Source organism: Pinus tabuliformis, chromosome 5_2 (assembly GCF_031772625.1).
Source record: "Pinus tabuliformis cultivar Carrire ecotype Pingquan chromosome 5_2, CPIR1, whole genome shotgun sequence".
Taxonomy (NCBI): Eukaryota; Viridiplantae; Streptophyta; class Pinopsida; order Pinales; family Pinaceae; genus Pinus; species Pinus tabuliformis.
The window spans coordinates 118785014-118857102 of NC_142306.1; the positions used below are offsets into that span (position 1 = coordinate 118785014).

At 37.3% G+C, this 72089-nt stretch overlaps 1 pseudogene; it reads left to right on the plus strand.

Annotated features, from left to right (window-relative positions):
* Positions 1-37075: 37075 nt before the first annotated feature.
* On the plus strand, positions 37076-37820 carry LOC149157786 (soluble inorganic pyrophosphatase 6, chloroplastic pseudogene; annotated as a pseudogene).
* Positions 37821-72089: the final 34269 nt, after the last annotated feature.

Consider the following 72089-nt stretch of genomic DNA (forward strand, 5'->3'; position numbering starts at 1 on the left):
GTTCATGCACCTCTTTGTTTAATTTTATGTTTATGTATTCCATTATTTACAATGTTGTGTTTATTAAATTCTATCCACTAACAACAATTTTGATTGAGATCCTTTGCAGGTAACAATCCACTGCTAAGGGGGTGTTTTTTGGTACACTTGTGCTCCAAAAACACTACAATAGGAATGGCGACCATACTGATCTCTTTTCATTAATCTAGAGATTGTTTGCAGGACCTCCTCTCTGCACAAACATCCTTCAAGGTGCTCCTCACCTCCCTGGATTTTTTACAATCCCCCAAGATCTATTCGAATCCTGTGGAAGTGAATAATTTTCAAAATTTTCTCGCCCACACACTTTTTTCTTTGATAGACGTGAAGTGCGCATCTGTTTCTGCAAAAAACTTGAAGTGTGCCTCTGTTTCTACCAAACACGCGCGGCAGACAGAAAAACCACAAAAAGGGCTTGTATTTTTCAGTTTTCTCAAGTGATTGGCAACCTCTAGTGAATTGCCTTCACATCTGCATTTTTTGTTTTCTTTTTAGTACCACTGGTTGCTTGAATGAACCCTAATTCATCAAGAAATTAGATATTTTTTTTATTTTTTATTTTATTTGCAACAAATACCCACATAGCTTAATTAGGGAGGAAAGTAAGTGGCCATAATCCACACATGTTTTCAAACTATTTTGCTTAATTTTCTGCAAATAATATTAGCTTAATTAGTGAAGCAAGTAAGTGGCCCATTATCCACGAATCTTACTACTAACCAAAGTTTTTTTTTTGGGGGGACTAGGAGAAGATGTTAGTAGAGAAAGTGAGTAATCCTTGCTTCCCTTGCATCTCCTAGATGAACCTGGGATTGCATATGAAAAACTTTTCGAAAATATTTTAATTTCCATCTCCCTTATTAAAATCCACATAGTTTAATAGGAAAAAGTAAGTGGCCCATTGATCTGAAATGGGGCACTAAAGGCTTCTTGTTAGCTTACAAGAACCTCTCCCACTCCAAAGCTTATATATTTCCAAGACCTTATGATTAACCAAATGCGGAATTAAAAAGTGCTTGAAATAGGTGTATGCTTGTGTTTGTTTTTAGACTGTTCAAGTGCTTATGTTCATTTGCTTATGCTGATGTAAAACACACATAACAGTAAATAAAGCAGCAAATAAGAAAACACATGAGACAACAATATAATATGGAGTTCACCCAAACCTCTTGGGCTACGTCTCCTTGAGCTCTAATCAACTCAACTAGGCTCTTTGGGATTATGGCTTAAATTCTTTTACAAGCTCCACGCTCAACTCCATTGGTTTACAACTGAAATTATGGGTTAGAATGCCATCTTACCTCTGGTTGTCCTAACTCTGTAGATAGATCTAGGCTTCTCCGGACTTGACTCCTTCAATCAGTGCTCTGAGCTTCTTGAGCTTCTGGCTTCTCTGACTCTCTCAGAATCCTTTTAACTTTCTCTGGAACTCCTTCTTTTGTCTTCAGCACACTCTGGACACCAGCAACAGCTTGATCATTTGATTTCTTTGTTGTTCTGCAACTTCATTACAGCTCCATGGCTCTTAAAAGTCTGTTGTGAGCTCTTTGGCTCTGGCTCTTAGCTCTGGATGCTATCAACCCTCTGGTTATGCTCAGCTATCTTGAGCTCTGACTCTACGTAGCTGTGAGCTTCTCTCGGCCTCTGTGTGCCTTTCATGTTCGCTCGACCTCCAAGCGAATTCTCAGCAACCTTCCAGCGACCTCTTAAGCGACCTTTGGTCAATGGTTCTTTCTATGTATTTGTAACACATCGGTTGCAGTCCTCCATCATAGAAAAACCACACGTTTCCATAAAAGAATAAGTTTCCCATTGCAATGAATCGGCGGGCACAAGGAACCCAACTATTCTTCCTTCCTCCTGCATAAATAGACAAATAATGCAATACACAGGAAAACTATCGAAAACACATGATTGGAGCATTTAACCGAATCTCAAAATGCATTCAATCACATCGATATCCCTCTCAGGTCCGTCCTGTCATCAAAAATCATGATCGCACAGGCGGGAGGTCAAAAAACCCAAATACAAAGGAATACATAGAAAATTTGAAAACCCAGACTTCAAATATTATAAACTCACCCCTATAAACCTATCGGGTCCATCATCTTATCGCATTTGCAAGTCGCATGGAAAAATGGCCAAAAAACCCAATACTAGGATAATACACAGAAAATCCAAAAATCTAGATTTCAAAACTTACGAAATCACGCTTATAAACTCCATCGGGTCCGCCCCTTTATCGCTTATCACAATCGCGTGTAACGGCCCTTTGTATTGGGGATCCGCCGATCACCAGATCGCCAATCACCCAGATCAAATCCTGACCGTTGATCCTGCTCATCGATCCAACAGTTGGCGTGTGATCGCACATCGGCTTGTCACTTTATCGCATATCGCAATATCGTTGTCACAATGGCCCCGGGGGTCTTCCCTTTGGTCATGTCGATTGTCGATCTGTTGATCAGATCCTGACCGTTGATCTGCGACCTCTAATCCGATGGCTGAAAGTCCATTTCGGGCGCATAACTTACACAGGGACTAACTGCCCGAAAAAGCAGTTTCCTCTCTCCTCTTGCATGCTACGTGTCGACCAATGTATGGGATCGGGCAGAGCCCATCCAATACCACTTACTGCTTGAAGCCCACCCGAAATACCGCTTACTGCCCTTCTTCCAGAACTCAAAAGGTTTAGTGTATTTTCCATAAACGTTTCGGTTCCGTCTGGCCGCTACTGCCCACATGCTTTATCCGAATTTCAATGCGAAACAAGCTTTATAAAGGTTTAGCACTTAACAAGGGTTTTGAGCACATAAGGATAATATTAACCCTTTAGGCCACATTTAATAAGAAATGCCTCCTTTTCTAAGGACAATGGCAAACTTCTTTTTGCGATAACTTCTTCATCCGAAGTCCGTTTTGGTCCATTCAAATTGCATTGGATTTAGAATGAAACAATCTACGCAATAAGACTATTTCCAAGAGCATCCCTTGACTTTCATTTTCCTTTGTGAGGAACACTTTAAACTTAGGAGTCTATTCTAGATCTATTTTGGATCACACCTTCCCACTAAAAATAACTTTTGGTCTCCAAAAGACTGACATATTGATCTGAACAGTAAATGAGAGTAACAACACCCTCTTCTTTCAGCCTCCATACATTTGCCTTGCATAGTTCCTCTGAACCAAATCCTTTGACCACTTTCCTTCCTGGATGTGTTGACCCTCCTGAGAAAAATTGTTTTCCTCCTTGACTTCATGCAGAACTCCTGCTGAGAAGGTCACAGAAGGTAGTTTGAACTTATCTTCCTTGATCATTGATCCAAGGTGGCTCAAAAAAATGTGAAGTTACATCTGCTTCAAAAAAACTTACATTTGTACCTATTTGACATGCTGTCAACAACCACTATTAACAACAACAGAATTACAGATAACAATTGGATGGCCTAAACTCTTGCTTCAACAAAAGAAATAGATTTCACATCTTGTGAACACCTCCATGTCTTACATCTACATACAAATGATGGACTAGATAACAAGCCCACAAGACATGCCTTTAAAACAAATGACCCTTCAAGTCAAACATGTCTTTACATCTTTTCTACATGCTTTTCCAAATATGAAACACTTCATAATTATCTCCATCTTGGAGACCAAATCAAATTTTCTCAAGTCAATATTAACATTACATGCATGCCAAAACAATCAACCCTGCAAGTTAATTACACTTACATGTTCAAATACAAGGAAATCATCAACATCCCTGTGTTCATGCATATCATTCTTATGCATGCATTTCATCCTTCAAATTTCGCTTAAGCACACTGTACTTTCAAAGCTAAAATGAATATAATGTTGTAGCAACAAAGTGAGTCTCCTACTCAACTTTTCCATTCATCTTCTTGGTGAAATCCTTCAACTTGCATTCCATTAACAAAGAGAAATGCAAATAGATGCATCAAATCAAAAGGCATGCAATCTTTAATTGGATAAGAACTCTAACCATTTCTTACCAATCCATTTCAAAGGTGCTACCTTTGTCTGCACATCAGCATCAACACGTGAATCATCGTGAAACACATCATTCATGGACACTTCCTTTCCATTCCTGCCATTTTCTCCTTCCACCTTCTTCAAGTTTCATCGAAGCATTGTTGGATTCAGAGTCCAACACTTTTCAGCAATGTTTCCTTGCTTATGGCAGTAAGTGCAACACATGTGCATCCTCTTGACAGCATGATTTGCCTTGTCCAATGGACCTTTGGCTTCTTGCTTCCTTTCCTTCAAAAGTTTCTTGTATGTGGCCATTCTCTTCCAACATCTAGAAACATTATGGTTGTCCAAACCAAAAAAGGAACATGTAGTTTTTTTCCCATTCTTATATGGAAATTTATCATGTTGAACATAATCAAAAGGAATATGATAAGAACCAGATTTATACCATTCTCTTTCAGCTTTATTGCTTTCTTGAGGAGGTGCACTGAATGAAGAAGTGGCTCCCTTTGGAACACCATCAATCTCTTCCAATCTATCAGAGTTTCCACAACTCTCTAGTTCAAGTGCATGCTTATGAACAACTGCATCCTGAAAATTATGTTTCAAGCTATTGCATTCTCCCTGAATACAATCTTCACACTCTTGAGGTAGAAGACCTGCAATGAAACTCCTTCTTGGAACTGTTTCAATGGCCTTCATGGAAACTTTGGAACTTTCTCCATAAGACTGTCCACAGCCAAGACCCAAATACTTAGGCCTTTCCTCAACCATTATTGGCTCAATAGTACCCTGTGCATGTTTACCCAAGCCTTTTCCTTCATAGCCCATCTTGGACATTAACTTGGAACCTATGCCTCTGGTATGTTTTTCAAAAGAACCAATATAAGCATTCTTAGAATAATTTGAAGACAAATAGGAATTTCTTACATCTTCTTCAAGCTGATACTTGACTAAGGCTTCTTTGGCAACAAAGAGTTGTGTCTCAAACTCATGCATCCTTTTTAGGTTCATATTTCCAATATGAAGTTGCCTCTCCATTTCCTGCAATTTTTCAGAAAGCAACTACTTCTCTTCCTCCACGGAATTCAACTGCTCTCTAAGTATGCTACTCTTCCTTCCATCCTCATACATTTCTCTCACCTTGTCCATCATGATGAACAAGTCTTGCTTCATGTCTCCATCAAAGAATCTTGTGATGAAGGAGGAATTTGAGGACTCACTTGTAGAAGTTGTCATTATCAAAATGAACAAAAGAACTTCAAACAATATTAACAAAGAGCTTTATTCAAGAAACCTTTTGCAACAAACCTCTTGTGCTTCAAGGATTGCCTTGAGGTCCTTTGGGATAAGAAGAATTCCTTCAACCCTTCTTCCTTTTTGTCCTCTCCTGGACTGAGCTATCAATAGCTTTCCCTTCACCTCTGCAAAGTCAAACAATAGTCAGTCTGCAAACAAGCATACAATCAACCTCTGACTGTTTAAACACCTTTCAGACAAGCAAACTTGGCTCTGTCAATCAAGAATATTATCTGATACCACTTGCTCTAGTATATCCAGCTTTGATATCACCTTCTTTGAAGGTGGGTTTAATCAAACTTAAGCTTTGATACCACCTGATCTAAAACGGGGCACTAAAGGCTTCTTGTTAGCTTACAAGAACCTCTCCCACTCCAAATCTTATATATTTCCAAGACCTTATTATAACCAATTGTGGAATTAAAAAGTGCTTGAAATAGGTGTATGCTTGTGTTTGTTTTTAGACTGTTCAAGTGCTTATGTTCATTTTCTTATGCTGATGTAAAACACACATAACAGTAAATAAAGCAGTAAATAAGCAAACACATGAGACAACAATATAATATGAAGTTCGCCCAAAGCTCTTGGGCTACGTCTCCTTGAGCTCTAATCAACTCGACTAGGCTCTTTGGGATTATGGCTTAAATTATTTTACAAGCTCCACACTCAACTCCATTAGTTTACAACTAAACCTATGGGTTTAGAATGCCATCTTACCCCTAGCTGTCCTCACTCTGCAGACAGATCTAGGCTTCTCTAAACTTGACTCCTTCAATCAGTGCTCTGAGCTTCTTGAGCTTCTGGCTTCTCTGACTCCCTTAGAATCCTCTTAACTATCTCTGGAACTCCCTCTTCTGCCTTTAGCACACTTTGGACACCAAAAACAGCTTGATCATTTGATCTCTTTGCTGTTCTACAGCTTCATTACAGTTCCATGGCTGTTAGAAGTCTATTGTGAGCTCTCTGGCTCTGGCTTTTGGCTCTGGCTACTATCAACCCTCTGGTTTTGCGCAGCTATCTTGAGCTCTAACTCTACGTAGCTATGAGATTCTCTCGGCCTCTGCATGCCTTTCATGTTCGCTCGACCTCCAAGCAAATTCTCAACAACCTTCCAACGACCTCTTAAGCGACCTTTGGTTAATGGTGCTTTCTGTGTATTTGTAACACATCAGTTACAATCCTCCATCATGGAAAAACCACGTGTTTCCATAAAAGAATCAGTTTCCCATTGCAATGAATCGGCGGGCACAGGAAACCCAACTGTTCGGCCTTCCTCCTGCAGAAATAGCCAAATAATGCAATACATAGGAAAACTATCGAAAACACATGATTGGAGTGTTTAACCGGATCTCAAAATGCATTCAATCGCATCTATATCCCTCTCGGGTCCGTCCTGTCATTGCAAATCATGATCGCATAGGCGGGAGGTCAAAAAACCCAAATACAAAGGAATACATAGAAAATCTGAAAACTCAGACTTCAAATATTATAGAATCGCCCCTATAAACCTATCGGGTCCGTCATCTTATCGCATTTGCAAGTCACATGGAAAAATGGACAAAAATCCCAATACTCGGATAATACACAGAAAATCCGAAAATCTAGATTTCAAAACTTATGAAATCGCACTTATAAACTCCATCGAGTCTTCCCCTTTATCGCTTATCGCAATCGCAAGTGGCAATTGCATGTAACGACCCTTTGTATCGAGGATCCGTCGATCGCCCGATCGCCGATCACACCGATCAAATCCTCACTGTTGATCCTGCTCATCGATCCAACAGTTGGTGTGTGATTGCACATCTGCCCATCGCTTTATCGCATATCGCAATATCACTGTCGCAACGGCCCCGGGGGTCTTCCCTTTGGTCATGTCGATCACCAATTTGCCAATCAAATCCTGACCGTTGATCCACGACCTCTAATCCAACGGCTGGTAGTCCATTTCAGGTGCATAACTTACACGGGGATTAACAACCCGAAAAAGCGGTTTCCTCTCTCCTCCTATGTGCTACGTGTTGGCCAATGTATGGGATCAGGTGGAGCCTGTCCAATACGGCTTACTGCTTGAAGCCCGCCCGAAATACGCTTACTGCCCTTCTTCCGGAACTCAAAACGTTTAGTCTATTTTCCATAAATTTTTCAGGTCCATCTAGCTACTACTGCTCACATGCTTTATCCGAATTTCAATGCAAAATGTGCTTTATAAGGTTTAGCGCTTAACAAGGGTTTTTAGTGCATAAGGCTAATATTAACCCTTCAAGCCACATTTAATAAGAAATGCCTCCTTTTCTAAGGACAATGGCAAACTTCTTTTTGTGATAACTTCTTCATCCGAAATCCATTTTGGTCCATTCAAATTGCAGTAGATTCAGAATGAAACAATCTACGCAATAAGACTATTGTAGAAATTCCCACCTGTAGATCACTTGATAATGCAATATACTAAAGCAAAATACTTGATCTACTTCTACAAACAATTATGCGGAAGCTTAATCAAATTGAGCAACATCAATAAGAACACATATAACTGATAAGAAGAAATCAATCACACATAACACAGAAGATATAACCAGGGGAAATAACCAACCTAAAACCCCAACTCTGTATTATCATACAAGTGGAAATCTTTTCCAAGTTACAAAAAGAATAAGCTAAAAAGCTTTCCTGCTCTCTCTGTAATCAAAACAATGAAGCTCATAGACTGAATAGACAAGTATATGTCCTCATCAAGTCCTCCAAGCCCCTATTTCTTTGCGCAATTTTTCTTGGGGTCCAGTGAAGCCACATGTGTGAATCAGCCTCATCACACTCACTGTACAAGAATAAATAACAACACAATTCTCTTGGATAGAAATCCTTCTGCATGCAAGGAATATTCACCAAGGAATATCCTAGCAACTGATAGTACACTATCCCTCCATCTAATCTCAACTGGGTCTCTGTCTGAATTGACATGCATGAGTTATGTATGAGAGAATATTTAGTTAACTGAAGAGCAACAGTTATATACAAGCATGCATTAACTAAATGAACTTACTTAATTTAAACAAATTGTTTAAATCAATCTTACTGGACTTGACTCAGTTAACTGAGCCAACTAATTACTACTCAAATAGAACTCATCCTTATCTCTTTAAATGATGGATAAATTCCTCAATTAATACAGAAACTGTTGCATGTCCTCACATAGACTTCATATTTGATTTTTCACTACTAATTAACTCATGGTGAGTTAATTAATTTATTTTCAAACAGCTGTTAAGTTCAAATTCAAATTTTACTTCCTATTATAGTCTAGGGACTGACTAAAATAGGAAAGTATCCTGAAATGCTATTTATATAAAATCTATTTTTAGCACTTTCACTTTTCATCCATTGTAGCTAAGTTAAACACTGGATGAAACTGCTATTTATAGCAGTGCTATTTTTAGCATTTTCTATTTTTAGCATTTCTTGTTGCTATCTTCAACACTCCCTCTCAACAAGAAATGGATTATCAATAACCCCAATCCTGTCTCTGTGGAAATCGAACTTGCATTTTGACAATGCCTTTGTCAAAATATTTGCATCTTGTTCCTCGGTCAAAACATACAGCAACAACATGATCCTCTTGACCACACAGTCTCGAAGATGGTGATACTGGATATCTATGTGCTTGGACTTGTCATGAAAAATTGGATTCTCAGAGAGTTTGATGCAACTCTGATTATCACAGTAGATCACTGTAGGATCCATCCTCTGATCAAACAATCCCACTAGAATCTTCCGCATCCAAATGGCCTCACATGCAGCCTGACTAGCAGCCATGTATTTAGCCTCTGCTGAGCTAAGTGCAACTGATCTTTGTTTCCTGTTGTACAAGGAAACTGTAGCTGAACCAAGGTTGAAGATTCCTCCAGAATTACTCTTCTTATCTGATGGACTCCCTGCCCAATCTACATCTATGAAGCCCCGAAGCTTCACTCCCTCTGTCCGTCTATACCATAATCCAAATTGAGATGTGCCTCTAAGGTATCTCAGCACATGCTTCAGTGCCTTCCAAAATAGCTTGGTAGACTGAACCATAGCTTGACTCAGCTGGTTCACCGCAAAGCATAAGTCAGGTCATGTGTTCACTAGATACATAAGTGAACCCACCAGCTACTGATAAACAGTAGCAGCTACTACCTCACTTGAAGTAGCATACTCCTTCCTCCAGTTCCTGGCTAGAGGAGTCTGCATGGGTTTGTACTTTTCCATATGGAACCGCCTGAGGATCTCATTGGCATACTTGCCCTGAGATACAAAAACTTCTCCATCTCTCTACCACAACTCCATGCCTAGACATTAATGCATAAGACCCATGTCTTTCATCTCGAACTCTCTTGCAAGGTCCTCCTTGCAAGACTATATCAGCTGATCATCACCTGTTAAAATCATACCATCGACATAAAGTAAAATGATCAATGGCTTACCTTCTACCATGATGTGGTAAAGGTTCACATCTACTTCACACTTGGTGAAGCCCAACCCGGTGAAATAGTTGTCGATCCTGGTGTACCAAGCATGGGGCACTTGCTTCAGCCCATACAGAGCCCTCTTGAGTCTGCACACATGCGACTCACTGTCGAAGGTTTTGAAACCTTCTGGCTACTCAATGTACACCTCCTCCTCAATCGTCCCATTGAGGAATGTTGTCTTCACATCCATCTGGTGGACATTCCACCTCATTTGATCTGACAGTGCCAATATCGATCTAATCGATGAGTACCTTGCTACAAGAGCAAAAGTCTCATCGTATTCGATCCCCTTGACCTGTGAGAAACTTCGAGCAATAAACCTTGCCTTGTGTTTCTCAACACTGCCATTAGCTGCCTGTTTTACCTTGTAAAGCCATCTAGAGCTCACCACTGACTTATCTTGAGGCCTTGGGACAACATCCCAAACACAGTTCCATATGATGGAGTCATACTCCTCCACCATTGCATCAACCCACACTGGTTGTTGCACTGCCTCCTCGAATGAGGAAGGCTCGGAATCTACACACTCCCCAACAAGGGCCATGTAACAGTGTACCGCTCTAGCGACCTCCTCTGTCTGTGCCAAGAAGATGGTCATCCCACATTCTCCCGCACATCCAACATCAACCTGTCAGCTTCCCTTGATCATTTCTGCCCATCTCTGGAAGTATTAGCATGAGTGGATGTCTCCACTCCCGGATCCTCTGCATGCGGTTGCTCCGCATCAATCTAAGGGTCCTCATCCTTTGGAACTGAAATTTTCTCATCTACATGCAACTTGAGCTCCCTCTCAAGTGACACTTGCATGGATTTCTGCTCGCCAAACTTCAGATCCCTGTGTACCACAATCCTCTGAGTGGAAGGAAGGTACACCCAATAGTTGTGAGGTGTATCCATGTACCCCACAAGTATTCCCAACTCAGCTGTTGGGTCTAGCTTCTTCCTGGCATCTTTGGTCACATGACAGTAAACTGATGATCTAAAGATTTGGAAGTGACTTACATCAGGTCGCTTCCCAGAATAGGCCTCCATAGGTGTCTTCATCCCCAGTATACAGTGCACGCTTCTGTTCTGCAAGTATACTGCTATATTGCATGCCTCAACCCACAAGTGCAGTGGTAGGCTTTGGTCATGCAACATCACTCGAGCTGCTCCCACAATCGATTTGTTCTTCCTTTTGGCCACTCCATTCTGCTGTGGGTTATGGGGTGCCGTCAATTCCCGTTTAATTCCTTCTGAAGCACAGAAGTCCTTAAACTACTGAGAGACATACTCTCCACCATTGTCGCTACGCAAGGCTTTTATTTTCTTTCCTGATTCTTTCTCTGCCAAGGCTTTAAACTCACAAAACCTCAAGAAGGTCTGATCCTTCTTTTGCATAAAGTAGATCCAGCATCTACGAGAAAAATCATCAATAAAAATAACATAGTACCTTTGTTTAGCGGTGGAGGCTATAGAGAAAGGTCCACAAAAATCTGAGTGAACTCGCTCCAGGATTGTTCTAGCTCTACTGTCTCGATCAGGAAAGGAAGATTTCACATACTTACCCAAGGTACAACATTTGCATGTACTCGTCTGCTCAAGTTTTCCCTTGGGTAATCCGGTAGAAATCTAATTCATGATCTTCACGGCTCCATGCTGCAAGTGGCCCAGTCTTCTATGCCATAGCTCACGAACATCTTGGCTCTACACCATCTCTTCTTTGGAACTCAAAGCATCACAGTCATCTACCTCCAGCTTGTAGAGATTCTTGACTCAAATCCCTATTCACTTTGTCTATCCAATGCCGATATGCCTCAGGAATACCTTTCCTTTGCTAAAGACTACATCATAGCCTTTATCTTCTAGAAAAGCAATGGACACAAGATTCTTCTTCAGACCTGGTACACACTTTACATCAGTTAGGGTGAGGGGAGCTCAATGCTCCCTCTGAAACACAACCGTACCCTCACCTAAGACATAGTACCTTCCATCATCGCCCATCTCGATCCGCATCTGGAGATCCTTCTCCTCCAACGTACTGAAAAGATTCTTGTCACCTGTCATGTGGAAAGAGGCTCCGCTGTCCAGGTACCAAACACATCCCATCATGGATGAAACCATGCATGCGATAAGAGAGAAATCTAGCTCAAACTATGAGGCTAGTGCATCACCATCATATCCCTTTGAGGAACCCTTCTTGGATTTCTTTTGTGGACTATTAGTAGCATAATGGCCCACTTCATGACAATGAAAGCATCTCACTTTCGATTTTTCAAACTTCTTCTCACCATGGGAAGAACTAGATTTGGATTGGGATGCCTTCCCTTTCCCCTTCCTTGCCTTACTCGCTAAGGCTAGATTTTCCTCATCATCTTTCTTCGATGAGGATCCATCTCTGGTGCTTCTTCTTATCTCCTCCTACATCAGATCCAACCAAATTCTTTCCCAATCTGGCAGTTTTTCTCTTCCATTAATTGAGTCCTGGTATCTATGCCAGCTCTTAGGAAGACCGAGGAGTGCAAGACTCACCATGTCACCATCCGCTGTTGCGATCCCTACACTTCCAAGCTCATACCTGCAGGTGGTGAGCTTGTTCAGATACATAGAGATCATGTCGCCATTTTCACACTTGATTTTACGAAGCTTGTCTTTCAGTGCTAGCTTCCTCTAATCACTGCTATTCTAATATAGATCTTTCAATGTTTTCCACATTGAAAACGGTGTCTCCTTCCCATGGAAACTCAATATTACGTGATCTCGAACTCCCTCCAGAAGGATTCTTCTTGCTCTAGCCACACACTTTTTCCATTCCGACAATTGAGTAGCATCAGCCGGCTTGGGGACTTCTTGATCAATGAAGTCCTTTAGATCGTTATCTTCTAATACTACCTCCATGTGATCCTTCTAGGCTATATAATTCGAACTGCCATCAAGGGCATATTCAAGTCTTAAACCACTAAACGCCATAGGTGAAATAGAGATGTGATAAGAACTCGATTTCTATATTCAGGAATCACAACCTTTGAACTTCTCCTTCTTGTATATTGTTCTTCCTTAATCACCTTTGCTCTGATACCATGTAGAAATTCCCACATGTAGATCACCTAATAATGCAATATACTAAAGCAAAATTCTTGATCTACTTCTACAAACAATTATGCAGAAGCTTAATCAAATTGAGCAACATCAATAAGAACACATATAACTAATAAGAAGAAATCAATCACACATAACACAAAAGATATAACCAGGGGAAAGAACCAGCCTAAAACCCCAACTCTGTATTATCATACAAGTGGAAATCTTGTCCAAGTTACAAAAAGAATCAGCTCAAAATCTTTCCTACTCTCATTGTAATCAAAACAATGAAGCTCATAGATTTAATAGACAAGTATATATCCTCACCAAGTCCTCCAAGCCCCTATTTCTTTGTGTAATTTTTCTTGGGGTCCAATGAAGCCACATGTGTGAATTGGCCTCATCACACTTACTGTACAAGAAGAAATAACAACGCAATTCTCTTGGATAGAAATCCTTCTACATGCAAGGAATATTCACCAAGGAATATCCTAGAACTGATAGTACACTGTCCCTCCATCTGATCTCAACTGGGTCTCTATCTGAATTGACATGCATGAGTTATGTATGAGAGAATATTCAGTTAACTGAAGAGCAGAATTTATATGCAAGCATGCATTAACTAACTGAAATTACTTAATTTAAAAAAATTGTTTAAATCAATCTAACTGGACTTGACTCAGTTAACTGAGCCAACTAATTACTACTCAAATTAGAACTCATCCTTATCTCTTTAACTAATGGATAAATTCATCAATTAATAGAGAAACTATTACATGTCCTCACATCGACTTCATGTTTGATTTTTCACAACTAATTAACTCATGGTGAGTTAATTAATTTATTTTCAAACAGTTGTTAAGTTCAAATTCGAATTTTACTTCCTATTATAGTCTAGGGACTTACTAAAATAGGAAGGTATCCCGAAATGTTATTTATAGAAAAGTTATTTTTAGCATTTTAACTTTTCATCCATTGTAGCTAATTTCAACACTTGATGAAACTGCTATTTATAGCAGTGTTATTTTTAGCATTTTCTATTTTAGCATTTCTTGTTGCTATCTTCAACAACTATTTCCAAGAGCATCCCTTGACTTTCATTTTCCTTTGTGAGGAACACTTCAGACTTAGGAGTCTATTCTAGATCCATTTTGGATCACCCATAATCCATAAACAAATTTCTTTTTCCATGCAAGGAACAACCAACACCTAGTGCAATTAGAAGGATATTGAAAATGATCCTCGCATATCCAAATCTTATCACACTTTGTATGCTCACTTGCATCACACACTAATCCCCCATACACTTTGTACTCAAAGATCATCCATCTTTTGGATCTTTGGTTACTTAGTATATTTTGGCTTACAAAGTCACCCCATAAGTGAATTAAGCCTCTTTAAAAACAAGCATAACTTGAACAAATTAAATTTCTCTACAGGGGCCACCAAAAAAATTATTGTTCATGTTACGACCATTGGGGATAGGCATCCCATAAGCTGCCATGGTCATGCTTCACCATTGAAACATATTTTTTGACTTTCTAGGGAGCTTAAAAATCCTTCAACCATCCCATGGAAAATAAAACCCGAGCATGGCAGAGACCCGATTCAGAGGGGACTCAGCTTAGGCCCAGTGCGTGTGGTACTCTTTGGGGCTACTTGACCCATCTAGTGCTCGATACTGGTAACCAGTTATCAATAAGCTAAAGACTCGAATGCTCACTTGGGATGAAGTTACTTAGTGACCAAATCTAGGGCATCCTTCCCTTATAGGTGATAGTGCACCCAACACTTGACTACCATTACCTTGGTTGATTCCTCGGCTATTGGAAGGCGTCGTTGGTTATTTAAGGACATTACCCCAGGAGCCATCAGAGGTTATCTCCAAAGGGCCCAATTACTTTGAGAGTGGACAGGACAATTAGGTCTTCATAGGACTCTTTAACATAGACAACAAACAAAAAACCCCTTTTCTTGTTTGCTTGGTCACATAGTTTAAATTAAAGGAAAATAAACCATTTATATTTTCGCTTTGCTTTATGTGTGTGATTCAATTGCATTGATATTTATCTCCTTCCCTCACCAAACAAAAAGTAGTGCACAATCTAAATGGACACCATAGGGGACCCCATGACTTCCCATCGATCTAAGATTTTTTTAAACCTCCCCCCATTGTCGGGAGGTGTACCAAGACTCCCACCGTTTAGGTGGAGAGGACATCACTCAACCACCATTATTGAATCTTCCTTTATTGGTGCAACTTTTCTTGGAACTCCTCCTCAGTAAGGTACACCCTTCCCCACACGTTACCCACTTTGGGAGCACACACACCTCTCCTCCAGACAGTCCCCGAGATACCCATCAGGGTAATCCTCCCGTGACATCACCACAGAGGAATCCATTGCATATAGTTGTCCAAAATCATTTTGTGATGGCAAGTAATGCACATTCTTGTTCTTAGCTTCATTAAATCTCCAAAATTTAAGCAAGCTCACAAATGACTTGATCAAACATGGCTAAAATTGGTTAGCTATGCCCACAAAGCTCCCTTCACATATTCCAAAATTCGAGGGAAATCAAGGTGAAGACCTAGGGAACGACATCATGATGTTTCACCTATGGTGTTTGTCTAATAGTATCACAGAAGATACTATTATATTACGGCTATTTCAACGCACCCTAATAGGGCCTGCCACAAAGTGGTATATAGACCAGCGCTCTGCGTCTCATGGAACCTTTAGCTAATTAGATAATGCATTCCTTACTTTCTTCCAACTCCTAGTCCACCATGATTAGGGGTTGTAACTTCTATCCAACTTCAAACAAACACAATATACGCACATCTCAGACCATATCCATGAATTACGGAAATGTCGCAACTTGTGTAAAATTGACTTTGAAGATAAAGTCCTCCTGGACATTTTCTTGAGATCCCTCACCTCTGAAATGTCAAAAATTGTGGCTAAAAAATTCCCACAAAGCGAGGAAGAAGCCATTAGTAAACCCCAACAACTGGATCTGATCTACAACCAGTCATGGTACATTTACCACGTACTCCCAATGCGTCGCACCTATAGCCTTATTGAGAAATAGCAGGCGCATCCAATATTGCTGACAAACTAATTGGGGCCCTATCCCAAAGACATCTCAGCAATAGTTTCCAATACCTTGCGTATCAGTTAATGTCCCATCTTATGACGTTGCACCACCATTAAAAAAATACAGGGTATTATAATGGTCAACCCACACCTATGCATAATATAGGCAATAGGGTTAACCAGCACCATCCCCTACAAGGAGGCTCGTATCATCCCCCGCAAGGAAATCAATATTTCTCCTAGAGTACGGATAAAATGTCTTCTCCCCCAAACCAGTACATTAACCATGGACAAGAGAACCAATATTCTCCTTTCCCAACACTGCAACAAAATATCCTGCCAAAGAAAAATAATGCACGAGTAAATCTTGTGCAATCATCTCTTGCTTCACTGCATCAATCAAAAGAACAACTGAATCGGTTAATACTTCTAACGGTGCTAGAAAAAGAACTAAAAATAATCCAAAGGGAGAACTCGAGCGAGGAGGCAGCAATCATCAGCAACCCCCAAGGTCACCGGGAAGGGATAACCCCAACCGAAACCAAAACCAGGGTATGACCAATAATAACTCGTAGAAACAAAGCAAGAACACTAGTCTCCGGACTAATCATGCATGCGCTATATGCATAGAGTATGGTCATTATACCCATCATTGTCCTCAACTTCCTAATTTGAAAAGGATACAAGATAGTAAGGGGAAAAGTGGCCAACTAACTGTAGGCATGCAGGAACCCTTTCCCCATTAGGGAATTGTTAACACACAACAACAAAATTCCCAAACTCACCCATTTGGAGGGAAGCTTAACATTATTCCTAACCACGATATCTTCATGAGAGAAGAGGACATCCTCTTACAAACGAGGAATTGAACTTATGAGACTCCCCTGGAGCCCAATCTTCCCACCTCGGCTACGGCCATACCTACTATACCGTTGACCATTACATGACCTCCCATAGATGTCATGCCTAAAATGGTTAAAGGACCTTTACAACGTGTGGAGCCCAATTCAAAAGATTCCCATAGTTACAACATAGTTAATGACTTAGCTCAATCACCATCAGCTATTTCAACACTTTAAGTCCTACAGACGTGCCCAACCCAACAAGAAGACCTACTTTCTACTTTAGCCACAATCAACCCATATATTTCCCGCCTCATGGTCTTTGACTTGGACAAAGATGCTCCACGGCTACCCTCATCCATCACTTTTTAAATCCCTATCTCATTTCATAATATCAATATCCATCATTACATCATCGATGAAGGGCCTTCCACATGCATCATCTCCAAATCCGTTTGGAAAAAATTAGAATCCCCTAAACTTAAGTCTTCTGACATAACACTCAGAGCATACGATGGACACCCTTCTGCTCCTGTCGATCTATACCCTAGTGTGCTAATTAATTTGGATGGAAAAACTGTGTTAATAGACATTAAAGTACTCGATGCCCAGTTGGATTACAACATCCTACTAGGTCAAAGCTTTATGTATGAAATTCTCGCATTCACCTCACTAGTGTTCAAAATCATGATGTTCCCCATGATGGGAAGTTCATTACCATTGATCAACTCACGTACTACGAGAAGACAACTTCACCCACACAGGATGGTGTGTTTCCCTTAGTATCCAAGAGGTGGTCACTACTTACACTAAGCTCATCCCAGGCCAGTTTAGTCCATCAAACCTCCTAGGAACATTCCCAGGAGACCCTCTAGTAATGCAAGATCTTGTCCAAAATACAGAGCACCGGTTTGCATGATGACTTCATCAAACACCGTCCAAACACTGGAATCAGTTCCATACACCTCACCCCCTACAACTGAAGAAGTCAAGTTTTCACCTCCCGCAATTACGCAAACCCCCTTCCTATGCCCCCCCACCCTAGTTCGTCTCACAAGAAGCCATGGCAACCCTCACATTACCAAATATGACTCTCGCAATACTAGTTTGGTAGCTAATCCCCGTGACTGTGTCAGTTGAGTCAAGACACATGGAGGAAGGGAGCTTCCCTGTACCTCCATTTCAGAGGAACACCCCTACTCAAAATCGCCCGACACCTACCACAATTGGAGCTGCCAGAAAAGAGAAACAAAATGGTAAAAATGGAGAAACTTATAACACCTCCAAACCTGTACAGCCATGCACATTATGTGAGGAATTCTGGCACCCAACTCATAAATTCCCCGAAATAGATGAGTTAAAAACAATCATGAATGCCTCTAAAACATCGGTAACCTCGGCTCCATCAAAAGGAGCCAAATTCATACCCTTGCATAACAAGGAAGCACACACCAACCATGTGTGCGCCATATGCAATAAATATGGACACTACACTCATCATTGTCTAAATATCCCTGAACTCCAAAAGGCACTAAAAGGTCTCATCCAAACCAACAACAATGAGCCCATAGCGCCACCCCCACCTCCATAGAATGATAAATTCCAAAACATCTTCTACATACAGGAAGAGGCATCATCCAGCTCTGCACCTGCCTACAACACACAAAGGTGGAATAATCCATATTTCCACCCCTCTACTTTACCATGTGTTATATGTGATGACCCTATCCATCCGGTAGACTGGTGCCCAGAATTATGGACATGCTACCAAGTTCGCCCCAACACCCAAGAGGACCAAAGAGAGAGGTCTATGCATCAATACCATATATGCACTATATGCGAGGAGAACTATCACAAAAGGAGGTTCCCTCTCCTTCCTCAATTCCGCAAAAGAGTGAATTTCATACGTAACTAAGTAAAATAAAATCCCTATCCACTGGACTGAGATACAGAATCCATAGAACCCATTCCCCACTCAGCAAAGAAGGACCCTTATATGTCCTTTGTGTGTTCGAGGAGAAAAGGGGGCTAGGCCCCCTCCATTTCACCTCCCATCACCATCACCAATCTAAACCAGGAAAAAATCAATCAAAAACCACCTGAAAAAGAAATTTTCCCATTACATGTGCATTATGCGACAAACCCAATCATTTGATTAATAAATGTCATGAACTGAGTAGATTCAATGATATCTTCCACTTAGTAGCCCAAATCCCCTATAAGCACCTCTCAAACCAAGAAAAAATTACACGGTGTTATTGTCGCATATGCTCTCAATTCCACCACACAAGGAATTTTCAGTACCTTACATGGTTTCGTGCAGCAAGAACAACACTAAAACCAACCCACACAAACAAACCACTCCATAACAAGACCTCGCCCTAGAGATGGATACCTCCACAAGATATCTTGTCTCACCATAATAAGACCTCGCCCCAAATATGGATACCCCCACAAGATATCCTATCTCAAAATAACCATACCTCACCCCAGAGATGGATACCTCCACAAGATATCATGTCTCACAATGACAACGAGGCATCAACATCCCATGCCATGAGTAGCGCCGCCTCTCATACAATCTATGCAGTTAGCTATGAACCAGTTCAGAGAAACCATGTGCATAGCACAACAGAAGTTAAAAAACCTTTGGAAGGGCCCATACATCATCAAACATTGCCTCCGCAAGGGGGCATACATGCTATCAGAGCCTGACGGGACTTTCCTAAAAAATATCGTTAATGGACTCTACCTCAAAAAAAAAATCACCCATAAAATGTTAGAGTAAGCATGTATGTACAATGATTTATTGTTTATGATGATCACCTCATCATATATGTATTCTAAAAATATCTCTCTCATCTCATGTATACAGCTGGATCTTCTGCCAGCTTATCACCACGAGTTCGCTAATGGCACATCTCGATGGTCACAAAATATCGTTGCTGCAACATGGGCCATATACTCTCCTAACTAAGAACCTCGTCTCTTCAATGGACTTTGTATCAGGTTAGCCACCAACAATCAAGCAAAATCTAATGTCGTCATAGGCCTCTTGGCTAATGCCCACCACCTAGGTGTCCGTCACCTACATGTATTCCTTGATTCCTAGCTCGTAGTATCCCAGTTAAATAAGATGTTCCAAGTCCACAATCCATGTTTTTTTCGCAAGTATCTGCATGCACAAAGGTTAGCTAGAAATTTTGATCAAATCACATTTACACATATACCTAGATATCAAAATCATATAGTTGATCACATCACTAATCAAATCCTATACCGGCATGCATCGCACATATATAACCAACAATATATATAAAAACATCAACACAAGCTACATGTAGAAACACAAATGCAGATATACACCAAGAAGTATGGATGCATATATCACATCATGAGAGCCGCCAAAGATAGCCTCATATATACATATAAAGATATATATGAGTACAAAAATCACTGGCTCACGACCCGGAAGGATAAGTCACCATAAATATAGGGGAGCATCCTCATAAATGGGTGCTTTCCCTAGTGCATACATCATCTCGACCAAAAAAAAAAGATACATAACCAGTCTTCTTAGGGCCCTAGTGGCACCATCTATGCATTAGGAGCCAAGATGGGATAAAATTTAGCTGTCACCATAGCAATACGGTGCAAATTCGTCTAATGCTCCGGCTCTTGGGACATCGTCGTATCAACTACAACCTCTGGTAGGTGATCCCATCCCTCAAAGGGTACACCTCTAATCAAGGTCTCCACTCGTCTCCAAGAATCATGGTACTGCTGTAACTTCGCCTCTGTAACATCTCATCATGCCTCAGCCTCCTCAGCTCGTGCGACCAGTCTCTGTGTATCTATAGCCCCCTCTCCGGAGGGCCCACCAATATCCAATCGATGTCGCTAGTTTGGTCGCTCTAATCCATCTCGAGGAGCAGTCGGTGGCCTCGATACCTGGGATCTCTAAGGAACATGCACATCCCCCACAACTCCCATATGTCTCAGATCATGGCTAACCAAAAAGGCCAGTGGACATCCTCGTGGCCCCACATCTGCAAGTAAACAAATCATAGTGTCAATATCATCATAAATCATAAGCACATGAAAAAAAACATATGTATACAAATGCAGAATTAACAAGCATATACATGATCACCCCTAGGGAACACCTGAAGGGAGCCCCATCTCCAAATCTCCACAAAATTCAACCCCATGGTACAGGTAGTCCAATATCAACTAGGGGTTGGACTTGAAGCAATGGCGTACCACGTCAGTCCAGTACCGACCCACCTCTCTTCCTGCGCTCTCGCGGCATCGCCCGTCCCTAATGATGCATGTGAGGCTCCCGAGGAGGCCCTGCCGATACTACAAGAACAGTGCAAAGCATAACCACCCTCTAATAGAGTATGTTGTAAAGCACACTTCCTTAACCAAAAATCTTCAACAACAATCATTGAACCTGGGTAAGTTGTGGCATCATCCCCTGCCATACAAGTCGAGCCTAGTCAAAAAATGCCCCCACCTGAAGTCACTACAAAACTAAAATATGAGACCCCGAGCATCGATTGGGAGACACCAACCGCACAAGTCTAACCACTGCGATCCTCATGAAACCATATAAAATAGGGTCTACACCTAAGTGACCATCATCCCAAAACCTCATGCCTGCATCCTCTCCTAGAATGGGATAAGTAAGCACCTCCCCTGGCGGCAGCAAACTGGTAACAACGTAGATGTCAACCTCCGCCAGTATCGGGAGGTCTGTATGGCAGATAACCATCACTTGGTGACTTTCATCCAACAACTAACCAAATATCGCAAGAACCTGTCCTGCGGCCTCATCAAAGTGTTCTAAAGAAACTTTAGCAACCCCCACTGCACTAGCTGCTACCTCGCACCAGCATCCTACAATACAACATTTTGGAGAGGAGTCCAATCTCACTCTCTCCAAATCATCCTTCCACCAAGGATGCCACAAGTCAGAAAGGAGAACCCCTCAGGTCCTCAAAAAATCAAAATGGGGGCAACAAACCAATTTTTACCCCACCGCCACCTGTTTCCTAAACAGACGCACAGTGCGAGTGCCTGTTATTTAGAACAGCACACAGTGCATGCACTTGTATCCCATGCAGGTGTGCACCCAGTGCGCAAACACTTGGGAAAGTCACGACGAACCTCGGTAGGGTTTGTCGCGCAAACATATAACTCAAACGTGCACAGCACACGTCTAAGTATCCCTTTCACGCGGGGTCTTTGCACATAACTCCTATTATGCGTAAAGACTGTGCGACTTAAGGAGATTTGCCCGCGTGGTCCTCAAAATTTACCCTAAGAATTCATACAAGGGAACCCTGTACGACCTACCTAACCTAGAAGACTGAAAATCATAGAGATTAGGGCTCAAGCTCTTACCTGTCTCTGACAGTATGAATCTCGGGTACACATGTTGACCGCAATGGAAAGAAACACTCCAGGAAATCTCTCTGACCTCCGGAACTCAACAATGCAAAATGATTGATATTTGGGCCCCATGGCCCTATTTATCACCCTTTTTTCCATATCTTGGGGTACATTACAAAATCATGGGATCTTCGTTGACAAAACCAAAAGAGGCATGACAGTCCCACGGCATCTTCATCATGGAAGCCTTCATTCCCGTAAACACAAAAATCCATTTTCTAGGCCCACCGCACATTTCAGGTACTTCTCTAGCTCTCTAAGTCCATAAACATTCATTGCATATGTATGTCTTGCACGATGCTTTCACTTCAGGTTTTGGTTGTATCCATTGCAAGAATATCACATATGGTCAGCTTCAACCAACACTTCGACAATCGAAAAGAAAGCAAATATCATTCTCCAATCAGCATGATAAGATTCCGCCTAAAAATATTTGCATATCCTGACATCATTTCTTTGAAATATGCCATAACGTCCAACATCTCGACTATGTTTATCACCATCTCACACTTGTACATGATAAGCATTCACGTCGATTGATAGAAAAACCCTCCCATGGCTCCCTTCATCATTATAGATCCTTCTTCACACAAAGGAGCCATGACCACTCACTCCGACCCAGGAACCATCTCACATACATATCTGAAAGTTTACCCTCATTATGCTACATTCATTACACATTCACCCCGTTTTCTCGGGCCCCCTCACAAATACTAACAGATGCACCTCCGCGTCCTACATTTGGTCTATCGTTCATCCACATCACATAGCCCATTCGTACCACTTCACCCACCCACCCGACATGGAGACCAACCAATGGGGCCCCCACCCTCAGTAGATACACTACACCTTCACACATGTTATTATCATCATGGAGCACCCATCTCTGTGGTTGTACATCCAAACAAACCCATATTATTTTAGCAAGTGTACAAATATTTTTTCAAAAAAAAAAAATTCTCGCATCCACATTTTATTTTTACAATTCATGGCCCTCGCCCGCCTGTAGTCTCTAATCACGTTTGGTCACAACTCATCAACAAATCACCCCCATTTTTCACGTCTGTCAAAAATCACTTACACCCATCCTGAAAATCCTACCGACTCCAAGATCGTTAGAAAGCATGTTTTTGACCATCGTCGTTTGCATCTCAAGCTCTAACCTCAAAATAGCTATTTGTATCCTCCAATATCGATAGCCCTCACTATCATGACTATCTCACCCAAGTTATTACAATTTGCTCATATCTCACATTTATTTCCCGACTCACCATGTCAGGTGGATGAACTCCTTTCCTATCAACTTCAACAAATGTATTTTAGGAAAGAGGTAGTACCTTATATACTCCCTCCCTTAATAGGGATATCCTCGGTTGGAACACTGGGAACCATTATTGCCCAGTGATGTCCTCGATCCCCTTGACATTAGACATCAACTCAATCATTCATGTCAAGGTGGTGTCGTACTTAGTCACTGTTGCAGCTCATTCACATAGTTGAATACCCCGGCATCACTAAGCACCTCATTCAGCAATTCTTATATTATGATGTGGGGGAGGTACCTGTCGCCAAATACCTGTGCATACCATAGCACCCATCAACAAAGTGCTTCACCAAGATATGCATAGGAAAACAATATTTTGCCTATTTGACTAGAAAGCACCCTTGAGGGCGTCAAAAAAAAATTCATGGTGAGCTATCAACGCGTCAACAACTACCACGTTGAATATACAAAAAAATAGTTGTTGTCCGATTGTAATCAATTTTGATTAGCCATAATAATGAGCATGGGACATGACTTCCTTGTATATACACACCATTATTTTAGTTTTTTCACTAGAGCATGGGTATCATTTGTACTCAATCAATGGGTCTTTATCTACTCATCTCTGAAACAAGTTATCCTCTCTCTCAAAAAGTTAATCAGACTCTCCAAATAAAATGAAAACATAATGTATTTCGACAATACGTTTGCTCCTAACCTAATACATCAAGGGGCAACTTTTAACACCAGAAAATCATATACCTGCTAGTACAATCCAGAAGACATTAAAAGTGTCCAGCATAAGGCATGGGTGGACATTTTCCAGCCGAATACATTATAAAGATTAAAAAATCAAAGGTTCTCCTAAGGTCCAAATTTTATAAAGGAAATCAATTAAGGTCATGCGTAGATTAATTCGATAAACAGGTACATGCAGCATATCCTAAAAAAGCCACGTGGTTGTAGAAAAGGTGACTTAGCATTCCAGGACCACTCTACACACTTGGAGTCGATTTCTTGATATGAGATCGGCCTAGTACATCCAAATTCGAGTCACCTTGGAGAAGTGCAGCCCTCAACAGAATCCTCTTGTCCTACTCATATGTCTTTATTGTACATGTATCAAGAGAGGGAAGAGGGATTCAAAAAATTCTACATAAATAGGCCATGGGAGAGCCAAAAGAATAGACATTATTATGTTGGCCAAATTTCTTGTAAGAAAACCACCATTTCATTGTTGAAACCAAGGAAGTGAATAGCACTAGCATGTTGGCCAAATTGCTTCTAAGAAACCCAACATCTTAGTGAGTAAAGATGAATCCACCCTTTGGAGAGTCTTCACACTTATTTGAGAGAGAGGAGAAACTTGCAAAGAGATTGAGGAAAGGAAACCCCCTTGCTCAGGATTTTTCAGCTCCCTAGCTCAAGGAATTCTCTTCAAGTGTCTGAGATTCTAATTGTATTCAATTTCTACCACCAGCAATCAATAAAGGGAGATTTTTCCATATATTATTGATGTGTTTACTCCATTTGAGCATTATTTTTTTCATGCACCTCTTTGTTTAAGTTTATGTTTATGTATGCATTGTTTCCACTATTTACAATGTTGTGTTTATTTAATTTTGTCCACTACACCAATTTTGAATGTGATCCTTTGCAGGTAACAATCCACTACTGAGGGGGTTTTTTTTGTACACTTGTGCTCCAAAAACACTACAACAATCACAGCTAACGTTTTTTTATGAGGCATTCTTCATAATTCAAGGAAATGATTCTTCCATTGATGTCATGGTCTTGTTACTACTTTCAAAAGTGAAAAATCCAAAGATGTCGAGGCATTGGACTTCCTTTAAAGGTACTGCAACTTCTTGATCTTCTCAAGATGCAATCATCAAACCAAGATGATCTACAAGGTAACCTATTAGCATTCTACAATGTTCTATGAATTTTAGGTATTCTGCTCTCTAGTTAGGGCTTTCTAATTTCACAATATTTTTGTATAACATGCCTAAAAAGGTCCTCAAGGCTTTGTTCAAGAAATTCTCATGATGTTATATGCTTCAAACAATTATATTATTTGAGATATGATAACACTTGTTCTGCTTGACTATAGGTTAGGGAAGGATATAGAAGCTACTATAGGTTGTTAGATATGCTCCTTCAAATGAAGTTAGGTGAAGGACCAACCCTTCTAGCTAGGGTGAGACCTTTCATCACAATAGTGAATGTAAGTGTCTTTCCTTTGTGTAATCCATTTTAGGTAAATGAATCTTCTTACACCACCAGATTGAAGTTGGGTTGAAAGCTCTACTCCCAATTCCTAGCTAGATAGAGTGGGTGATTACTGAAAGAAAAAACATAGGCTATGCTTGATATAAAAATGTTTTCTTGTCTTTTACTTGTGAAAATTGTTATGTTATCCCATGCTTTCTAAGGCCAGATATACTAGTGGTATATATGTACTTATTTTAGAGACATCATTGCAAATGATTTTTCTAAGTGAGAAGTGTATTAGTTGTTTTGAATGGGTCAGCTTCTTGCAAAATTACTATCTCTATAATTGTCTATGTGAGTGACCACATGATAAAAATATTTTAATAGGGTGAAATAAATGAGTATTTTGATTGATTTATAAAACTAGGGTCTTGGGCAGCTTGTACTAAAATCTCATGACAATCTACCTTGAAAACCTGCCTAATCGATGACAGGTGGGAGCAAATTCTATTATGTGAAGGGATGTACAATCCTTGGTAAAAAGATCTAATATAAATGATGCAAAGGAATAGGCTTATATTTTTTTGGTCTACCATATGCCAATGAATACATTCACATTTGGAAGGAGAGAGCCAACAAAAACAACTGCCATGCATGACAATGATGTTGACCAGATCTCTTATTTGCACTTGAAACACCTATCATGATGATAGATAGGAAAAACAGAGGATATTTCTCATAGCAAATTACAATTCTATGGTTATGCAATAGGGATTCATTATTAACTTAATGAACAAAGTGGATAAAAATCCTAATATAGGTGAGCCATGTATCAAATATACTTTGTTTCATAGCATAGTTATATGTCAATAAGGTTGAACCTACATTGCACAAATTCTTGTAATATTTACTTATTTAGATATTTGTGCCCCATAGTGATTTTGATCTTTTAGAGAATAAAATATGTTCGCTCACTCAAAGTTTCTACTATAGGTTGAATTCCATGATATAGGGAGAGGTTTTCATGTGCCCTCCATGAATAACTATTTTAGTTTCACCATGGCCTCCCTTGGTGAAAGTCAGAGTGTTTTTGGGAGTCCTAAGAAGGGCAGGAATAATCCTCGTACACTTATGTATCAACCTTCCAGTGGTTGGGAAAACAGTAGTGAGGTATGCGGCTTCTCTTTACTACAGTCATGAAAGTGGCTAAGTAGCTTGTCACTAGTTAAGTTAGTTAATATATTTTCTTTGTTGATCCAGTCGTCCATGCAATTTCCATTGGGAGAGGAGGTTAAATCTATTTCTCTTAGTTTAGGGTGGGTTGCAGCAATGATAAGTCTCAATTTCCTTCTGGTTTTTTAAGAGGTGGGCTTATAATTTTTGGTTTATATTGATTACATTGTTGTGTTATATAGGGATATGTTGTAGATGTTAACTTCTATTTTTTATTTGAGATTAAGTTTATAATATTGAGAAGAGACATTCACAAATATATACCTTATATCTCCATCAAATAGATAATCCTAGTACCCACCATCTAGTCCAGATAATCCCATTTAATCATTAGTGTGAACATGCATCTTATTTTCATTCTTTCTTTAAAAATATGTTAAACACAAAAGGATTTATCATCCTGTGACAAAGGATTCCTTCTTTCCTAATCAGCTTGAATTGCAACAATAGGTTGTTAACTGTCAGAGATATTATCCTCATTTAGTTCACTACTACATGAAGTGATATCATCTCTTGGTGATCTGCTAATAACTATTTTTAATCTAAACGGTTATCATCAACCCAACATGCCCTGGTTCAAGAAATCTAGGCGCATGACTTACACATAGAGATGTAGGTTCATGATCAAATCATATGCAATGCAACAACAAGGCATACAAGGCAAATTATTCCATTGAATTTGAATTGAGATAAGACATCAATCGAACCAAATTCAAACCTTTCATTTATTACAACATATGTTCTAAATGATAGATTCTATCCTCGTTCCTTATGCAATATCACACTACAACTTATCTTGACCTAGATTTTGTTGTCCTTCTATTTCTTGTAGTTGTGAGGTCATTATTAATTTGATAATTGGTAGGGTATAGTCTATATAATTTATATATTTTGTTTTGTCACATAAATTTGTTCTTTCTTTGGATGGGCCAATAGTCACTGCAGCAGGGCATGAGAACCTCCTTGTTGTTGTATCACATGATTAAAATCATCTTTTATATGTTGTTGTATCACATCAAATCCTCTTTTATCTAGATTTTAGGTAAAGCTATTATCTAGAAATTGTAAAATCAATTATTTTGTGTGTGTTTTTACTTGATAATATCTATATATAATTTCATGTTCTACATCAATTTGCATCTTACTCTAGCTTTGTATCAAGGTTCTCAACTTTACTGTGTATTACATTTATGAAAATACTTGCCATCTCTCTGGTAGGATTCATTTAATCCTTGGTTATCATCTCGCATGGCTTGGATTCAGTGAAGAATTCTTATTAAGTTCCAATGATTCTAAGGTATTGAGATCATAAATACCATAATCTTCAAGGGAATATTGCTGTATAAGTCAAATTTTATAAGTCCCACTTTTGGAGCCTAAATGAGTGAGACATGTAAGGAAATCTAAGAGTGTTCACTAATGACTACAATGGATGTATGGTGCCAAGTTTTAGGCACAAAGTTATTCTTAGTGTAATAGGGATTACTGAGAGAGAGATTGATCTGTTATACATTCTTTTAATTTCCATAATACAATTGACACTCATGCTATGCTTTTGGAATTTATTATGTTCTACTCAATGTTGTGAGAGAGAGAGAGAAAGTCAAAGGCTGAAATTATCTGGATGGTGGGGCTAAACAACAACATCCTTTACATTTTCTCTCTCCCTTTCTTCAATAAGCTTAGAATATACCTTTCCAGAGAAAATTATAAGATGTTGAATTCCCTCCACCAGATTCTACTCCCAACAGGGTCCCTCCCCATTGGTTTCCAACACTTCTCCCTATCCTCCTCCTAGAAGTTCGTTTAGTCAGATAAGGAACAAGGCATTTATAAGCAATATGTTTACGAGTTCCATGGATTTATAAGTTTCTAATATATAAGAAGGTAGTAGATCGCAAGCTAATAGCATCTATGATGGTTGTTTAGCTTCACTGAAATTAGGGGAAGCAAATGAAGTGATAATATTATATTTAGTTTTTCAATCTCTTTTAATGATTACTAGGCTTTATTTTAGGGATCATTTCATGTATTTTTGATGTTATGCCTTTTGTTATGATTTTAATTATGAAGTTCTTAGCTAACCCTGAGATTTTTCATGTTTTCCTTGAATAACAACTTGATTTAACATATTTATATCAAAAAGCATGACAAATACATTCCTATAGATACCTCAAATGCCTTGCAATTACATTCATTCGTTATTGGTTTCATATCTATGTGTGGACAAGTACATCCAATTCCTCAAGCATCATTGTTATTTTGGGCAGTTACTGATCTTTAGCTGCTATGTTGAATAACTCTTCTCTAGAATAATCCAATCTCTTTATATCAATTTGAATGGATCTTCTAACTAGACCAAATCAATATTTAGTAATGTTTGATTTTGGATTTGAGTTTCATATACCTCAATGCTTTATCAAAAACCACATTTTTAGTCTCTCTTGGAAGGTTTGATCATAGTTTCTCATCTAGATTATATATCTTGTTTAACATGGGCTCTATTTTCTAGGATTGAAATAAGTTTTACTTTGGCTGAAACCTTGAGGGATTTGACCTTAACTAAAATTCTTGTTATGTATGATATTTTATAGGTAATAGGAGGCTTCAAGATATATCATGTATAAAGAGCACGATTGGATCTCTAGATATTCCATGCAATCCATCTGAGGAGGAGTTTCATCGTTTATTGAGAAATAAGATCATTTTATGTAATCTTATCAACAAGGTTCAACCAAGAGAAGTGTCTAAGGTGGGATACCATTTATTCCCATTAGAATGTTCACACATTTTATGAAACATGGTATTATCTAGAAATTGAACCTTTTTTTTTACTATGTTAATTGACTTGGATTGGTTAGGAGGTCGTTGCAAATCATGTTTAATCACTTCCTCCTAAAGGACAACCTTTATTTTCCTATCAATATTTTGAGAATGTTAGGAATTTTCTTGTAGTTGCTGAAGAGATGAAGTTCCCTACTTTTGAAGCTTCTCATTTAGAGCAGGTGAGCATGCCAATCATGTTGATATTCGTATGGATGCTTGCATTTGAATCTTTTATTTTAACAAGTTTTTGTTCTGCCTCATGAATCTTATTGTTTCTTCAGGAAATATTTCATCTCGGGTTCTATGACAAATATTTTTGATTGTATATTAGTGCTTAAGGCTTATTATTATTGGAAATAGTGTGGAGGAAATGGCTTTTGGAAATATGCAGGCCCTTTGAGGTCCCCCATGGTTACGCGAAACACAAGAAACTTCCTTCAACACTCAAATCCTTGTGTGCATGTAAGGGACCCTAAAACTCAACTAAACCCATTAGTTAGAAAAATGGATTAGGGAGAAAAATGACTTGATATCATCTTTCAATCTAAAGGCTCAATTAATATGTGTGGTTATTGAGTTGATTTCATGCTCTGAAGTTCTAGAAACTATTCATGCTTGAAAATTAAAAGTTCTTTTCTTTACTCATCCTTAACCACATGCTACGGTTGATAAACGTAATGGGATATTTATTAAAGAAGTTTGCTAAATAAATGAAAAATGACAAGGAAAATGTTGATCATAACCTTGTTGAAGCTATATAAAGTGGTGCACAACATGCAAATATCATACTTATTATTTTGCACTAATCCTACTCAATTAAGAAAAAAACATTTCAAATGCAACATATGGTTCAAAACCTTAGTCTTTTTCAATCAAACATATTACATATTAAAAATTTCTCTAAGCATATTGAACACTAGCTCCTCAAGGGTTCACTTTTTAACTCATTTTTATTATGCAGCATGGCTCAATGCAAGAATTTATGAGTCTTATCATTGCAATTTTTGTAGAGAATAGACAAGAAAATTTTCCCTAGTGAGCATCAATTGTCCTTGTGAAAAATGAAATACAAATTATCTCAGTGCACAATATCCATAGGTTTCATGAATAATATATTTTATCTAGATCCCTCATAGGGAAATGACTTAACACATCACCTGAAGTAAAAAACAATCAACCATAAATACATATGCTATAGAGATTCCATTAGGATGTGTTGATTTTCACTTAGTCCTCTCTTTGTTTGTGTTTAATATCAGAGTGAGAAGTGTTGTTCTCTAGTTTGATGGAAATTTCCATCTTATGTTAACTCTAATTTTCTTTGAAGATTCAGAAAAGCCAAGATCAAGACAATCATTTTGTTTCAGATTCTCCAAACAAGAAAAATGATGAATGTCAAATTCAGGATCCACAACAACTACATACCAGTCAGGAACATCATATGCATCTGGAAGCACAAAGAAAACAAGTCAAGGTGAGTAATATTTTAACTTTAAACATAATAAAAAATTTATGTTGTGGAGGAATATCATAAATGTACTAGAACAATAAATAAATTTAGTCTCCATTTGATTTAGTATAATGAAGGACTATTGTTTGATTAAGAATTTTGACATGTGATATGTATAACATTTTCTTGGAAATCTAAGAAGATTCTCCTACCATGTTTGCATTGCTTCTATTTCCATGAAGATGATATAACCAATGTAGCTTGAAGCTTGATTAATAGTATCCTTTATGAGCCTCATTCCAACATGTCCCTGTTATCCTAGAGTATGCTAGTAGGAAACATGTTAAAGAGTTATATCTTACATGTGTAGTCACAGAGTATGTAATCGGGGAGCACCAGTTTTTCTCAATTACATTTTTTTCCTGAAATATATATATATATATATATATATATATATATATATATATATATATATATATATATATATATATTCTTCATCTCCGGGTAAGAAATATTTACTCAAAATTGGTACCAATTTTTGCATCTTTCTAAGTCCAATGTCCAAAGAAAACATTTATATGAAGACCAAGAAGACCAATGTCTGAACTTTGGGCCTATAGTCCCTACACTGAATTCTTTATGACTTTCTCAAAATGAGATCTCCTATCAAGCAACTCAGCAATCCAAACTCCAAGGTATGAATACCACAATTCTAGTCAAGCATTGAGAACGGTGCTAGGGGATTGTGCATTTAATCCTTTCACTCTCAACATATTTAATCAACGATCTTATGGAGCCAACTACATTTCTCTTCCCATGGTTCTCACCTCAATAAAAGGTATTGTGATTGATACATGCAAATCCTTGCCATCATTGGCAACCTCCATCATTATAATGAAATAAGAACTCTCAAATTTTTGGGAAAGATCATAGCCAGTTACAATAAATATAGTAGAAAATATTGGATGTGTGAGCATTGAATCCTCCCATTGCACTATCTAGTGCAGATTCAGTTATGTTCTTGAGCATGTTCAGCTTCAAGAAAAACTAGAACAATTGTCTTCAAAACCTTGCTAACAACTTCCTTGGTGATGATAGCATAATAGATATTTCCCCTTTAAATCAAAAAAAAAAAAAAAAAAAAAAAAGTCTCAAAATAGCTTTAGATGCGGTGTAGGGTAAGTCTTCAAATACATTAACACACAATAAATTTATGTGACTATTAGATTGGTTCATCTAATATATTTGACTACCATTAAATAAGAAGGTATAGGTTTTCAACAAATCATGCTTAAATATAATAATCATGTGATCCACATGTGTATTATGTTAAAAGGACTGGAATACTTGCATATGGGTTACACTCCAAAGATAATTCACAAGGATGTCAACACTGCTAACATCATTTATAGGGAAATATGAATGGAAATTTGGATGATTTTGGTCTCTTAGGATCTCAATTGATGGAATAGATTCTTATGCTAATGTTGGCTTAAAATGAACAATAGGATACCTCAATCCAAAGTATATATTCATATTCCCTACACTCTCTCTGCAATATTGTAGGAGTCCAATATTTTTTTGTGTGGGGTGTTTTGCTGGTATTTCCGCACTCAAATGTTGACTACGAAGAGTAATGTATATAGTTTTGGAATGGTGTTTTTGGAAATTATTTGTGATAGAACACCCATAAATGTAAATTTAAGTGAAGAGGAATTTAACCTCATTCAATGGGTATGGAATTTGATTATGATAAATCATTTAAATGAACAACATAATTTGTGTTATTGAGGTGTTTTGGACTCCCAACAAATCCCCTTCCATTTTCTTAAAATTAATTCGGTCCTCATGTAAATAGACGATTCCTAGTGTAACTTGAATGGATTGCTAATTTAGAACATCAATTTTTTTTTGTTAGATTGTCAAATCTTTGAAATATCTTATAACCTTGGGACTCATCATGAACCTATATGTATACAATTTCATGACTGCTAGCATGAAACTCAAAACTACGGTTGCGATGAGTTTTCCCATTGTTGTTCAATTCCATCATTATTGCCATGACACTCTTATGTTTACTTTCTCTAATGAATTAAGGATTTGATTGTGATTCTTAGTTTTAGACTTGAATTATATACAAGGTGGTATTTGTTTTTATGTTTTTCTAAGAGCTAGAATGGATTTTCTCTCTATACATACCCTACGTTCATTTTTCTTTTAAAAAATGCAAAAACCATGTTTATATCTTCCAGAATTACATTAGGTATTTTATTCTTGCAATAAGTCATATGTGGCAATTCAAATGTTGGGAGAAATGTATGTATGGGGACTAACTTTAAGCGATATGGTATATCATGTTTTTAAATTAAAACTCCATTGGTAATTATGTCAAACTTATGTTGTAGGTTCAGGATTTTGTCAAGATTTGTATCTAGAACCTTTAATGATTCATAAATGAAATGTATTAATGTTGCTTAGTAATCATCCCTAGTGTCACGGTAGCATGTGGTTGTATGGCCTATTATTTGTCTTACACCTGGGTTGGCAATTAGTGTGCAATCTTCACTAGTTCAAATGGGGCCAAAGCGTTGGCAAATTATATATTTTTTTAATACAAAAAATCCCATTGGATATTCGACGGTGTGTGGAAACCATCGAAAATCCAACTCTTATCCGACGGGACAATCATCATATATTTGACACTATACCGACGGAACAAAGCGTCGGATATATAAAACTCCCGTCGCACAAAATTGGACTTACCGTCGGACGCTCCCGTCAGACTAGACTAATAAATCGCCGAATATCCCACAGAAAAGTGTCGCAATTTTTGGAATCTAAGGTGGAGTATATTCACTTTTTTTCCATCGCATATTCGACGCTTAATCATCGGATTTTCTACTCCATACCGACAGAACGAATGGTCGGGTCCCGTCAGACTATAGTAATAACGCGTCGAATATCAAAAATTACAACGTCGTCATTTTTCCATCTAAGTTAGAGGATATTCGACATTTTCCCATCACATATCTGATGAATGTGGGTGTTTCCACTAATGTTTCAAATATCTGACACTTAATAAAGCATCGAATATTCAACCCAATGCCATTGACGAGTTTCTCAACTCCGATGTGCTGAATAGTCGACGCCAATAAGTTCCATATCCAATGAATAGTCATTGGATTTTGGCCCCATTTGTACTAATGTGGGATGTTTGAGTTTCCTTGCCATTATTGGGTTATGAATGGGTTGTGATGGTAGTTGTAGTCAAGGATGGACTGATGTGGATGGTTTCACTACTAGAGGGAATAATTTGCATGAGTGATTGCATTACAAACTGTTGAGGGCCTTCAAAAGTGGGATTTCTCCACCTTTTTTTCGAAATTTGACTTGGGGGAGAAGGATTCATCCATGGTTGAGTAGGAAAGCACCATGTTGGATAAGAATAATGCATTTAATGGTTATTCCAATATGAATTAAAATATTGTAATCAATCTTGAACCATACCTTGAGGTTTTGGCTTTTTTAGAGATGAAACATAATTTCTCTCATTTCTCAACTTCTTAGTAGATAATATTCAATCCTAGAAATTATGTACACTTTCTAGTAGCATGGTTATCACTTCACACTTCACATATCTCAATATGGTCCAACAGATATTATTTCAACAAATGCTTTCTTCTACACTTTGGAAAGAAATTTTCCAAAACTAATTTTGCTTCCTCTTTCTTTTCGTTCATGCGTAGTGGGTCTAATTGGGAGCTCAATGAACTGAGTATATCAATTTTAAAATATTCTAACACATTTCAATTGTCTTCTCTTGTAACCCCATTTTCCAATAGTCTTTACAACTCTTGTCAATACATCTTTGGGTCCTCTACTAGTTTTTGAAGTACCTCTGGAATATCTTCGACACAACTCAATGATGAGATTATAGGATTGTTGAGAGATATCTCCTCCACCATTAGGTTGAAAATTTCAATATAGTTATCTCAAATTCCTCTCAATAATAATACGTGTGGTGTCTTAGGATCCAAACTTTACCACCTTAATCTGTACAAATTATAGTTGAATCTTTCAACGTAATCTTCAAGATTCTGATCTTTAGTTTGTGTCAGTCTAAATAACTCCTATCTCCTTTCTTTGTCTTTATAATAATATTGATATTTATCCAATAATTTATATTTCATTTGATTCCAAGTGTGGACGTTATCCTTTCCAAGGCCCATGAACCAGCATAGTGCAAGGTTCTTGAGTGTAGCAAAGAAAAGTTTCAATTTCTAGGAATCTAACACATAATCATAGCTCCTACAAAGTATGTGAAATTCAAAGAGGAAGGTGTCAATGTATTTTTTGGATAGACCATGAAATTTTAGTGGGGTTAGGTGAGGAATATTCTTCATTTTGGTCTCCACATATAATTCTTGAATAAGGAATATAATGAAGTTCGATGTCTCTTCTTTCACTTCATGGGTCATCTCCTCTTGAGACTTATTCTCCTATTTCGAAGTTTCTTTAGGAGAGTCAAGAAAAATCAATTCTTAAGAGTGGAATTTCTCACTTATTAAACCTTCTGGGAATAGAATTTATGTTTGTGCGTAGGATGAAACTTGTATTATTTCAAGTTCCTAGACAAAAGTTTCAGGTTATATTTCTTTGCAAGAGAACATGATGTGGGAATCAAGTAGTTCAGCTAATTATGACCCTTTTCCTCTTGAGGTTGACCCACACTATTAGTTTTATGGGGGATTTTGGTAAAATTAATGAATCTACCCTACTAATGTCTAACTTTGTGCATGGAAAAAATTAAAAGGGAATTATTTCTAAAACAAATCATTGAAAAGAAAAACTTGAAAGAAGCATATCACACATATCACTATTGAAAAAAAAACTCGAGTAGCTAAATCAAACAACAATTATACTATTGATAATTCCCTAGAATTGATGTCAAAAATGATGGACTATTCAATTACCTTTTAAGTATTTATCAAATAACTAAGGAATTTTTCATTTAATTGTCAATCCAATGCTCGTATGAAGTTGAGAACTATTATGAACTATATATGCTAGTATAATATTGTTAATTTCTAATGAGGTAGTATTATTCTAAATGAATATTATAGAGAAAGATACTAAATCTATTTCACAAGTCATCGAGAAAACCAAACCACATTTGCAATCAAAACTAAAGTACTACCTAGTGGGCTTGGGAAGCTTATTGTTGTAACCCCGAATACAGATATAATTACTAATCTAAGTTGTATGAAAATAAATTTCACTTCTCTACCTTTTTGGGGTAAGAATATTATTATGGTAACCCCAACATATGTATAATGCATCACATAGGTAGTGTTAGAGTCGGTCTGGTCATCCCTCCGTCAGAGATAAAAACTCTTTTTGCATTTCATTTTTAGGTGTCCCATCCTGCTCGATCAGTTGCATTCCGTTAGGAGCATGCCATAAATCTGATGGAAGGGTCTTGTCTTTCTTTTCCCTCATGTCATGTACCTGCTGGTGTGTGTCTAACCTTTAAAGTTCATCAAAACTCATCGAAGTCAATGTTTCAGTCATTCATAGTCATGGATGGTTGTTTGGTCAGCAAAGAGTCTTTTAGAGTTTTTGGGTTTTGTCGATTTAGTTTTCAAATTTCCAAATAATACCAGCACCCGCATAAGAGGTTCCAAATCAGTTTCCATTGTAAAATTTCATCATCCATAATGCTCGAGAGTGATTCTTCTTCAAAACCCTGGTTTTGAAGAAGAAATCATCAAATGTGTTTTTGTAATAAATATGTCAAAATGTTTCAAGTTCTACAGCTCTTCAATGGTAGCCCTATTTCGGCTTCAGCAGCTCTATATCCTGTAAGACAAACAGAAATCCATCATTCAGTTAATCAGAAAAACGATGATATAAAATGCCCAAAGCAGAGTTGAGAGAATAAGCCACAAACTCTGGATTACAGAGTTTTCTTCTTTTGAGAACACTGGGAAGAAGATATCACCTTGGCATGATATTTCATTGCAATTAGGAGATGGGGTTATCAATTTTGTGGCTAAAATACCAAAGGAAACAGGTGCAAAAATAGAAGTTGCAACTGAAGATACATTTTATTACAAAAAGGGCAAACTTCCAATCAAGCAAAACACTAAAAAGGGAAAACTTCTATATTACCCATATAACATGAATTGGAACTATGGATTGCTTCCACGAACATGGGAAGATTCATCTCTTGCAAATGCAAAAGTTAAAGGAGCATTTGATGACAATGGTCCAGTTAATGTAGTGAAGATTGGGGAAAGGCAGGCTAAAATTGGAAGAGTACCCAAAGTGAAGCCATTAGCTGCTTTAGCAATGGTTGATGAAGGTGTATTGGATTGGAAAATTGTTGCTATTTTTGTTGATGATCCAAGGGCGCCACTTGTCAATGATGTCAACAACGTTGAGAAGCACTTTCCGGGCACATTAACTGCAATTCGAAATTGGTTTAGGGATTACAACAGATGGAAAACCAAGACTCTGTTTACAAGTATGTGCGGCGCATAGGCGCGACGTGACGCATTGGGCGTTTTCCCATAGTGTATTTTTTCCTCTGGCGCGGCGCACTGGAGTTGCACACGGCGCACAGAGTCCACAAGCAGATTTTCTCATTACCTTAACGAAATTCCAAATTTCGTGACCCCTCTGCTCTAAGTAAATCAAATCATCTTAATTTTCCATTGATCGATGCTTGGTGCAGAGAATGTTGGGAATCTCGGTAAGTTTATTGATGAAAGCAAATGGATATGGATCACTAGCATTGAAAGCGATATTATTTAGATGGGACCGTGAATTGGGATCATTATAAGAACTGCAACTCACAGATGAAATGTTGGCACTCTTATGCAATCCAATTCATGTCGCTGGTGGGCGCTTCGGACACCAAGTATCTTACAAACTGTTGAAAGCGGAGAACCGTTGACAAACAAACTTTTGTTGTATTTTTACTTCACTAAAGGCTAAGGCTTCGGTCAAAGGTATTTGTGTTAAAAAAAATTGTTTTTATTCAAACAGGCAAGACAGATGAAGGAATCCTTGAAAATGAGTCTAGAAGAAAGACTTCTGGTCAAAAAGAATTTCCACCTTCTGAAGTGATCACGGAACGTTGTTAAAATGAGTTCCAGGATATTACTGAAGCAGGAAACTTTGCAGATCTTTGTACCTTGATTCATGATATGCAATAGATTTGGAAGAGAGTGTGAGATATCGGTCAGGAGATGATTAACCTTGCAGAAAGTCTTACACAGTATTCACAAGCCTCTTATAAGAAACAGGTGTCTCGTTTGCTTGAGGGAGAAGCTGAAGGAAATTGCAACATCACTCATATAGACATTACTACGAGAACAAGTATCAGTGAAGCATTTCTTGATCGCGATGTTCTGGATCAGCAGCCTCAGGAAACCATTGATTGTTGCCACAGCAGTAAACAGACTGACAAAATGATGCGAAACTTCAAGAGAAGAAGAGGGTTGTAACCCATGCATATCTTTGAGTAATGTGCAAGAAGATGCTCATAGTAAGGAGGTTTCCAGTTGTATGGAAACTGTTGAGTTACAAGGAATTCGAGAGTATGGTAGTGTGTCAAAATTCGAAAAGTTTGTTGAACAAGTCAAATATTATCTAATGACAAGAAGGATGGACTATAAAATCCATTTTCATTTAAAAATTAAGTTTTATTCAAATGGAAAATGTAAAATAGGAAAGCACGCCTAAATTTAAAACAAAGACATCCACCAGGGCAGAGAAATAGGATTCGATTTCCTATTTATGACTTCAGTTGCATTTCAAAGGGTCTACGCTCCAGATTTGGTCTTTTAGTTGGTCATCAGAGAATTTCAAGGGGAACGTTGTTCTCTTTTCTATCTTTATCAATCCAGTTGAAACAAACCCTTGTTTTTGGTCGATCTGTTTTCTCATAGCAGAGTCTATTTATTTTATTGTGAAGCATTTGTAAAGGGTTGGAATTTCTGGGAACAGTGGGAGGAAAAACTCAGCGATTCATTATACAGTTTGGCCAGGAGATTAATAAAATGATGCAGCTCTGATTCATGAGATCCCTGTGGTGTGAGTTTTAGCAAATATGTTTTTTCTCTGTTTCATATGTATCCTTTTATGTTTACATTTCATTCATGATCATTTCCAGTTGAATGTTTTTAAGTAAGAAAGGTAGAATCCATTTTATTGCTCTGCCTTGGAAAAGCATTCAACCTCTGTGTGACTTCTTCTGTTTGAAAAGGATTCATCAGTTATGCCCTTTTCAACCTCTCAACAGTCTTTCCACTCCATATTATTTCAATCTGATTGCTAAACCTCCTGCCTATCTTGCCTCACGAAATATTCTATGTCTTTGATTTAATTTCCCAGCTTAGGCGGTCCTTTGGTCCCATACAGCCCAAAAAATTCAGTCATTCAATCAATTACCTCTTTCATATTTATTTACTAGCCTAAAATCAGTATTCATATTTCAGTCATCTCGAGCCCCATCGCTTGTCTTTTGCCGAGATCGACCAGGAGAGAGCCCTCTCCTGTCCTCGTAGGGCTAGCTACGAGGCTGAGCATGGTTTGATGTGGACCTAGAACCTTGTCTTTTCAGCCTGAGGCAAATTTAGGCTCTAACAGGTAGGATGTAAATCACATGGGCATCAAAGAGGTGACTTTCTCAAGGTTGAGATGATCCTAAATTATGTAAGAACTATGCACATGAGATGACATTCTAGCAAGATGCAATATAAGGGAGTTAAACCACAATTTGTAATTTAAAAGATACAAATTATAATTATTCTATAAGGAATCTAATTACATACAAAAATAATAATTGCAATTTCTATAAAATAGAGTAAACAGACAAAGTGCTAGAAACAAAATAAACAACTTAATCTTGAAAACAAAGTATCGTATTTGCATGATTAATGAGTTGTAGCAATATATGGAATGAGAAACAAACTGAGTTACTGAGCTAATTGAAATATAAAGAAATATTGGAAACTAAACCATATAGTTATAGGCATTACTTAGCTAAGGAAGGGGACTTAGTGGCCATACCTCCTTATATGAGGTAATGGTTATAGTGGTTTCATAACACTAATTAATCAGTGTGTCATTCAAGAATATGAAATGGAAATAGGACATGAACTTATATTAATAATTTTTAATGCATATTATAATCAAGAACTTCCCTCTATCTCTATCTTCTCTCTATGGCTCGAGTGGAGCTGAATTTTTATACATATTGCTTGTTATCCTAAATTATCAAGGAAATTGAGGGACAAACATGAGTATCTTCAGGTTCTCAAGTTGTTTCCCTCTGTTACGAACATTTCTTTTAAAAATATACAAAATACCAAACAATGTTGACTCTCTCAATTGTGCGACAAGTGGTAAGTGGGTTACTTTCCTGATGTGGTCATATTTTCTCTATTGGATGATCCTCAGCCTCTATTTATTTCCTTTATTGGGTGGATAAGTTGCTAGTAAATCTTTGGTTGAAAATGGGAGGTTGACTAACCATTGAGCTATGCTAGCTTCTTTGGAGTTGCAACAGTTATGTCCAACAGCTAATTGTCAGTGTGTTGCAACAACAATTTCCAGGTGAGTTGTAACATAAAACCTCATGTGTTTTGTAGTGCAAGATGATATTGTTGTAGGACCATGCAAATCATTTTGTATCACTAGCATTGTAACATCGTATTGCAAGAAGGCTTCTAGACTCCATCATGTTGTAGTAGCAAGGTCACAATAGTCTTGCAGTAGTGTGTTCAAGGGAGTTATAGTAGCCTAGGGGTGTTGTAGTAGTGAGTGATCCATATTGCATCATTATATTCATTTTCATCCATGTTGATGCTTTCAAAGTGGAAAAAGTGGAGAAATCATCTCATAGAACCATTTTTACCTGTGAGACCCAATTTGCAAATTGGTGTCAGAAACATTCCAGTAGTAATTTGAGCCATCAAACAAAAAAAAATGGGGTAATATATTTTTCTTAAGTTCAATATCTTTTGGTGTTAATCTACACACAGAGAGATTTCCAACATCACAAAAATCGCCTCAATCAGAGTCCATATGAAAAAGTTATGCCATCCATAAGTTAACCTTCTTGTTTTGACCACCATAATTCGAGAGGATGCCATGTCAACCCCCATTACTCATGGAGAAGGGGTTAGCCATGTGATAAGGATGAAGAATACTCAAAAAGAGTCTATATTATAACTCTATTTAAGAGTTGGATTCAAACCTAATAACTAGTAGATTATCAAGTTATGTTATAACTAGACCACTAGGAGGAAAAGGGGTCCCATTCTATTCGAGTGCATTTTGTTCCATAAATGAGGAGAGTAGTCAAGATGGGAGGGGGATAGAGAAAACAAAGAGGATTTGTGCACTATAGCAACCCATTTGCCACAAGCTTCACTTATTTGTACTTGCATCCATTTTTCTATTCATACAAAGAGAGCAGAGTGACCTTAACTTCGAGTTGGGTTTTGTCCTAAAAGGGTTTCCCAAGTTATGTGGTGTTAGTTTATGATTTGTGAGTTTTATTTTGATGTTCTCTATTTTTTGCATAATTATGACTTGCATGCATATGAAATAAACAATAATTTACAATTCCAGAAATCTAAGGAGAAATAAACCCTCAAAATGTACATTTCATATTTTGAGCATAATTTTGTTAGATTTTTTGTGACGAACTTTCTAGTGGAATATCCACGATAGTTTATGGATCACAATTATTTTCTAAAACATTCTATTATCATCCTAGTGGGTCAATTTAAATCTTGGAATTCCACTCCTTACTTTTCATTAACCAATGTTTCACTATACTACATAGAGGATTTAATGATACTTGATCAAGTTCTTGAGCTATCTTTGAGGGGTTATCGAATTATTCACATATTGCATTCATGCTTCTTGAAAATTATGAAAATATATATTTAGAAGAGGCATTCATTAATCAAATCCTCAATTAAAACTTTGGGATTGTCTTTACTTTCCTAGAGCATATACCTCTATGTTATTTTAGCATAGATAGATGTTAAAATCTACAAAGAAACACCACACATAATGAGGTGGAGAGGATATTATCTAAAAAAACAATTTACCATCTTTCCACTGTATAAATCTTCTTATTTATAATTTTCTCAAACTTGATTTTGCCTTTGTTATTTTATCCCAGTCTATGAGGATCCCCTTCCAATTTAACAAAGCTAAGAGTTATGTTCTAAAAATTGTTATTACATTAATAGGTATATGGTTGATATTTGAAATAAATCCATTCTTGCACTTGTTACACTACTTGGATTTCCTTATTGTTTACCTTTCCATGCTCATAATTCTTTGTTGCACTATTATGAGTGCACAAGTTTATGTATAATGCAAGTGTCAATTCCTTATTAGATTTAAGCATGAACTCATGGCATGTTAAGAATAGTATTACATGAAATATGATGATATATGAGATAAAAGAAGTTATCCATTAACGTTATCTTCATCCAAGCAATAATCTTTCTCGATCTAATGTTATATGTGTCGACCATGAGTGATGAAGCATTCACATAAAAATTGATGTAAAATAGTTGAGGAAAAGTCCTTAATTACGATGCTTATCTATGTATGCTTTGATTGGTTTTCATTTTATTCTTAAGTATGTGATTCTTACTACATGCAATGACATAATTACCATGTCATCATTGTAAATAATTCAAGGATCTACATGGACAAGCAAAAGAAAAAAGCATGACCAAGTTATCACAATATAAACAAGGGTACTTCGATAAGGTATTCACAAGTAAGAGGATTTTGAAATTATCATATCAACACAAGGAAAGAATAGGAGATCCAAACTTAAGCCTAGGCTAGTCATCTAGATAAACTCAAAGTAGAGATCAAGTGCACTTGAGAGCACTTGAATACTTGATATTAAGTAGAGAGAACTTGAGTACTTGCAATACACTTCTATATCTCATCATTATTCAATCATAAATAATAAATGGCCAAAATTAAGGGATCAAATAAATCATCATCTATTGCATCAACAAAGACAACTTTCACGAAAGAGGCAAAAAAAATAAGCAAATAAGTTCTAGCATATCTAATATTCTAGTGAAAAACCAATGAGTTTAGCTTACATGCATCAAAAGAGTCTGGAGAAACTAAAGAATATCAACACATGTAAAACTCCACATAAATTTCTCATAACTAAAGTAATTTCAACAAGGAGACATGTGAATCAGTGGAGAAACAATTTATGAATCCAAAGACATTCTTATTCAAACATAGAATCATCACATACCTAGAGGAAAAGCATTATACAATTCCTCAACCAAACTTACCTAAATAAAAAGAGGACTACACGAAGTAGAAGCAAGGATTAGTCTAATAATCAATTAAAATATCTCAAAGAAAAAGTAAGACCTAAATATAGGGAAACCCCCACAATGAGCAAGTCATGTATATTGAGATAATCAAATATTCCATTCACATTAACACATGAAACTGATGAGTGAGATCCATTTAGGAAATAATATCTTGAGAGCATAGTAAATACCATAAAAAGGCACCCCTAGCATTCATGTGCACTTCAATTAATAGGGTAAGTAAGGCAAACCAATCAAATACCTTGAAATCATCCTAGAGCTCGAAACGCATCGAAAATATAAGCCACAAGTATAATAAGACTCAATAAATGAGGCTTAAAAATTTTGGAGGGTCCTGAGGCCCTAGGTTTTGGAGTTTGTTGATGACCTACATGGGATTTATCATAATGAAGCTAGGGGGAGATGTTTATATACTATGCTCTCTTCTATGGCACTCTCTACATTTAAAGACAAGATGAATATGCATGTGGCATAGTTCACTAGTGAACTTATGGGAATGGATCAAATCAAGCTAGAAATAAGCATTTGGAGGGACTCTTATCATAGTTCATCCACCCTAATGAGTCTTAGATTTGACCAATATTTTTCATATATTGGATAACCCTTTTTTCCATCCTACCTTGTTTTATCCCTCCTTTTCTTACATTTTGTTATCGTTTCTGTTAGTTTCACATTATTAACAGCTACAAGTTAAACAAGGAGATGATTTAACACATTTACTCATGAATTAGTTTGTGTTTTGGGTGTAACTTTCCTTTATTAATTAACCTTGGGTGTCACAACCTTTACATGTTCTACAAGATTACTAGTTGTTGACCAAACTATCGGAAGTGCACAAACCATGGGGGTAGAGATGATGAACATATGAAAGAAACTTATCGACAAACTACTGGAAGTCGTTATAGGAAATTGATAGTTACGCTTCCAGTCTTGGACTTATCATTTAATGGTTGGCTTAACCACTTAAATTGGCACAGCTTAGGATATAACCTTTTTCAAAAGAAAATCTTCTTACATCCTAAATATGTGGTTTTGTTGTAACAGTCATACCGTGAAGTTATGATATATATTTCCCATTTTGTATATTTTTTATCATGTGTTATGAAACCAGCTCACAAAAAGATAGAAAAGATATATCAACGCCTTAGAAATAAGCCTCTTCGAGGGGGAAACCTCCTTTACATTACACAAATGAACAATTCTTAGATGATACAAATGACAAGACCTCCTTTCTATATATAGGAGTCTAAGGGATCATAATATAATCAGAGCCGACATAACAATAATAATGTAAGGGCGCAATAATAACAATAGTGGGCTTCTATGGGGCACAATAATAACAATATGGGGACTACATGGGCACAACAATATAATAAGGGGGTTGTACTAATAACAATAAGGGGTTACACTAGTAGTATAGGAACCTAACATACCCCTCTCCTTCAAAAAGTGTTGTCTTCAACACTTGAGTAGTTCTTGATTCTTATGCATAAATTCTTGTCCTCCCATGTGGAATCTTCAGCGGGTAAGTTCCTCCACTTGATGAGATACTCTGGAACTGATCTATTTCGTAGCCGTCGATTTCTCGGTTCTATGACTGCTTCAGGTTCCAATATGATTTTTCCTTCCTTGTCAAGTTATCGCAATATTGTTTGAACTGGGACCTTCTGCAACTTTTGAATGAGTTCCCACTCCTTTGGGCATATGGATATCTGTAAGGCCTGATGTTCGGAGGAACACTTCCTAGAATCAAATGAATAGCATGATCATGATCACGAATAGGTGGGAGGCCTTTTGGAGTCTCAAATACCTTGGAATGGTTGTCCAAAACGTTTTGGAGATCTGGAGATATACATGATTTCGATGTGGCATCCTCTAATGAACATAATTGTGCAATTACACCCCATTGTTCTTTATTTAGAAGCTTTGTCATTCTATTAGAGTTGATTATCTTTATAGGTTTCCCTTCTATACCCCTCAATTCAACTTCCTTTCCCTCCCAAAAAAATTTCAAGAAAAGTTCTTGAAAATTAAAAGCTATCATACCCAAAGATTGTAGCCATTGGACTCCTAGTAAAACATCAGCACCACGCATTGGAATGGAAATCATTGGGCTATTCAATACATATTCTCCCATGGATAGATTGATATTATGGCACTTTCCAGAGAAATTTATAGTTCCTCCACTTGCAACCATCACTTGACACTCTAGTGCTAGATATAGGAAGCAATTCAATTCCTTGGCTATCTTACAATGAATAAAATTATGGGTACTGCCTTAATCAATCAACACTATTACCTTTTTCTTCTTGATATGACATTCTATCTTGATAGTTTCAGGAGTGGTAATTTCTTCCAATGCATTACAAGATATGGTCGGATTCATTTCTTGATGCTCGATGTGATCTTTCAATTCTTGAACATTTTTCTTCTTGATATGTCCTTCTATATTGATAATTTGAGGAGTGGTAATTCCAGCCAATGCATTACAAGATATGGTCGGATTCATTTCTTCTTTCTTGATGTGATCTTTCACTTCTTGAAACTTTTTTTTCTTGATATGTCCTTCTATCTTTAGAGTTTGAGGAGTGGTAATTCTTTCCAATGCTTTACAAGATATGGTCGGATTAATTTCTTCTTTCTCTGGGGTGGTTTCTTGGTGTATATCCTCTTCTTTTGATGTTTCTTGATCCTTTTCTTCCTCCTCTTCATAATCTATGTAAAATAAATTATTCTCGGCACACTTATGACCTTTAGTGTATTTGCTATCACAATTGTAACAATGCCCTTTTTCTCTTTTTTCTTCCAATTGTTGTGGTGTAAACCTTGTAGGTTGTGGAAGGCTAGGAGAAAAAACACTTCCATAGTTATAGTCGTGAGTAGTGGGATTCCTTGTTTCCATAATTTCGCTTTCAATTTTTCTTGCCAACCTGAATGCCTTCTCCAATGAATTAGGTTCCCAAAGACGAACCTCGTGTTGAATGTTATCCTTTAAAGTCCCTATGAAGACATCAACCATTTTCTTCTCTGGAATATCATTTACCCTTATATTCAATTTTTGGAAGTCCTCAATGTGCTCTTCCATTGAACCCTTTTGTTTGAGATTTATCAATTGGCTAAAGAAGGTGTTTCTCTTTGTATCCTCATAATGTGCTATCATTTCCTCTGTGAAAATTGACCACGTGACAAGTGGTTTACGAGAACAAAGCCCTTTATACCATAAAATTTGATTCAGTTTTAAATAGCTAGATGTAATACGTACCTTTTGTAATAGTGGTACACCATGTAGATCAAAATATTTCTCCATCTGCAGTATCCAATTTATCGGATCCTTGCCATCAAACTTCCTCATCTCACTTTTTCTTTATTTTAGGAGCTCAATCTTGAAATGACTGTAACTCTGTACTTTCGGATCTTAAGTTCTGAAATTTTGGTCTATAATAGCCCTCTAATACCTCTTTCTAACTCCGCGAGTCTGAGTGCAATTGGATTCCTAAAGAAAGATATATTCTCAATCTCCCGCGATGACCTAATTATAGACTAGTTTAGTAGAGTGAACTTGTATGACATGCCATGTGTGACTATTTCAACTTTAGGTTTTGAAAATTATACCCAAAGAAAATACTGTCTGTCCTCTTTTTGTAACTTCTTACAAAATTTCAATCTGATGCTCAGAGAGAACGTTATGACGATTTTCCCAAGTTCACCTGTTTAGGATGTAATTAGGGAGTATGCAAAAACCCTAACTTCCTCAGATCATAAATCTGAAAATATAGCGATACAAGATCTAAAATTCAGACCCGAAGTTCAGACTGCTTTCTTCTCAAATTTGTTTTTTTTTTAGCTTCTGAAACTTCATAGTGAACAAGTTATAGTGAAACTTCCACGATGACCTATTTTAGATGAAATTCTAGAGCTTTCGAAAAACCTAACTTCCTCATATCATATCTCCACAAATATAGCGAGACGAGACCTGAAATTCGGACACGAGATTCAACGAGATTTCTTCTCAAATGGGTTTTCTGTTAGCTTCTGAAATGTCACAGAGAAAAAAAAAATTAGAGAAAAAGTAAGAAAAAGTTATAGCGAAAATTCCATGATGGCCTGTTTGGAGTAGCGAAACCCTAGAATCCAAAGCTTTGATACCAAATGTTATGAAACCAGCTCACAAAAAGATAGAACAGATATATCAATGCCTTAGAAATAAGCTTCTTCGAGGGGGAAACCTCATTTAAATTACACAGATGAACAATTCTTAGATGATACAAATGACAAGACCTCCTTTCTATATAAGAGTCTAAGGGGTCATAATATAATCAGAGCCGACATAACAATAATAATGTAAGGGCACAATAATAACAATATGGGGACTACATGGGCACAACAATATAATAAGGGGGTTGTACTAATAACAATAAGGGGTTACACTAGTAGTATAGGGACCTAACATCATGGTTGTAATAATAAATTATTTTGGTGATGTATAGGTCAGAGATCCTTAGATTTGGGTCTCGTGGTCCAAACTCCTAAATACTAAATTTCTATATAATGATGTAAGTTATTGGAAAAAGGTTAGTCAACATACTGAGACTGGAGAAAGGGCCATACTTTGTAACAACTCTATACTCTGTAATTTTTAGGGGGAATTAATGAATTTTTAGGGGGAATTAAGGCACCTATCCTGGGATGCACTTGCAATGTTGTTAGGATTTATTATTATATAATTTTATTTGTTTATGTTTTACCTACATAGAACAAATGTAATCATTTCTAGCTCCATCCCTATTAGTTTGAGTTGTGATATTCTATGTATAATGGTGTGCAGGCCCTTGGTACGAGTAGTTGGTAACAATGGGAATTCGATAGGTGGTTGAAAGACTACAGGACTCAAACTTATGACTCCTAAGTGATTTTTTTTTTCATGTTTGATTTATTTGGCATTGTGTGTTTCTTGAATTCTTGAACCTATTGGACATATTTAGGATGTTGACAATTGCTATGATGATTTAATTTACTATTTATATACATGTTTGTATGGCATGTAAAATGTGAATCCATGTTCAATTAAATTACTGAGGAGTATTCTTTTAGCATATTTATTTAGTGTCTTTTCTTTACCACTCAAACCAATTAAGCTTATTTCTGCATATACATTGTTGAAATCTCATTAGCTTACAAGATCCTGGTTGATTATTTAATGAACAAAAATTTAAGCAATTAAATTTCCCAACATTTTTGGCATTGTTTCTAAGGAGGTGTCAAGGAACTAGGTCTTTATATTGGTTTGTTTTTGTATATATTTCTTTGTAGGCCCTTTTTTAGCAGTGTTAAACATCTTAAAACACAGAGAGACATGAATTGTAAGATGAGAGGTAAGAACCTATGCATCCACTTTAATGGGTTCTTTGTCTCACTTGATTTAGATGATATTGGTATTGTATGAATCGAGTAAGAGGTAATGGGGGTAGGGGCAAAGGAAAATCTATTAATCTGGATAGTGCTATCAAAACAAAACAAAACAAAAAACCCACTTCTAACCTTATAATAGGTAATACTTCAGGAAAAGGGAAAGGAGACAGAGCGCCTGAAGATCAAGTAAATTTTTGGGAATACATATCCTGGAGATAGGAACCAGTATTTGGTATAGTTGCAGATGTTTCCACCACTTCAGTTGATCCAAAGAGAGAAATAAATTTTGAAAGAGAAGTGATATCAAAACTCCAAAACAATCCAATTATAGAACTTGATCTTCCACCACTAGAGACCAAATTTAGTTTGGTTTGGGGCATAAACATGGTGGATGGAGAAGACGAAGCTAACCATGGAGAAAACTATAGATAGGATGAGGAAGAGGTAACTTTTGGTTTTCCTATTGTTGACTGTACTACAAATGTTCATATGAAGAATATCTCACCCTCAATATTGTCACATTCTCAAGGATTGGTAAGTGAAGATCTTGATACCTTTTTATTTGAATTTGATATTTTTTTTTGTAGCATGGATTATTCAGAACATTCACAAAAACTTAGATTATTTTTTGCTACTCTTAAATAAGTAGCCCTACAATGGTTCATTGGATTGGAAGAGAATAGGATTACAACCTGGGAGTTTATCAAAAAACAGTTTCTTAAAAAATATCAAGATTATTGTAAAGCTAGAGAACTGAAAGAAGAAATTTTAGGATGGTACAAAGAGAATATGAAAGTTTGGAGGCCTATTTAGAGAGGTTCTTATATAACCATCAACATGCTAGACAACACAATCTAGATCCTGGGAACAAAACAAAAAAAACCTCTTTTTAAGGGGTGTTTCCAAAGAATCTATGAATATACTTAATTTAATGGGGTAAGGGGGTATCTCTAAATTTTATTTTGATGAAATTTCTGACATCTTAGGAGGTATTCCTAAGGACAGGGTAGAACTGGAAAAATTCCCCAAGATAGTTTTCCCATAAATCTAAAGGCATCCTCTAGTGGTGTAACTAGGACTAAACTAAGAAACCTATTGGAGAAATTTAAAATTGACATCCTCAACACACTCAATTTGCAGCTTGATTCCTTTAGCTTTAAAAGGAAACAAGAGGAAGAAAATGTAGCTCTTGTTCTTTTTTATCCTATATTTAGGAAGAAGCACCCAAAGAAAGATTTCCCTCTTAATAATGATGTTATTTGTGCTATTTGTGCAGAAGAAAACACTATTGAAAATTGTTCATCCTTACCAGGGCTCAAGGCGGTGTACCAAGGAGATGATCAATTAGAGGAACAATTGTATTCATTAGTAGCAAAAAATACATGGTAACCTCGGTCAGGAGGTATTCCTTTCAATCATTTGTTGTAATTTATTCATATTTACCAAGATAGAAATATGTACCTTGGAATGTTGCAGCATCATGGAAGGCATGGCCCCAACACCAGCTCAAAATCAACCTTGGCAACAAGGGTGGTGAGGGATTGGTAATGGGACTATGCCTTCATATCCCTACTTTGTGTGTACTCTGCACAGCCTTAATATCCTATGTAACTTCAATATTTTTCACCACCTTATCTACTACAAGTACCTACCCAACAACAACAACAACCTTGGAACATGCATCATCAACAGTTGAAGTTGTCATCCACCCAACCTCCTAGGTCGAATCAGTTACTTAGCCATCCTGTTACTAACCAAACAATAAGGCATCCCAACCAGATTTGCAACCCTTCCCAACTTATACAATTACTCCTATGGAGGTGCAATATATTCATTTGTGGTCTAGGAAAGTGCTCTAAAACCACATCCCCATTATTATTGAAGAGGAAAGAGAAGAAGTGGTCCCTACTTATAAAATTGATAGAAGTGCCCTTTTTGTCTTGAAGAAAAATATTAGTTTCCCATAACATCCTTCTTCATCAATAGGTCCACCTTATCCCAAAAGTTTGAATGTGAGTAAACCAATGGTTTTTCCTCAATATGATTTGGTCACTGAGCTTAGAAATTTATTCATTAAAATATATTTACTCCAATCCCTTAGGGACATACCTATTTATGCTAAGGCAGTGAGGGAACTATGCTTAAAGAAACCTGGGAGAAAAAAGAGGGACCCACCCACTATACATCTTATTCAAGAGCTTTTTGGTTTAATTACCAAAAAAAACTTAGCAAAGAAATATATATATATATATATATATATATATTTATATAATGGTAACCCTATCGTCTTTTTTCACATAAATGGAATCTACATACCAAATACATTAATTTACCTCATAGTAACCATCAATATTATGACTATGCAAACCATGAAATATCTAGAACTGCCAAACCTTTGCCCTAATTCAACTATTCTTGAGCTAGCTAATAGATCTAAGGTTAAACTGGAGTGTTGGATGATGTAATTATTTCCCTATAATCGTGTGAATAGCCTATATATTTTTTGGTCCTATAACATGAGACTTCAATAGGGTAACATCCTATAATCTTTGGAAAACCTTGGCTTGCTACTACAGATGCCTTTATAGGATGCAGATCTAGTAACATGTTTATCTCCAATGGGGCTTAAATAAAACAAATAACATTGTATCTACCTGCAAAATATCTCATGGAGTCAGAAGAGCTTCATGGTTTGATGATTCAAAAAGTGATCAAGAGATTGTCCAACCTATGTGCACAGTCGATCAGGTAAGGAATTTTAAAGAATGTACAGAAGAAGATCAACTTAATTCTTTCTTTTGTAATTTTGATTTTTTGCATACTCCTAATTCCCTTCCATTGGAACAAATTTTAAGAGTTGATGTATAGGAAATTGGTGATTTAATAGTTTTGTCTTCATTTTATAACACTACAATAACCTCCTCACAAAAAATGGAACTAAATTGTATTCCTACTAAAATCAATCTTACAAAAAAATTTAATATTCGTAACAAGCTTACTGATACTCGGCAAAAGGAACTAATCCAGGTATTACAAAAATAGATAAAATCCTTTGCTTCGATTACCAAGACACGAAGTGAATTAATCTTAATATATTCTCACCTCATATTTATTCTCGAGTTGATGCCCATCCTGTCAAGCAGCCTTAGAGGTGCATGAACCCAACACTCAAGGAAGTTGTTAAAGAGGAACTACAAAAACTACTTGATGCTAATTTAATCTACCCAATATCTGGCAGTGAATGGTTTCCCCCTTAGTTGTGATACCTAAACCGTAAGGAAATGGTGTGTATGTGTATATTTTTGGGAATTAAAAAAAACTACCATCAAACATCTCTTCCCCCTTCCTTTCATTAACTAGGTCTTAGATACCTTAGGGGGGAAAGAGAAAAAAAAAATATTTTTACATGGGTATAGTGGATACAACCAAATCCAAATAGCACAGGAGGGTCGTGAGAAGACCACGTTTACCTTACCTTGGGAAAAATTTTCCTACTAGGTGTTGCCTTTTGTTTTATGTAAATTATGCCCCTGTCATCTTTCAAAGAGCGCTGATAGGGATATTCTCAAACCTTACTCATGATTTTGTAGAGGTTTATATGGATGATTTCACTACTTACACTATCATAATTGAGGAATATTTGAAAAGTATCAAGAAAGTGTTGATAAGATGATAGGAAATGCACCTTGCCCTGAGTAATGTGAAAATCCATATGTTGTTGACTAGGGGTGTAGTGCTCGGTCAAGTGGTTTATGTTGTACAAATTGAGGTAGATCCAACAAAAATAGATGTTTTGCCCAACTATCAGTTCCCAAAATGTAGAAAGAGGTGAGAAAATTTCTTGGTTTTGCTGGATACTATAGAAGATTTATTGAGAATTTTACAAAGATTACTACACTATTACTTAAGATATTGTCCAAGAATGTTGCTTTTCTTTGCAATAACCATTGTCAAGGTGATTTTGAAACTTTGAAATAAAATCTTTTTGTTGCACCTATATTGAAGGGGCCTAATTGGTCAGTTCCATTACATATTTCCATGAATGCCTTAGACACCACTTTGGGGATTATCCATGGGAAGAAAGAAGGCCAATATTATTATTCCATTTATTATACTAGTAAGAACCTAACCCTTGTTGAGATGAACTATATTGTGGCAGAGAAGGAACTCTTAGCAACGGTGAAATATATAAATAACTTTAGTCATTATATTACAAGTTACAAATTCTTCATTCCCACCGACCATAATGCGATGCATATCTGATGAATAAATTGGTAACCAATGGTAAGATCACGGCATGGTTTTCATCACTGCAAGAATTTAATGTCACACTTATGGACTGGCCTAGTAAGGAAAATTTGGTTTCTAGATTACAAAATGAAGGTGATATTGATCTTGTAGAAGTTAATTTCCCTTATGAACAATTATTTGCAATGTCTACTCACTTGCCTTGGTTTGCAAACATAGAAAATTATCTAACAACAGGAAAATTTCCTCAACAGTTACCAGCTCATGAGAAACGAAGAATTATAATGATAAGTGTTGTGTACTCGTGGATTAATGGTGAACTATTCCATACGAGAGTAGACCTCATCATTTGAAGGTGTGACCAGTAAGATGAAATGTTTGAGATCTTAAAAGTTTGTCACAATGAGCCATGTGGGGGTCATTTTTCTAACAAAAAAAATAGACTTGAAGATACTAAGATCTGGATAATACTAGCCCATTATTTTTAAAGATGATAAGAAATATGTGCAATAGTGTGACGGATCTTAGTTAATGGGGTGACCAACACAAGTCAATGAAATGTCATTATATACGCAATTGTTGATTAAACCATTTGAGAAGTGGGCCTTAGATTTTGTGGATCCCGTCACGCCAATGTCAAATAAGAAAAATTACATTGTCATGGGTACTGACTATGTCACAAAATGGGTAGAGGCTAAGTCTTTATCTTGAGTTAATGAACAACCAGTAGCAAACTTTATTTAAGAATAAATATTTAGCATGCCTATAGATATTGTCATGCATCGAGGGACACAATTTACATCTAGACTTATTAAATCAATCACATAGTAGTATAAAATTAGACATATAACTTGTATACCATAACACACTTGAGTGAAAGGACAAGTGGAGTCCACCATAAGGTACTAGAAGTCGTTCTAACAAAAATGGTGCAGATTCATCACAAGGATTGGGTAGATTGGTTGACTGAAGCACTCTGGGATTACAAGACAACTTAGCAAAGTACCACAAAATGTACCCCTTATGAATTGGTCAACAGGAAACATGTCCTCATTCCTATATAATTTTAGCTCAAGACATTTCAAACTGTAGCCCATCTAGGAATGAATTTGATAGAGGCACAATAACAAAGGTTATTACAGTTGAATCAAATTGATCAAATAAAGCAAGATGTTATACAAAAAACTATTTTTCTACAACAACCAGGAAGGAAATGGCATGATAAATTTATCCAAAATAAAAATCTCTAGCCAAGAGACTAGGCTCTCCTCTTCGATTCAAAGTTTAAATTTTTTAAGAGAAAGTTTACAACTCAGTGGCTAGTGCCCTATGAAATAGATATCGTTTTTTAGGATGGATTAGTTTGGATTAAAACCATTAATGAAGACAAAACTTCTTTTATTGTCAATGGGCATAGGTTGAATATGCATATGAAACTGATGTCCAAAGAAAAATCTATAGTAGACATCTATCAAGATGATGGAATGGAAGTAGTAAGAGAGGAATATCATATTCGTAATATTTCTCTCTCCTTGAATTTATCTTTAATTTAATAAAGATAATATATCTATATATATATATATATATATATATATATATATATGGAACCTAATTGTGAAAACCACTTTGTGGCATGGTTGGACCATGTTTTTTCTTGAAAACCAGTTTCTAGCAGGCAAAATATGTTATTTGTGCAAGTTGACAAATTCTTTTAAATCACAACTCTTCAATTTTTATTTTTTTCTCGTATTAGTTGATGGGGGTCCCTTAAGGCCCTCCTTCTAATGACCTATTTCCCATTAACTCCAACACATTATTTGGGATAAAAGGGTAGATACTTTTCTTTCAGTACCTAGAGGCTTTCATACATTAATGGCAGGTTATCTCGCTAGTGATAAGAGGGAATACATCAATATCTCTTCTTCGTTGTATCTTGCAGGTGACTTGACATCATCTCCTTTATTTGTACCTTGCAATATGTATTGGGGTACCTTGGAACTCATCATCATCAAAGGTGAGTGGCCTCGCATCAATTAACAACATACATTAATGGCTAATATTTTGATGGTTCCTTCTCATGCTCAACTTCAACACCTTTATTCGCATGGTGAAGGATTGTACCCTGATCGAATGGGACATGTTAAGACTTTTTACTTCATGGTACACACCAACTGCAGGGTTTAGGGTTGGTAATGAAAAAATTGTGAAGAATATTGAGATGGAGCATATTTGACAATTTATTACAAAGTTTTAGACTAGCCCCTATGCTAGTCATAATAGTCTTGTTTCCTCATATTTTAATTTTGTAGGAATATTTAGTGCTCAAGATCAACAATTGAATGGGGAACAATTAGCAGAATTGAAGAGCACATTGCAACACAACACAGGACCATATTTTAGTCATACATAGAGAAGAGTATTGTTATTTTTAGATATTTCGATAGCTAAATTGGTTTTTTATGAATTAATCTAATTGGAGTCACTAAATTCTGGTAACTATTATAGAAGAATAATTTGTTGCGAGACCTTTCAATTTTGATAACTGGTCTGTTGGGTCACTCAATTGTCACCATTATTTACATTCATCCTTTTAACCATTTGTGTCATTCCTTCACCATTGATTATTCGATTTTCCACAATTTCTCGTTAAAACATCACAATCATTTCCAATGCTCAAAGTGGATGATTATCATATATTTCCTTTATTTTTAATGAGTTAAATGGGATTATGATTGATTTTATTAATGACATTTTATTAGCTTTGTTCAATAACCATCTCCATGATCGAGGCATTAACATCATTCTAGAAGGAAATCGGGCACATGGGTTTTGCTTCTAAGACCCCTAATATGGGTTTTTGTTGTTCAAATCTCACCCAATTCACACGTGTGAACCTCCAAATTTTATCAAAGGCAATGAGTAGGAGTTTTAGGCAATCAATTTAGGATGTAATTTTTGAGCAAATGAAGATGAATATTGGAAACCTAAAACATTGGTTTTTTGCAAAATGATCCCATTTATGCTCCACACCGTTTTAGAAGGAAATCGAGCACATGGGTTTTCCTTCTAAGACCCCCAATATGGATTTTTGTTGTTCAAAGCTCACACATATGAACCTCCAACATTTTACCAAAGGAAATAAGCAACATTCAAGAAGTCAACTTTGGACGTAAAATATGAGCACATAAAGACTAATTTTGCAAAACTAAAACATTTTTTTTGGTAGAAAGAGCCCATTTATGCTCTATGTGGGAGGTTTCCTCAAATTGTGAAGGATATGGGATATTTTCGTGATTCATTGAACCATATTTTCTCAGAATTTGTGTTCTGGTCATTTTCTTAAAATCCAAATTATCTTTCTATTAGAGGTATGTTCGTAAAGAACAGGCGATTGGTTTCAACCTGCTCATGCCCCCTATATATAAATATGCATTGAATTGATAGAATAGGAAGAGGAGACAGATATTTATGTTTGAAATCATGTAAACATTGTTTATTTGATTTAATACTGGACTTGATCCTTTTCCAACACTTCATATTGATGACTATTGATTATAATGGAGATTTTTTGAATTCCTTTTAATTTCATGTGATCACTAAAGGGCCTGGGGCTGGATGTACTAGTTATTGTAGTATAATTCCTTTTCATTTCATTGCAGTTTTGTTGTTTTACCTTACTCTGTTTTCTTTTATATATGTTTTTCGTTATCGTATATGATTTTTTTTTAGTTTTGATCATTGTCTTTCTCTTATAGTTTCCAATCAAGTTCTTGAGATATATATAAAATACCAAAAATATTTGTTTTCAACTTTAATATTCACGTAATCATAGTTTAAAGATGCATAGTTAGATCACCTCATTTTTCAGTCATTTGCATAACAACGTAAAACATAATTTTCATCATAGGTTTCAATAGGTTTCAAATGAAAGTATTTCAAAATAATTAATCACACGCTTTTTCAAGGTTTCAATTCTTTCCATAGAAAACTTCTACAAGATTTCTTAGATTAAAGTTCATGTTCCATAAACTAGAGTTACTTGCTTTCTTAGACTAAAAGTGTTTGCTTTCATAGCTTAGTTTTTCAACACTTTCAAACTTCAATGCTTTCATAGATCAATCTTAAACTAGATTAAGTTTATATGCTTTCCTTGAGTAATTATCTTTGCTTTCACTAGATTAAGTTTATTTACCTTATTAGAATGATTTTCTTTGTTTTTACTAGAACATGTTTATTTGCTTTCCTAGAACAAATGTCCATGCTTTCATAGAATACATTTCAACTATTTTCTTGGAGACATTTGTCTTGCTTTCCTAGAGTAGAAGTCTTACTTAATCAAAATTTACATGTTTTCATTAGAATATAAATTTTATGCTTTCATAAGAATCAAGAGTGTGTGTTTTGCCCAAAAATAACTTCAATTGCCTTTAATTTCATTTTGCAGGATAGATTGAAATTGGTTTATAGAATAGAATTTTATTTCACGACTTTCTTCACCCATAGAATAGAAACTTTATTTTCTTATGAAATATTTCCATTAGAACTAAAAGTTAAATTCCTAGCATATATTGTGTCGTATAGTTCATAAGTTTACTTACCTATATTGATACTTTAATGCAATGTAACTTAAATCACAATTAAATTACCTAACATTAATGGTCAGTAATTCAATGATTCCTTCTCATGCTCGACTCAACACCTTTATTCACATGTTAAATGAGTGTACCTTGATTGGATGAGATGTGTGAAGACTTGTGACTTCACCTTACACAACAATTGTAGGCTTCATGGTTGGTAATGAAGAGAGTGTGAATACTATTGACATTGAGTATATTTGACAACTTATTACAGATTTTTAGACCATCCCCTACTCTACTCGCAGTAGTCATGTTTCCTAATCTTCTAATTTGGTAGGAATATTGAGTGGTCAAGATCAACAATTAAATGGGAAATAGTTAGTAGAATTGCGGAGCACATCACAACACAAGGAAGGAGCATATTTCAGTCATAGATAGAGTAGAGTATTGATATTATAAAGATTCTGATATCCAAAAAAAAAATATGCTTTAATCTAATTGCAGGAGTTACAAAATTCTGGTAATTGTTATAGTAAAATAATTTATTGCAAGATCTTTCAATTCTATAAACACAAGTGAAACTAAGAAGTGGAATTGTGAGATCCCATGATTCAAACAGCGACAGTTAGTACTTTCGACACAATGTAGGTACCAAGCCCATTTGCTCCATTAGGTTTGAAGGTCAAGTGAAGGTAATTATTGTAAGAAAATTTCACTTTTAAACATATGATTAAATTTGGAGAAATGTACAAAACAATTACTATCATTGTACATGTATAACAATGATCTGGATTTATATAGGAACGCAAAAAATTACAGAAATAACCATAAATACAGATATGTAGCAGAAATAATGCTTCATTTCATTAATGTGAAATACTAAAATATGCTTACAAACAGAAATGGAAATAAACCAGCTAGGGCGATGGTAGATTATCTCTGAGAAGAGATGTGGCAGCTACATGCCTCTAAACTGTGTTAAAATGAGGCTCGAAGGCCTATTTATTGTTGAGAAACAATGGAAAACCTTAAACATCCAAAAATCTAACCCGAGAAGGTGAAACGCCAAACTGTGGGCCCCGTTTTGGGTAAATTGGTGCATCAACTCCTCGGGGTCGTAACTTTGGTACATGATCTCTATTTGACACGTACAATAGCTTGTTAGAAAGATCTATCCGAGAAATATAACTTTGGGAAGAGAAACATGGGTCAGCCCATGTTGCTCCCATTTTTCCCAAAAAACGTCCTTTAGGGCCTCAAAACGGCTCTAGAAGTTCAGGACCAAAAAAACTGCTAAAAATAGTAAATTGTGCTACAATTACGGAAACTGAAAAACTAAAAGAGACAATTGTGGGGGTCCAAGTGGGATAGGTGGGTTCCCACCAACATCCACCTGGATCATTCCTCCCCCCTTAGGAACCAATGGTCCCCATTTTGTTGAGTTCCTCCATCTACTAAACTTGGTCCCTGGTGAGCTGTTATGCAATCTCGGATGTGTCCAGTAATGGTAGGAAGCATAGTCGAGAGTGGTACACATTGAACACTTGGTGTAGGTGAAGGAATGAGGGAATTTTGTACTCCAAAGAATTGTTTCCCACAACCTTGGTAATGGTGTAAGGACCATGTCGGAGTGGTCTGAGCTTCTGATGGGCTCTGGTAAGCCGTTCTTTTTCCCGATGCAACCAAACTTTGTCACCCACCTTAAACTTGTGTGGTACCCCTGTGGATGAAGAGAAGTTGTTCCTGTGTTCTTTCATGACCGTATCCCTCTATGGTTGCTACTACGTGGAGGAACCCTTTAGGGGGGTCATGGATGTGGCGACGATATTCCCCTTACTTTGGGAGCGAACCAGACAAAAAATGAATTTCCTAGTCTGGGAGATGAGCTTGCTTCATTTCTTAGCAGTGATCAAAGAGGTGGCAGTAGGTGGGACTACCTCTGGTATTATTATAATGAATTACACAAAGAAATAATGACAGCGCGAGGCCTTGACTCATACACAGCATGTCGCCTCCACAAGTATGGCTAACCTAATAAGAAATCACAAACATCAAGCGGTGCAGCATCACATAATACCTCGTCTATGAAGGGCTTGATGTTGTAGGCAAGGCGACATTACTGGCGGACTCGGAGATCTCGTCCTTTGTGAAGCCACCCGATATTGTACGGTTGCGGGTGTGGTGTACTCAATAGGCCCAAATGCTTCACGACCTCTGCTGAAATGAGGTTATTTTGGCTTCCACTGTCAACAATGAATTGTAGTGACGAACCCTTCACCCATATCTGTGAGTGGAAAATACATTCCCCCTCCTCTAGATATTCGGGATCATTCTTCTGGATCTTGGCGGTGGAAATAGTGATGTTGGGCTCCGCATCAATGATCTGCTTCCCTTTTCCATTCCCCTTGTCAGGTTCTGACTCGGTGTCAGAACATGCATCTGATTCTAAAGCCTTCAACTTGGCCACCAGCAATTGCTTGGTTCGACACTCACTTGTGTTGTGAGTGGGGCTCTTGTGGAACTCACACCACTTTCCTGTGTCCTTCTTTGACTTCGTGGTGTTGTTCTTTTCTTGTGGCTTTGACGAGTTGTCTTAGGTCACCTCGCCTTGGCTTTGTCCTTTGTTCTTCGGATTTGCAGATCCAAAGTCTTGCTTCTTCTATTTGAACTTTTGCTCGATTTTGACAGTGTATCGGTACGTCGTGCCGAGCGAGGAGATGTTTAGGAAATCCATCTCTTCCTGGATGTATCTGTATAGGCAGCCACAGTATTTGAGTACCAAATGTAGCTCAGAGACCTTGATACCCAACTGTGTGCGAAGGGTATGAAAAATGTTTGTTAACTCCAGCACATCTTGGTCTCTTCCCTGTCGCAACGTGGTCCACTTGATGTATTTGTCCTCATAGCTTTTTACAGGGTAGTACTGCTCCTTGATAGCATCCCGGAATGAATTCCAAGTGGGTGCGCCTGAGAACAGTGAACCCGTACTTTCATCCTTCTACTCGCAGTAGGTTTCCCACTAGTCCTTGACATGGGGGGCTACTTTGAGAAGAGAGAAAATAATCTTTTCCTGACTAGAAAAATCATGAACAGAAAAATACCCTTCTAGCAAATTTAACCATTTATCTACGACATTTGCGTCTATCTGACCTTCGAATATGGGGATTTCTAAATTAACTTTTACCTTAAAGGGTGTGGCATTTTTAGAGTAGTTGTTGGAAGCCGATGCGTCACCTCTGGGTAGTCGCTGAAGGATCTGGGCAAAACTGTCCATCATCACGTTCCTTTGTCGCTTGAGGGCCTCTTCGAGCAAGATTTTGATAGGATCTCCTGCCTCCTCCTCTTTCTTTTCATCATCCATGAGAGGTCGTTGGGATTTGCAAGGTTGGTCTTGCAAAGGTTCAACCATTTCAAGCCCTAACTCCTTATATCCTGACCTCGTTGGGGACATGCAAAGACAAAGAAGGAGCAGATCGCTCTGATACCACTGATCCGGATTTATACAGGAACACAACAAATTATAGAAATAACCATAAATACAGATATGCAGTGGAAATAATGTTTCATTTCATTAATGTAAAATACTGAAATATGCTTACAAACAGAAAGGGAAATAAACCATCTATGGCGATGGTAGCTTATCTCTGAGAATAGATGTGGCGGCTACATGCCTCTGAACTGTGTTACAATGAGGCTTGAAGGTCAATTTATTGTTGAGAAACAATGGAAAACCCTAAACATCCAAAAACCTAACCCGAGAAGATGAAACGCCAAACTGTGGGCGCCGTTTTGGGTAAATTGGTACATCAACTTCCCGAGGTCATAACTTTGGCACCCCATCTTCGTTTTACGCATACAATAGCTTGTTAAAAAGATCTATCCGAGAAATATAACTTTGGGAAAAGCAACTTCAGACCATGGACCCATGTTGCTCCCAGATTTCCCAAAAAACGTCCTTTAGGGCTTCAAAACGGTTTCGAAATTTCAAGACTCGAAAAACTGCTAAAAATAGTAAATTGTGCTACAATTACGGAAACTGAAAAACTAAAAGAGATAGTTATGGGGGTCCAAGTGGGATAGGTGGGTGGATACCTATCCCACCTAGATCATTCCTCCCCCCTTAGGAAGCAATGGTCCCCATTTTGTTGAGTTCCTCCATCTGCTAAACTTGGTCCTTAGTAAGCTATTCTACAATCTCGGATGTGTCCAGTAACGATGGGAAGCATGGTTGAGGGGGGTACACAACGAACACTTGGTGCAAGCGAAGGAATGAGGGAATTTTGTGCTCCAAAGCATTGTTTCCCACAACCTTGGTAATGGTGTAAGGAACATGTCGGAGTGGTCTGAGCTTTTGATGGGTTTTGGTAAGCCATTCTTTCTGCTAATGCAACCAAACATTTTCGCCCACTTGAAACTTGTGTAGTACCCCTGTGGGTGAGGAGAAGTTGTTCCTATGTTCTTTCATGACCGTATCCCTCTATGGTTGTTGCTGCATGGAGGAACCCTTCGCGGGGGTCATGGATGTGGTGACGATCTTCCCCATACTTTGGGAGCGAACCAGACAGAAAATGAATTTCCTAGTCTGGGAGATGAGCTTGATGCATTTCTTAGTAGTAATCAATGAGGTGGAAGTAGGTGGGACTACCTCTGGTATCCTGTATAATGAATTACACAAAGAAATAATGACAGCGTGAGGCCTTGACTCTTACACATCATGTCGCCTCCACAAGTATGGCTGGCCTAGTAAAACATCACAAAAATCAAGTGGTGCAACATCACATAATACATCATCTGTGAAGGGCTTGATGCTGTAGGGAAGGCGGCATTACTGGCGGACTCAGAGATCTCGTCCTTCGTGAAGCCACCCCATACTATAAGGCTATCAGTGTGGTGTAGTCGGTAGGCCCAACCGCTTCACGACCTTTGTTGAAATGAGGTTCTTTTGGCTTCCACTGTCAACAATGAATTGTAGCAGCAAACCCTTCACCCACATCTGTGAGTGGAAAATACTTTCCCCCTCCTCTGGATCTTCGGGCTCATTCTTCTGGATCTTGGCAGTGGCAACACTAACGTTGGGTTCTGCATCAATGATCTGTGTCACTTTGCCATTCCCCTTGTCGGGTTCTGACTCAGGATTGGAACATGCATCTGATTCTAAAACCTTCAACTAGGCCACAAGTGATTGCTTGGTTCGACACTCACTTGTGTTGTGAGTGGGGCTCTTGTGGAACTCACACCACTTTCCTGTGTCCTTCTTTGACTTCGTGGTTTTGTTCTTTTCTTGCGGCTTTGACGGGTTGTCTTGGGTCACCCCGCCTTGGCTTTGTCCTTTGTTCTTCGGATTCGCAGATTCAGAGTCTCGCTTCTTTTGTTTGAACTTTTTCTCGATTTTGACAACGTATCGGTACGTCGTGCCGAGCAAGGAGATGTTCAGGAACTCCATCTCATCCTGGATGTATCTATGTAGGCAGCCATGGTATTTGAGTACCAAATGTAGCTCAGAGTCCTTGATACCCAATTGTGTGCAAAGGGTATGAAAAAATTTTGTGAACTCCGACACATCTTGGTCTCTTCCCTGTTTCAGCGTGGTCCACTTAATGTATTTGTCCTCATAGCCTTTGACAAGGTAGTACTGCTCCTTGATGGCATCCCAGAATGAATTCCAAGTGGGTGTGGCTGAGAACAGTGAGCCTGTACTTTCATCCTTCTACTCGCAGTAGGTTTCCCAACAGTCCTTGACATGGGGGGCTGCTTTGAGAAGAGCAAAAATAATCTTTTCCCGACTGGAAAAATCATGAACAGAAAAATACCGTTATAGAAGATTTAACCATTTATCTATGGCATCTACGACTATCTGACCTTCGAATATGAGGATTTCAAAATTAACTTGTACCTTAAAGGGTGTTGCATTTCTAGAGTAGCTGTTGGAAGCTGATGCATCACCTCTGGGTAGCTGCTGAAGGATCTGGGCAAAATTGTCCATCATCGCATTCCTTTGTCGCTCGAGGGCCTCTTCGAGCAATATTTTCATAGGATCTCCTGCCCCCTTGTCTTTATTTTCATCCGCCATGGGAGGCCGTCAGGATTTGCGAGGCTAGTCTTACAAAGGTTTGACTAGTTCAAGCCCTAAATCCTTATATCCTGACCTCGTTTTGGACATGCAAAGACAGAGAAAGAGAAGACTGTTCTGATACCACTGGTCCAGATTTATACAGGAACGCCAAAAATTACAAAAATAACCATAAATACAGATTTGCAGCGAAAATAATGCTTCATTTCATTAATGTAAAATAATGAAATATGCTTACAAACAGAAATGGAAATAAACTAGCTAGGGCGATGGTAACTTATCTCTAAGAAGAGATGTGGTGGCTACATGCCTCTAAACTATGTTACAATGAGGCTTGAAGGCCTTTTTATTGTTGAGAAAAAATGGAAAACCTTAAACATCCAAAAACCTAACCCGAGAAGAAGAAACACCAAATTGTGGGCCCCATTTTGGGTAAATTGGTACATCAACTTCCCAAGGTCGTAACTTTGGCACCCGATCTTCGTTTAACGCATACAATAGCTCGTTAGAAAGATCTATCCAAGAAATATAACTTTGGGAAGAGAAACATTAATCAATAGACTCATGTTGCTCCCAAATTTCCCAAAAAACGTCATTTAGGGCCTCAAAATGGCTCCGGAAGTTCAAGACCCGAAAAACTGCTAAAAGTAGTAAATTGTGCTACAATTACGGAAACTAAAAAACTGAAAGAACAATTGTGGGGGTCCAAGTGGGATAAGTAGGTGGCCACCAACATCCACCTGGATCAAACGACTAACAGTTGATGTACTATTCACCTACACTTCCATCTCATCCCGTCACCTTCATCCCAAATACACCTACACATATCCATGTGCTCTAATGACTTGAATTACGTCAAATCAATGAAACCCTCATTTAACCCACCAACTAAGCGATAATAGAAACATGTTAAATCATTATATTTTGTCACCCTTCCTTATCCGATATTACATAGTGATAAGCAGTTGAGAACCAATCGATCTCTCACACACCAAACCAGTGTGTCGAAGACTCTAGTGTCACAGTATGAACCGAGTGGGTTTGTTTTATTAACAATTTCTTGCAAGGAAGGAAATGATTTGAGAAGGTAGGGCAGATTCCTTTTTATGAGAATTTTCAATGCTATAACTCCAAAGTAACTAGAGCCTTTGTAGAAATATTCAACAAGAACGTAGCTCGATTAAAACAATTGGGCCTTATCATCTTAGAAGAATCAATTTCTTAGAGAAATGGTCTCCCTCATGGTGGGGATTGTCGCTTTAATAATTCAGTTAAAGAGTTTGATTACAATCAATTTCTGGTGCCAGAACACTGCAACCCCAATTGGAGAAAAGGAGTTGCTTGATCTTGGATCAAAGAAGAATAGCATGAAACTCTTTACCTGGTACATAAATATATCACCTTCAAAAGAAGGGACATTTTCATATTTAGATATCATCTGCATTTTGTCTCATGCGTTAGGAAGGACGGAAAATGAACCTTCCTTTTTATCTCTTAAAAAGCTTGACTAAGATGGCCAAAATCATGTAATCTCACCAAAATATGTTGAAACCATTTTGTTTCATCATGGGTTAACTAAAATACCGAAGAAAGAGGAATTAAAGAAGAAAAATAAAACTTGGATTCATTTTCCCTTTTTAGAAAAGTTCGAGAAACAACCCTTTCATTGTTTTCAATAACGCATAAAATAAGATATTTTCTGAAGAAAGGTCAGGAAACTCTCCTGAAATAAAAGAAGGACACAAAAGGGGATTCCTCTCATAAGAAGGAGACAATGGAAGTAAAAGAGAAATTCTCTATGGAGGTGTTAGGTCCTTATAATACTAGTGATTCCCCCATTACTATTGTCGTTGTATCCCTTATTGTTATTGTTGTGCCCCTATTGTCCCCATATTGTTATTATTGTGCCTTTATATTATTATTATTAGGTCAGCTTTGGTTATATTGTGACCCCTTAGACTCCTATATATAGAAAGGAGGTTTTGTCATTTGAATCATCTAAGAATTGTTCATTTGTGTAATGTAAAGGAGGTTTCCCCCTTGAAGAGGCTTATTTCTAAGGCATTGATCTATCTTTTCTATCTTTTTGTGAGCTGGTTTCATAACATTTGGTATCAGAGCTTTGGATTCTAGGGTTTCTCTGCCCCAAACAGATCATCGTGGAATTTTTACTATAACTTTTTTTCTGTGATGGTTCAGAAGCTTAAAAAAACTCAATTGAGAGGAAATCTCGCAGAACCTTGGGCCCGAATTTCCTGTTATGGAACCAGCTCAAGAAAAGATAGAAAATATAGATCAACGCCTTAGAATTCAGCCTCTTCGAGGGGGAAACCTCATTTACATTATATAAATGAAGAATTCTTGGATGATACAAATGACAAAACCTCCTTTCTATATATAGGAGTCTAAGGAGTCACAACATAATCTAGCCGACCTAACAATAATAATATAAAGCTACAAAAATAACAATAGAGGGATTCTATGGGGCACAGAAATAACAATATGGGGGTAATAGGGGCACAACAATATAAATAAGGGGTATAACTACAATAGTAATGGGGTAATCACTAGTATTATAGGGACCCAACATGCCCCTCTCCTTCAAAAAAGTGTTGTCCTCAACGCTTGAGTAGTTCTGGATACTTCTGCAAAATTTCTTGTCCTCCCAAGTGGAATATTTAGCAGGTAAGTTCTTCCACTTGATGAGATACTCTGAAATTGATCGATTTCGTAGCTGTCGGGTTCTTGTTTCTGTGACTGCTCCAGGTTCCAATATGATTTTTCCTTCCTCTTCAATTTCTGGCAATATTGTTTGAATTGGGATCTTTTGAAACTTTTGAATAAGTGGCCATACTTCTTCGTCCTTCTTCCATTCATCCCTTGCTTCGTTTATCCAATTTGGTTGGATAATATAAATAGCACAAAACAATGCTTCCACATCCTCATCCTTGAAGAGTCTTCCCATTCGGTAAGGTTGCCATTTTTTAAGTGCATGTAGTATTGCCAACATTTCCTTCTCATAAATAGCTTGCTTGAGATGTAGCGGTAAAAATAACCAACCACCTACATCAAAACATTTTTCACTACAATGTTGATCTACCTGTTGTTTCGTTTGATTTTGCATCGAAGTGGCATTATCCTTTAAAAGTTGGAGAACTTGTTGTTGATGCTTGATGTGATCTTTCACTGCTTGAACCTTTTTCTTCTTGATATGTCCTTCTATCTCTAGAGGTTGAGGAGTGGTAATTTCTTCCAATCCTTTACAAGATATGGTCGGATTCATTTCTTGAACATTTTTCTTCTTGATATGTCCTTCTATCTTGATAGTTTGAGGAGTGGTAATTTCGAACAATGAATTACAAGATATGGTTGGATTCATTTCTTCTTTCTCGATGTGATCTTTCACTTCTTGCACCTTTTTCTTCTTGATATGTCCTTCTATCTTGAGAGTTTGAGGAGTGGTAATTCTTGCCAATGCTTTACAAGATATGGTCTGATTCGTTTCTTCTTTCTCTGGGGTGGGGTCCTAGCGTATATCTTCTTCTTTTGATGTTTCTTGATCCTTTTCTTCCTCCTCTTCATATTCTATGTAAAATAATTTCTTCTCAGTACACTTATGACCTTTAGTGCATTTGCTATCACAATTGTAACAAAGCCCTTTTTCTCTTTTTTCTTCAAATTGTTGTGGTGTAACCCTTGTAGGTTGTGGAAGGCTAGGAGAAACAACACTTCCATCTTTATAGTTGTGAGGGGTACGCTTCCCGGTTTCTATAATTTTTCTTTCCACTATGTCACAAAGCCCTTTTACTCTTTCCAATTGTTGTGGTGTTGCTCTAAAGAAGGTGTTGCTCTTTGTATCCTCATAATGTGCTATCATTTCCTCCGTGAAAATTGACCATGTAACAAGTTGTTTACGAGAACAAAGCCCTTTGTACCATAAAAATTGATCTGGTTCTAAATATGAAGATGCAATACATACCTTTTGTAATAGTTGTACACCATGTAGATCAAAATATTGCTCCATCTGAAGTATCCAATTTACCGGATCCTTGCCATCAAACTTCCTCATCTTGCTTTTTCCTGATTTTCAGAGCTTGCCCTTGAAACGACTGTAACTCTGTAATTTTGGATCTTTAAGTTTTGAAATTTCAACCTGTAGTAGCCTTTTGTGTCCTCTTTCCAATGCCACTAGTCTTATCCAAATTGGATTCTCCAAGAAAGAGTTATGCACAATCTCCCGCAGTGACTTGATTGTAGACTAGTTCAGTAGAGCGAACTTGTATGAAGTGCCAAGTGTCCCTGTTTCAAGATTTTACTCTGAAAAATATATAAAATAAAACTACAATCCGTCCTCTTTTTGTACCTTCTCGCGAAATTTCAATCTGATGCTCAGAAATAAAGTTATGATGAGTTTCCCCAGGTCACCTGTCTGGAATGTAATTCAGGAGTTTACAAAAAGACCAAATTCCTCAGATCATATCTCCGCAAATATCACGTGAAAAGATCTGAAATTCAGACCCAAGGTTCAGCGCGATTTCTTCTCAAATGGGTTTTTTTTGCAACTTCTGAAACGTCACAGAAAAAAAGTTATAGCGAAAATTCCACGATGACCTGTTTGGAGCAGCGAAACCCTAGAATCCAAAGCTCTGATACCAAATGTTATGAAACCAGCTCAAGAAAAGATAGATCAACGCCTTAGAATTCAGCCTCTTCGAGGGGGCAACCTCCTTTACATTACATAAATGAACAATTCTTGGATGATACAAATGAAAAAACCTCCTTTCTATATATAGGAGTCTAAGGAGTCACAATATAATCTAGCCGACCTAACAATAATAATATAAAGCTACAAAAATAACAATAGAGGGATTCTATGGGGCACAGAAATAACAATATGGGGGTAATAGGGGCACAACAATATAAATAATGTGTATAACTACAATAGTAATGGGGTAATCACTAGTATTATAGGGACCCAACATTTCCGCTCTTGACTCGCTATATTTGCGGAGATATAATCTAAGGAAGTTAGGATTTTTGCAGACCCCCGAATTACATTCCAAACAAATTACCTTGGGAAAATCATCATAACTTTCGCTTTGAGCATCAAATTAAAGTTTTGTAAGAAGTTACAAAAAGAGGATGTACTGTAGTTTTTTGGGTATCATTTTTAGAACTTAAGGTTGAAATGATGACCCATGGCATGTCGTACAAGTTCGCTCTACTAAACCAATCTATACTCAGGTCATCATGGAAGCTAAGATGAATGGTTTAAAGAAAGGCATAGAAGCTAAGATGAATGACGTGGAAGCTAAGATGGATGGCATGGAAGCTAAGATGGATGGCGTGGAAGCTAAGATGGATGATTTAAAGAAAGGCATGGAAGATTTGAAGACATATTTGAAGATAGATTTGACAAAGTTTCTACAAGAAATGCTTACTGATGGCGAAAGGGTAGTAAAGGAAACTCATGATGAGAACAAAATAAATGTTAATCATGATCTCATAGACTCTAACATTGGATTGAAGAACCACCATGTTCCAAAGATTGATATGAGGAAGTTTTATGGCAAGGATCCTGGAACATGGATACTACAGATGGAGCAATTTTTCGATCTCCATAATGTGAAAAAAACACAAAAGGTACACATTGCAACTTTATATTTGGAACCAAATCAGTTTGTATGTTATCGATGGCTTTTCTCTCGTAAACAAATTGTCATTGGGATATTTTCATGGATGAAATGATAGCACATTATGAGGATACAAAAATAAACACATTTTTTAGCCAATTGATAAATCTCAAACAAAAGGGTTCATTGACAGAGCACATTGAGGACTTCCAAAATTTGAATATAAGGGTAAAAGATATTCCAAAGGAGCATAGGATTGATGTGTTCATAGGGACTTTAAATTGTAACATCCAACATGAGGTTCGCCTTTGGGAACCAGATTCATTGGAGAAGGCATTCATGTTGGAAAGAAAAATTATGGCAACAAGGAAGCCGACCACTCAAAATCATAAATATGGAAGTGTTGTTGCCCCTAGCCATCCACAACCTACAATGTTGACACCACAACAACTGGAAGAAAAAAGAGAAAAAGGGCTTTGTTACAGTTTTGACAGCAAATACATTAAAGGTCATAAGTGTGCCAAGAAGAAATTATTTTACATAGATTGTGAAAAGGAGGAAGAAAAGGAACAAGAAATGTCAAAAGAAGAGGATATACACCAGGAACAAACCCTATAAAAATAAGAAATGAATCCGACCATATCTTGTAATGCATTGGTTGGAATTACCACTCCTCAAACTATCAAGATAGAAGGGCATATCAAGAAGAAAAAGGTAATAGTGTTGATTGATTCGGGAAGTACCCATAATTTTATTCATTGTAAGATAGCCAAGGAATTGAATTGCTTCCTATATCCAGCACCAGAGTGTCAAGTGATGCTTGCAAGTGGAGGAACCATAAATTTCTCAGGAAAGTGCCATAATATCAAGCTATCCATGGGAGAATATGTATTGAATAGCCCAATGCTTTCCATTCCAATGGGTGGTGCTGATGTTGTACTAGGAGTCCAATGGCTATAATACTTGGGTACAATAGCTTTTAATTTTCAAGAACTTTTCATGAAATTCTCTTCAGAAGAAAAGGAAGTTGAATTAAGGGGTATCGCAGGGAAACCGGGAAATATAATCAGCTCTAACGGAATGACAAAGATTCTAAAGAAATAACAACAAGGCATAATTGCACAATTATGTTCACTAGAGGTTCCCACATCGAAATCATCCATTTCTCCAGATCTCCAAAAAGTCTTGGACAATCATTCCAAGGTATTTGAGACTCCCAAATGCCTCCCACTTATTCGTGATCATGGTCATGCTATTAATTTGATTCCAGGAAGTGTTCCTCCAAACATCAGGTCTTACAGATATCCCTATGTCCAAAAGAGTGAAATTGAACGTATGGTTGCAGAAATGCTAGAGACCGGTATAATTCAACCTAGTCAAAGTTCTTTCTCTGCTCCAGTAGTATTAGTTCACAAGAAGGATGGATCATGGCGCATGTGTCTAGATTATAGGGAGCTCAACAAGCTCGCTATTAAAGATAAATTTCCCATTCCTGTCATTGATGAATTATTGGATGAATTGCATGGATCAATTTACTTCACCAAGTTGAATCTTCATTCAGGATATCATCAAATCAGAATGAAGACTAAAGACATTCCAAAAACAGCATTTAGAACTCATGAGGGTCATTATGAATTTTTGGTCATGCCTTTTGACCTTACTAATGCACCTTCTACATTTCAAGGTTTAATGAATTCCATTTTCAAACCCTTCCTTAGAAAATTTGTGTTCGTATTTTTTGATGATATACTAATCTACAGCAAGTCTTGGAAGGATCATGTCCAACATGTTGACATGGTGCTCAAACCATTGGAGGAGAAACAATTATATGAAAAAATCTCCAAATGTTTCTTTGGAGTACAAGAGGTGGAATATCTGGGTCATATTGTATCTCATGGAGGTGTTAAGGTAGACCCTAACAAAATTAAAACCATTAAGGAATGGAAAATTCCCACATCCATAAATTATCTACGAGGATTTCTTGGGTTAACAGGGTATTATCACAAGTTTTTTAAGAATTATGGGAGAATAGCAGCACCTCTAACAACATTATTGAAGAAAGATGCATTTTCATGGACTCCAGAAGCAATGAAGGCCTTTGAACATCTTAAAGAGGCAATTTTCCAAGCACCAGTCTTAGCTACACCGGACTTCACAAAAACTTTATTGTGGAATGTGATGCCTAAGGAAATGGAATTGGTGTTGTTTAATGCAAGAAGAAAGACACATTGCTTTCGAAAGTCGTCCAATCAAAGGAAAGTATTTACACAAAGCTACTTATGAGAATGAAATGTTGGCAATACTACATGCACTTAAGAAATGGCGACCCTACCTAATGGGAGGACACTTCAAGGTAAAAATAGATCATGATAGTCTTAAATACTTTTTAGAACAGAGATTATCTTCAGAAAAGCAACAAAAATGGGTCACAAAGATGTTGGGTTATGAATTTGAAATCATCTACAAAA